Below are 58,526 nucleotides of genomic sequence, written 5' to 3'. Positions count from 1 at the left end.
TCCAATTTCAGATATTGTTGAATTGTACAACAGCTTTTACATCATCAGACCATGGGTCCAGCACTCTTCAGTCTTGCTCGATGATTCAATATTTGTAGACGAGCATGCGTCTACGAAATGCTTGAATTCAAAACCGCATTCTTGTTAGCTGATATTTTGCACTGGTCTAGATCTCTACTTTAGGATGCAGATTTTGTTGAAGTGAGTGCGACCTCAACGAGCAGCAGTCGCACGCTGGGTAAAAAAGACAGTAAAACCTTAACACATTGTTTAGTACTAAAGTGTATGTTTATAAAAATTCTTTTCATATTTACATTCATCAACTGGGATTGTGAGATGGCAAGGTAAAAATGTTACCATACACAGAAATCAAACGAGGCCTCGTTTAAGAAAGATGTTAATTTTTACAACTTTTGAACCTGGAGTAAATTGATTGTAACATAAGAGATCTCTTAAACATATATTTAAGTCATGAAAGTAAAGTGTACTGATTTGTCAACAAATCGATGGCCCATTGCAAGAGGGGCGTAACTCACTTTTTCAACAAACTGAGTTAGAGGGTAAATGTTTTAAAAGCCTGTAACTCTAAAATTCAATTTGTTTGTAGTTAATGGTTTAATTAGTGAGGGAAAAATATCATTGATATATAAAATGTCATAAATGAATGTTATAATTATGAAATCATTTTTATGTTAAGTGAAAAAATATGGAGTTACGCCTATCTTGCACTGCCATTTTGAGCAAAACAGGAAGTACCTCATCTTGAGTTACGCAAGGGCGTAACTCATCATATGTTGCCTATTTTATGCACAGGTCGATTTTCTGTTTTTGTTTTTTTTTGTATGAAATATTCATGAATATAGTATCCTACAATAAGATGTTTTTACATTTTGATATTTTTTACATTTTGCCCGTGCAAAACAGGCGTAGGTACGGTTTGTGCACTGACTTTCTCGTGCAAAAGGGTCGTAAGTCAAGTTACGTCCCTACGGAAACATGAGTTATATTGACTTTTGTAATCAAAATTGTCATAAAAGATGCATTTCACATTCTTAAAAAATATATATCAAAAACATCAGTTTTGACCAAAACATGAGCCACGCGCCTTTTGCACTGCACCATCAAAACATGTCTTCTGAGTATTTTGTGAGTTCTACTTAACAGTCTGTAAATTTGTCCGACAGCGTCTGGAGTACTCAAGCAAATGAAATATAAGCTTAATATTTTGGCAATTGTAATCAGACCATCTGTTGATAAATCTGCCAGAAACAATTATGTTGTCATATATAAATGAATACGTGGCAGAAAAACTGAAGGGTTTGATGTTCAAGAATCTAAGAAGAAACACTTCTGAAACACTGCTATCATTGACTGTTGAAAAGTCGCAATCTGTATAATATACAGCAAATTTGTTTATGAGAAATATCTGGTTCAATGTTCATTCTGTGGATATATACAGGTAAAACTAAATAAGTTTATGGTTTTGAACATTTAGCATTCTGTCTTCATGCATGTCGGCACTGAGATTACTGCATGTCATGTGACACGCATGTATGGTAACACGCGAGGTGGTCGAAAGAAAGCAAGTTGAATTGTGCCCTCTAATACGGTCAACGTCTTGACACAAACATGCACTGAGTCTGAGATGTCATACGCGTCTTTTGTCTCACAATATTTATCCAAGTAAAGTCAATTTAAAATCTTGAGAATGACAAAGATGCTAATTCATTATGCCGGCTTGTTTAAAAAACTATCTGATTATGTTGCGTTTGCAGGCCTAGGCTTGTGGAGAATTTGATGAAAACCCACTTTTTCAACATTACGCATGAGTTTGATCCTACTGTACTGAGGGACGGTCTCTCTCGGTACAAGAATATCCCTCAAAATGGCAGGTTCCTAACACTGTGTATACGAGGTATTGAAAATTAACCTTTCTTGACTGAACTTCTACTCAGTATTGTTGGTGGCATCTTTAACTCGGCATAATGTTTTGACTTGGCGTTGATAGTATTTGTTCCTTGAATTGTAACGGTTGAAAGCAGATACAGCTGAAGTTTAGCGATGATTAATTTGGATTCTGATACAATATACACTTGGTTTTTCATGACAACAATTATACATCGGCGTGTATAAATCCCCAAATCAGTAGTAAATCCCTTTCCTCTTATTCAAACCCTTTTTGTGCTTCCCTTGGAACTTTCCGATTCATTTTCTGTTATGAGTGAAGCTTCCCTGATAACATCTGCTTGTTCTACTTCTGCTGGTTTCACAAGTTCATCTCCGTCTTCATCTGCTGCACTTTCTTTAGCATTCTCCTTCGCCGGGGTCTGTTTAATGTCTGGTATGACGTAAGATGATGTATTGGCGTTCGGACTTTCAACTGCAGTGTTAATAGGCTGACTATTCTCTTTTACGACATAATCAGGCTCGTCTTTTCTCGGCTGTTTCGTGCCTTCCTTACTTTCACTGTTGATCTTCTCAGGATGCTGTTTATCACTTTGAGATGACACTTTGCCATCGGATATGGACGCTTTATTGCTGCCAAACGAAGAGCGACATATACATTACTTTATTATTATTTTTCTGATGAAGAAGTGTGAAAATATTCCAAGAGTTCGTCAGTTTGGTCATTCTGTGGCACATTCCGGCTGGTCGATAAACACATTTCACTTTGTGAAAGGAAGATGATAACTTGGCGGCTTATCATTTTGAATAATTTCATCATCTTTTAATCAGCTTTTACCACAGTGACCGAAATTATTGCCCACCGGCGCGGCGTTTGAGCGACTGAGACGTTTATAAATTTACATAAAATTGCAACAATTATTGGCGACTTAGAAACGCCTCATTCATAACACGGTTAGCATATATTGCTTTACAGTTTTGGTTGCCGCTACTTGTTGAACTTGCGCATTATCTGATGCCTTACATCTGAACTGTGAGTGTGATGGTACAACGATGTATGTTAATCTTGCTTTGAAAAAGTGTTTTAAAACCGCTGTTATTCTTAGTCATTAATCACAAGGATATATTCATGTGGGGCAAGATGCGCTTACTATTTTCGAAACACCTGACATCACTTCTTGGTCTTTTGGCCAGAGGTCCATATATCTTTCTTTCATGAATTACTGTCTGTTCTTTGCTGTTTTGTGTCTATGTTTACAACTATTGTCTTACGAATTCTGACCTAGTGTTATTGGATTATGGATTGGTATGATTGCGATTATTTCCCCTCTGCTTCAATGATAATTATTGCAATTTCATTAAACTTTGCTTTAACACTCCCGGCCTAGGCTTGCTCCAAGTCTGTTGGCATATTGTAAGAATCAAAATATATAATAAATTGAAGGACTAAACATCAGCAGACGGACACACTAATGGTAGGCTGTTGCGTTGATCCTGGGGTGAACGCCTACTAGACTAGACTTCATCTATGTAAACAATAACATAACACATTGTATATAATGCATTGTCTACTGCAAGACTAATGCTTTGTATCTCAGTCTACTTTAGGGCGAAGAACTTGAAAATGTGTTCGTTTTACTGAACAATAATATTGAAAATTTTATGATAAGTTACAACTATTGTCCCGTTATTGAACCATAAACAAGTTTCAAATAAAGAGAAAATTGCAACCGGAAACGAACGCACGGTCGATGCCACGAAAGTCTCGAGATTCACATGCAAAACTATAATCGAGTATGGACTATTTGGGAAAAACTGTACGGCCTCAGTAATGTTTGACGTCATCACGAGCTGCTGTTTTTGTAAACATATTCATGTGACTGGAAGATGAAGAAAGTGGAATTAAGGGGTAAAAAATACATACGCTGCCTTTTACCAGAAACCATTGAATGCAACGCATTGATTCTCATCTGACAATCTCCTCTGACACATTCTCGCAGGCCAGAGCGATAATTTCCGCTCCGCTGACCTACGCAAAAGTTGGCGTTGGGTGATGAGACTCGCCGAAGAGGGCGTGGTGTACGACGATGTCCTCTGACAATGTAATGGCCCGTCCCTTAGATTTCATGCTTTGGTAAGGTTATTTTACAACATGTTATCTCACTTCTTTGTTTATCTATGCTACTTACCTTTGCGTTGAGCCTTCCACGTTAGGTTTTTCAGGACCCTCTCCCAGCTGTGAGGTGTCGTTGGAAATCATTCCCATACAAATCTGCTTTCCCTCCTCTGAAATAACTTCGCATGCGTTATTCTGCTTCTCCCCATTCTGGGGACCATCGTTGACACTTTTTTCTTTTGTAGATCCGTTGGGCTGCTTCATGTATGCAGGATTGTCATGGCCATTCTTCTCAGCATCCAGTTTGCCATCTACAGTCAACAGATTTTTACCGTTTGGATCTCGTTGCCGGCTGCCAAGCGAGGTACAACACATTAAAGTGCAAAAAGGGCCTACTGTGACGGTTTTTCACAGGAACATAACATTACATGGACATATTGATCGGATAATCTTAACAGACTCTATATAATCAGATGATCAGTGTTCAACCTCTCAGTTCAACCTCTGTATGTAATGTCCAAAGTAATTATCTAGACTAGACTTAACATGTTAACAATAACATGGCATATTGTATAGAATGCATTGTCTTATGCAAGACTATAGACTGAAAGATTCCGTCGCGTGCGGGCGCTCCGGCGCACTGCGACCTCGTGCCCTCTCCTCTACAGCCTCTATGTGTTGATCGATGTATACACAGTGATTGATTGAGGTGCTCGGCGATTTTACGCAATCAATGAAATTTACTGTATTTTTTAACTATTATACGGCTATTGTGATGTTTGTGATTTTAAAATGCTCTAATTAAGATTTCGTTTGTGTGTTTTAACAGACAAAATATCGTGTGAGGGATTACTTTCCACAAATGAGTAAGGCTACAAGCAGTACTAGTAATTAGTTGGTTTTTTGTAAGATATAAAGTACGTTTTGTCAGATAAGCGCCGTACATACGACCCTTTACCACAAAGGTCGCAGTGCGCCGGAGCGCCCGCACGCGACGGAATCTTTCAGTCTAGCAAGACTAAAGCTTCGTATCTAAACCAACTTTGGGGCGAATAGCTTGAAAATAAGTTGGTTTTATGAAACAATACTATTGAAAACCCTAATTTGATACCATTTTAAGCAATGATAAAAAAATATCATTTAAGGCCATGCCAAAATCAAAATATGGTACATCTGTTTTTTGGACGCAAAGACAAAATAGCGTCTCTGATGATGGGAACTGTCGGCAGGAAATTCAAATTAGCGGAAGGTGCGAAATCTATGGCATCTTGAGTACATTTTAACAGAAAACGAAAAATTTTCTATTCAGTCCAAAAAGCAAACATATATGATGAAAACACTAAACACTAACCAAATCTTTCTTTTTGTAGAAATTGATTTATTGGTAGGAGTAAAAGTGCCACGTATTAGAATCTAATTATTGTAATCATGAAATCTCGCAGAGATCTGGTGAATCTGATAGTCTGATGAAATGAGCAAGTTATATTAGTACTGCTCATAGGTTGCCATAAGGTGTTAGATACTGGACATGAAAGATTTCATCTAAAGCTTTGATGAGTAAAGCATATATGCCAGTTATAATTTTAGAAGTGTATAATCATTCACTGTATGACAGTGAGCCTATACACACGAAAACTTAAAGGAATCTCGCGTGTTCACGTGTCCATATTAACTGGGAATCTTACTGTTGACCATAACTGACGTATACGACAGTACCTCATCATAGATACTTAGCAATGTGGTGTATCCGGGGTACTACGATCGAACTGACCACCGGCACCACAACCGGTAAAGCATGGTACATTCTTTCAGATATGAATTCTGTATCATGGATCATAAAGTGTCTGTCATTTCGAGAATGTGAGGCCTTTGAAACTTAAACACAGAATAACTGTTACACTTGTCAAAATTTCACAAGCCTAACAACTTTAAGATGCGCGGCATAGTAATTCGGAATAAATTAATATACTTAAATTGTGGACACTGCTAGGTCTTTCCGTAGGTTCTTTCTAACGATGCCCCCAGGACGCAGGGTAGCTGTCTCGCAATATCCTGTATAACAACAACCGTCAATAGCCTACAATATTGGGCTGTTGTTTGATATTCATATGACAAAACGCCGTGTTTTCACGCAGAGCAAGATAAAGTCTTAGAAAATAAGAGTCCTGGAGGTATCTATCGCAAATATACGAAGGAATAGTGTATTCCTTAGTTAGTCGATTAGCCACAGATATTGAGCACGCATCTCTTTGTTAAAAACTTTTTCCCGAAAACGACATTTTAGACTACACTCGATGCTGAATTATGCCGACGTCATTTAAACTGGAGAATGAATTTCACGGGTGATTCCTGCATAAAGTGACTCCCCCGACACTGAGTTCCGGTGGCTGAATGAGTGCTGACACCATGACATTCTTTGTATATCGGTGTAGTCCCTCTGGCGCACGGCTTTCACAAACTCACGTATTACACGTAAAACTTGCGTCATATACCGTAAACTGCCTCTTGTTTCTGAATAATATTTCTAAATTTTGAAATAATGTACCTTCTTTGCATAATTTGTTTATTTGTTCACCAATCAATCATTATGGACCTATGTGCACAACATTTGATATTTATTGTCCGATTAGTAATCTTCCGTATCTTTAACCCTTTTCCTGCCATGTCCATATTTCAAGATGGTTAAAATTAATGAAACACAGCATATTCAATATGATGTATTTTAACATAATACTGTACATTTGAAGGCTGTTGAAAAGATAATACTGTAAAGTGGATTTTTTTTTTGGACAAAAGATGCTATGATGTACCAAGCCAAGTGGGTGAAAATACGTCATGTTTTGGCTCAATACCGCAGCTTTTTACTGACTTGGCTGATGGGGAGTGATACAGTTATTACTGTCTGGCAGGAAAAGGGTTAAACAATAACTTTATGAGGCGGGGGTGAGCAGCGTCATCAACAATCTCGTGTGGTTTATTGCAAACCCTGTAAAGATGAGAATAAAAACTTACCGACGTCGACAGTACCACCAGACAAAAATGAATATCGCTACCAACACAAGTGAGCCAACGCAGACAGGGATAATGATTGCAGTGTTGTCAGTAGAGTCTGGAAAGAATAGACATACAATAAAAGATTAATTGCCAAAAAAACCATACCAGGCCGTGTATATACAGTGCGCTGTGTCTTGAAAAGTTAATAAAGTTATTCATTACTTGCAGCTGTCAATTTCATCGATTACACTGACATTATTGCCTTCATTATAGAAATAACGGGCGACGCGCTGACCATTAACATGGACGACTGCCGGGAACAACACGGGATATTCAAAGACTATATATATATATATATATATATATATATATATATATATATATATATATATATATATATATATATATATATATATATATATATAATCCCATGGTATTTTTCTCTGTTTGACGTCATCGTTCGGCTCGAAGTTGTACGGCTCCGCGAAAAACACTCGTATACGATGACGTCAAACAGAGAAAAATACCATGGGATTATATATTTATCACATGAACAGTCTTCTTATTTTTCTTTTGACGTAGATGGATCAAAATTATCGTAATAAATTGCATGAATTTCGTCGCGATTTGTGTTTTACTTACGCGGATTACTTTCATTTAAAGAGTAAAGTGGCCCGTCACCCAGGAGATACTTTCATTCATAAATCCCATCAAGCTGAAATTTGCTACACTAAAGGGTATCTCCACCAACCAGACGTACGGATTCGGTCACGTGAACGTGTCAATCATTGTCTCGCGCTGTACCGATGCCAAGGCAAGTTGGCCATCGGCGGACATAGCTTTCACCGTGCTAGCGTCCAGTAGCGACGGATAATCATAGTATTCAGCGTTACTTAGAATATTTACAATTATATTTATGAAGTAAATGAGACGACACGATCGAAAAAGTAATTCTCATTCTCAGAGATGCCGTGGCTTTCAAAATATCACAGAAGTTTACGACCTTTGCGAGCGCGAAAGATTCCGTTCGATGACACACTCATTGCATATGTCTGTGCCCACAACGTTGCCGTCACCTGTCTCTGCCGCGGCCGGTGTCAACTCGTCCGGCAACTCGTCAATCCCGATCTCGGTCATCAATGTTTTCGTCTTACGAACTTTGATGTTTGCATTGACACATATCTCGTCCATGGATACATCCTAATTTTGTTGACGGAAACTCTGTTTTGAGTGTTGTCTGAGTCAACTTTCGAAGTACATGGGATTCCACAGCGCTGCACACAGCTCGACAGCTTATGTCTTCGCTACAGCATTATGCCGCGCTGCAAGTTTGATTCCGAGCGAGACTTTACGGAGTTTTTGTGTGATTAAGGAAATTGATCGTTGTTAGTCGAATGACTTTAGGCTTGTATGTGCCTCCTATGTCGCTTTCCCGAAGATTATACTATACTCATTTATTCAGTTTGAGGTGTACGTTTCGGTTTTGTCGCCAACCGGGATCGCCAGGTACGACGTCCACACGGCTCGACTGGAGCCGAGACGTTACTGAGCCATTAAAATAACGATCGTCGGTATATCGATTCGATTCTCGGGAAAAGCTATTGTTTTAGCGACTTGAAATTTCGTTGGACAAATATGCCTTCTATGTTTCCATGTCTGAACTTATCGGGTCACCTTTTTGTAAAAATAACGTGCGAGCTAGCACGGCACCGATCACAACAAATCTATTCGTGTCGCGAGGACGCCTGCATGTATGAACGGTACCATGAAAGAAAAAGTTCCGGTTGATGACGTACAACAGGGGTAATTCGGATTTCTTATCCGTCCTGTTCTACGTCACACAGGTGGGAATTCGGGCCAGTTCATGTGATAAATATATATATATATATATATATATATATAATATATATATATATATATTAGTATACAGATGCCCTTGTGCAGAGCGTTATAAATAAACAAATTACTTCAAGTTCAAAGTTAATGAAATCTATTACTTAAATGCATGAAACATAAATAATAGATTTCATTACTTTGTACTTGAAGTAATTGTATATATATATATATATATATATATATATATATATTAGATATACTCGTGGAAAATTAGAGTGTTCGATGCTAAAAGCAGAGCGTTATAAATAATAACACAAGTTACTTCAAGTACAAAGTAATAATTAGACTTGGTTCAAGTCGGCGAATTTAAAAAAAATAAAATCATTTATAGTAGTTTCTCTTTTGTCTCTCCTATTTCGTACCAACCTATTTGGAATTTGGCAGCCCTGGCCAAGTTTTCCCAGCGATTGAATGCATGAGTCTGCGCAGTAGTGAGTTAGTTTCAGCCGGATTCACCTGTGAAACTTCCTGTATAGCGCTCACCCCACTCATCGCGTCCACTCGACCCACGCGTTTCACATGAAAACAAAACACAAACCATCGCGTTCACTGCACTCAAACATTCACAAATCATAGACTTGAACCAAGTCTAAGTAATAATATATGTTACTTAAGTTTCTGAATTCTCTTTCATCTTCCAGTCACGTGAATATGTTTACAAAAACAGCAGCTCCTGATGGCGTCAAACATTACTGAGGCCGTATGAATATGGTAGCTGAGTGATATATATGATATTTACCTGTTATTTCAGTTGGTGAAACCTGCGTTGAGGATATTGGTATTGGTGTTGTTGGTATTGGCGTTATTGGTGTTGGTGGTGTAGGTGGTTTCTCTAGACACTGACAGTGAAGATAGACACTTTTTGCCGGTGCTGACACGTCGGCGAAACACCACGTGACATTTCCTTTCATTGTACCTAATTTTAATCTTGGAATTTACTTGTTTTATTCTGAAATGTGGAAATTAAATTAAATAAGAACTTCGTTTCTATGGTGACGGTCGTTGTTGTTGTGACTAAAATACTTGCTGTCAGGAGGCATTTTTAAACGATCAGACATATCATTGACTGTACAGTAACGATTGTGAAGACATCCTAAATTTTCTTCTGTTCAATGCGACGAGGGATCAAATATATTGTCAGGTTACTGAGAGGTTTTTGGAAGCGTAATTACATCCATGCGTCTACATTTTGGGACGCTGAAAGACCCCGGACCAGAACCCTCTTGTTATCGATCAGAAAAAACTTTGTAGCTACAATTATTCCCTTCAAATGGAGTCGATATCGTTAGCGGCTTCTCTTTCTGTCCGCTATAGGACGAAAATATTGGGCTGGAGGACAAATGGATTGGTATCCGTCCGTTCTTTCGTCTGCGGCAATTATCCAGACATGCCTGGAACGACTATTTCATTCAAACTTAGTACAAGGACAATGTACTGTGGTACAAATTCACAAATTCAATTCAGTTTAATTAAATGCTACTTTCTTCATCCAAAACTTGGCAATAAAAGTATGCGTTGTCAATTTATTTTGTGAAACGAACCACCCTGGTAGCTGAGTGACCATGCAGAACTAAACAAAAATACACAAAGGCGGACAATGATGTACATATAGACGTTATATATTATTATTTTATTATTATTATTATTATTATTATTATTAGTTTATATATTTATTTATTTATTCTAGATTATAAAAATCCATAGCAGAACAACAATACATTTAAAACAAAATGAACGCTTTCTCAAAACCCTACACAGTCCACTCTGTGATAACACTGATAAGGATTAAAACATTAACCACTGGTGGGCCACTGGCAGAAGCGGGTTCCTTGTCGCCATATGATCAAAGGTGGCCATTGGACGGCCATTTCGTTATAATTTTATCGTATCTGGAGCTATCTGGCAGAATTGTATCAGCAGATGGATTGCAATCAATCTTGGTATAAGTAATTTGTATTATGGCACATATACGAAAGTCCATGTTTGTTGTGAAATAAATGTACAATGGGGACTTACATGTCGTGTTATAGCACTATATCGGCCATATGGTTTCCGGGTCACTACATTGCTATGCATTTTGCAAGTACCTGCATGTCTATAAAAAAAGCCTGAAAACAAGTCATAGCAAGAGAGGTCAACAGTTCCCCCAAAACAGTTCATCCAGCGGGGACTGTGGTCCACCATGACGAGTTTGCAAAGGATCAATGATACGCGCTATTGGCCTATGTAAACAGAGGCATCACTAGTCACGATCACTATCTTTATTCCATCGTCGTCACCCATACTTCCTAGTATTAAGATCCTAACATATCTACTCTAAATCGCCTCTTTTTATGTTTTTTTATCAAGAGTAGCGGAGCAAATCATTACTTTTTCATGTTGAAACGATCGTTGACATTTATGGTCACATCCACCATAGGGGATTGCACAAAAGTCCGTCCCAGGGGTAGGGGTAGGGGTGTCTTGGTCTCAGCACAAGGTTCTTCTTGCTATGGTTTAACTATGATATGGATCGCTAATAAATTTATTCTTTCAACCTTACTTTGCAACTTCGGTGTCTTTGTCTTATTTTGGCACTGGTTTTGTAACGATGTCTTTTCTCCTTCGCCGTGCCAACTATTTGTGGTTTGACAATCTTACGCGAAGTTCTGACTAGTTTGATTGCCTAATTCGCCAAAGCAAGCAAGGTTTAAATTACTTATCTGTGGATGCTGTCACCAGATTATCACCGGGTTAACTTTGATAAAGTCAACAACAAGGTTCGTTGTTGACTTTGTCAAAGTTAATTCGGTGATAATCTGATGACAGCGTCCATAGATTAGTAAATTAATCGCAATCATACCCATCCGTAATCCATAATATTAGGTCAAAATTCGTAATACACTAGTTAAACATAGACACAAAACAGTGCAGAACAGACAGTAAAGCACAAGTACATACAACAAAGTCAAATTCATGAAAGAAAGATATATGGACCTCCGGCCAAAAGGCCAAGAAGTGATGTCAGGTGTTTTGAAAATAGTAAGTGCATCCTGCCCAACATGTGGCACCCGCCATATACCAATCTGTAAGTCAAATAGGTAGTGGTCACCAACTAAGGTCCAATGTCACTGATGCCATCAGCAATCATTTGTCGAAGAGAGATGCTGTATTTATCTACCAGCTTGTGATACCTGCCAAAAAAGCGTTTGAATGTTGAGACAAGTCTGTCTCTGGTGGCAATCGATTTAACTGTTTGTAAGAGAGATGGCCATGTCTCTCTACAAAATCACCATATGAACTGTATGCTCTTGCATATCGAATAAGCTGGGAAATGTATACCCCATAAGATTGTGAGTGCGGAATATTACTGATGAGTTGTGGGAAATTGATAATACTAAAGTTGAAATCATCTCTCTTGTCATATAGCCTAGTAGAAAGATGACCATTAGAGTCAAATTCAAGGAAAATATCCAGATATGAAGTAGAAGAGGCCGTTTCTGTAGTTTCTTTAATCTCCAATTCTGGAGGATAAATCATAGCGAGATAGTCACTTAATTTGGAGTTATTCCTTGAAATAACATCATCTATGCATCTAAATGTTAAGTTGAAGTTCTAACTACAGAGACGTTTTTCAGTTTGATTAAGTTCTGGATACATTCTGCCTCGTGTGAGTGTACAGAAATAAGTCAGCAAGCAAGGGAGTACAGTCAGTACCATAGGGATTCCTATACACTGTTGGAAAACGTGTCCTCCAAATTCAACAAGTATGTTGTCGCTGAGGAAATCAAGCATACTTATAATGTCTTTCTCGGTATAAAAAACTTCAGCATTAGTAGTATTTTTAACAAAATATGTAGAATTATAGTCTTATGCTACATATTTGTAACGGCATGACTTGCTTGCTCTGGCGCATTAGACGACCAAACTCTTCAGATTATAGTAGGATGCAGCATGGTGATAAAACATTTACAGATTCGTTAAATACGCAAATTTGGAATTGGCTGAAGCAAAAATGCTTAATGACTTTCAAGAATGTTGTATTGTAGTACAGGGCTCGAAATCAACTTTTTACCCTGGTAGTCCACTTGGGCTACCATTTGCTGAAGTTGGTAGCCCAGTGACAATGGCTGGTAGTCCATGAATATTTTAGTTTAGAGATACTTTACTCGTCCGAGTATAAGCCCCTGTTCAGCAACACAAAATAGTGGCTTCAACTCGAGAAACCCCACGTTATGTGTCACGAACGCTTAATTTATGATAATTTATATACATTTTAACACTTTCTATCACTTTCAAAACCGGCTTACACATCCAAAGAAATTGTAACTTGAGTAAAGAAAAACAGAAAAAAATATTCTCATGATCTTTATGAACTGGCATGCCTTGTTACACCAGAGTCTCTCTATACAGAACGTAATACATTGATACTGATCGACAACCATAGATAAAAGACAGCGAAACTCAGCCAAGCTTAACTGACACAGTGTTTTATATTACTATTTCAAATCAAACTGATTACACAATCTCTTGATATAGAAGTGACAGTTTTGTGAAATTTCAGCATCAAAACCCCAAAACTTGACACAAGTACGTCTTGTATGCTGCCGATCAACAGCATGGTGTGAACTGGCATGCAAAGACTGCACACGGAAAAGTAACTCAACATTCTAGTATCAAACGCTCTGCATCTTGTGAAAATAACAACATAGCAGTGAAAATTGTAATAGTCACCAGAAAAAACTCTTCACAGATGAAAGGATAATTGCTTCAAACAAATGAAACTACATGTTGACTGCATTTAGCTCGTCCGAAAGTGACGGACATCGCACGCCAAGTATTTCATGTCCCAGGCTTTGGTAGTCCGTGTGGGCTACCATTTCATGGACTTTGGTAGCCCAAGGGAAAAGTTGGTAGTCTGTGGACGCGGGACTACTGCTTATTTCGAGCCCTGTAGTATCTTCAATATATGTAGCAAGTTTCGTCAATTCAGATATATCCCTAATTAGGAAAGTTCATTTAATATGCAAATTAGGAATTGGCCACAGTAAAAATGCTTAATGACCTACCATAATGTTAAATCATAGTATATTCTATATACATGCCAAATTTCGTCAATTTGGATCCAGTCAATTAAGATATATATCCCTGATAAGGAAAGTTCATTAAATATGCAAATTAGCAACTATCTTTCATGTCATCCCTTAATACCTTTCACTGATGATATATCTTGGTTTGATCATTATATTTTACAAATCTCATCAAATTGTGTGCAGTGGTTCTCAATGTATATCCGTTTTTTCTAAAATCATTAATTATGCAAATGAGCAAAAAGTTAGCAAGCCACACCCCCAGAAAACAACCATACTGTGCAGCAAGTATAATCTGAAAAATACTTATCAATCATGACAATAAAATTATTCAAAGAGACATTATACAAATGCGAGTAGATTTTGTGGCAATAATCAATCTCTGATGAGAAGGAACTTAAATTTCAAGTTCTACAGGGCCTACTTCAATACATTCCTTGAACTTTATTGAGGCGAGAATGTCACGCTTTCACTCCGCCGTTGTTCGATTTATGAACACGTATTGTTCAGGAGACGAATGTAGCACTAAAGCTCCTAAGAATCCAGACAATAGGTGATGTTAAAAGCTCGTATTTTTTGAATTCAACTTCTTCTTCGGGTACTACATCCTTCACCAGGGGTACATGATCGGTTATGTTGCCCTTTCCTTTACAAAGCTAACAAAAATATGAATTTCAAAGGATTTTTTCTGGTAGAGAGAAATCGGTCGATTAATTTGTCATGCATATACCAATAAGTCTATTTTTCATGTCTGTTGTGACAGAAACAAAGTGGGATAACATGTCCCATTTCATTACCTCGAGGGATTGACCTCTAGGACTGGCGGTGAAAAATGGAAGCATATAGATGCTCCTAGAAAACAATGGCGTGTATCTCCGAAAACTGAAGCCAAATCTGGAAGGCGAACAATACAAGTGTATTGTCATTCTGACAACCCTTCCAAATGGTGCATCCCTGAAGATACCTACCCAATATCTAATGGTGCATCCCTGAAGATACCTACCAAATATCTAATGGTGCGTTCCTGAGAATGTAAATAGGGAAGTTATTTTGGTCCGCATGGAAATTCACTTCTTGATTCTCATTGATATTCACAGTGCATATACTTTTTGGTGCATTCAAAACTTAATACACACACGCCCTGCGGGGATTTTTCTTCGTCTAAATTTCTCTTGCTATGCACCCACGCCCTGCTGTAACATATAAATCATTGCAGGCCTTTCCACCTAGGCTTCAGCTCATCTCCATTTCTTTGTAATGCGTCTCGCCCTTCAAACAAAAAGCAAATTGAATCTTCTATTGAATGCCTCGGCCCTGGCGTATCGCCAACCCCTATCGCAATGCTAGACGAGTCTCCAATTCTTCTCTTGCTGCAAAGAAGGTCGTTTTTCACTTCCTTCAAAAGTGTTCGATTGCAGTGTTTCATCAGGCTAAACAGAGGTGTTACATCAGGCATGAGAGAATGAGTTTATGTTATATAATAAGTTTCCCTCCTAAAGCAGAGCGCGACACGGTTGCCCTCCAAGTCCTCTTTTCAGTCTTTTAACCCATCTCGGGACAATGTTGTCCTCCAGCTGAGCGCAGAACCGTGACTTTGTCATCAACAGCTTAACCCCCTCACTCGCCTGTCAGTTTAGCAACTTGATTGCAGCCTTTGGAGTTCACTTTACAGACTTTACTCATAAATCTCCCCTGAAATTTCAATCTGTATCTGCTGCTTGAGGATAAACCTGAGCCCGCACAGCTCTTACTTGTGCTGTGCTGCAGTTCACTTTTTTCGAATTGTTAAAACAGCGTGAACCCGGCCACTGTAGACCACTTACAAGTCATACGCGGTCTAAGTGACTTCAGTGTCATCTGACCAGTAAAATTAATCTAATTGCGGTCAAACATTAAAAATATTGCTGTCAAAATTTGCAATGCCATGCCATGTGCAAAACGCTACTATTCAAATATTCGTTTATCTCTTGATCTTTGTACCATGTATGACGACTTATTAATTGGGTGGACTGGCTTCAGTACAAAAGGTGGACAAGTTGACAGCGCAAACATATCAAATGTTGAGCCGTTCGTTTTAGAATGATGTTGAAATCTCCTTAAATAGTATTGGACATTTGAGCTACATAAACGCACACTGAAGCTCTTCAATTTTGCCTTGGCCAAAATCACTGGTTGCCAGTGTGAACAACATCACGTCCAACTGCATATGGTTTATATATGTATTACACTTTGAAGTGTACTAAACACTTTTGTAACCAAAGGTGGAAGAGTTGAAATGGAACACTTTTCGATTTGTGTGCCATGTTGACTCCATAGTCATCGAACACAGAAGAAACTGAAGTAAACAGACAAGAGTTATCGACTTCAAGTCAAGGTCTCATGAACAGCAAGTTTGTCTCGGCGAAGTGTGCTTGTTTGATCCGATCATATACCACACAGTAAAGGAGGTTACCCACAATTCTCCATGATCCGTACACACGAAGATCACTCACTGAACTGAAGCAAATTTCTTCTGTACACAGAACAACTCGGTCCATATTTCAAAATTATGGCAACATTGTTCTGTTCATCATAATTTCCTGATTTCTCACTGTGAATAATGAGATGATCAACCCTTTTTCCGCGGAGGAGATAGCAATTTTGTAATTTTGTCGACATAGATTTTTGACAGCCATACACAATATTTTCAAGGAAACTAAGGGAATAAGTTGCATATGTGTTGGTAATAGAAAGGGTATTGATTTTTTTAAATGTTCGTAACAAAGGAAATTTGCATGTCTGACAGGTGGTATGATGAGGTGTGCAATTTTTAGCACCTCCAAACATCGACTTCTCATTCAATTTACTCTTGAATTTTAAACATAATCAATAATTTTGGAACATATTGTTAACAAATAATCCTGAATTTAAATTGTAAATTAAAAATTGTTAAGAAACTGATAAAATTGAAAAAGCCTTTAGCAAAAAATGTCTGAGTGAACAAATCAAGGGGAATTGTGGGTAGCCTCACTTACTGTGTACCAGCAGCAAGTGATAAACTTGAGTTTACTGTATAAACGCATTGTGTATCTCGGTGAAGCAGCTACGGTGGAGTAGAGTACTTTTCTTTCTGTTCAAATGAAAGCGTAGATGATTGGTCGAATATAAAGTTAGGTCAAATTACTGATGGCGTGTACACGCCCTGTCTTTGTTGGGCCTATTGGCACCATGACAACCCAGTAACTCCCAACCCAGACCTTCAAAGTCAAAGTCTTGACACTCTTTGAGTTGTCGACATTGTAACGGCCAAGTGACAACAAAATTAAGAAAGAAAATCCAGCCCCACCTTTCGTGCGTCTTGTCCAGTCCCCGACTTACTTCCTCGTACAGCTGGCGTTCCAAAATCGATTATTTGCTTGAAACTTCGACTGGTCAAGGTTCCTCAGTCTTGTGTACAAAGGCTACAAAGGGAAATAGTTCAGAGGTTTCCGCAAATATCCTTAACAGTAATCTGTTGGCAAAAAACCTATGTGTATTTCAACCGGGACAACTTAATCGCTCCATAACTACGCTTTCATGGTGCAGTGGTCATTTCGCACAATGGTCACGGCTCCTGGTGTTATCTACAGTCAACGTATGACTCTAACATCTCCTGAACTCTGAACTCAAGGCGTGTTGTTGCAGTTTTTTACAACAACACCCCTTGGCTTGAGGGACAAACAATCCGCAGACTGCAAAACTATCAGCTACGGCTCTTACCAGCCCAAGGAACATGATATAAACAATGAATGAGAGTTTCAACGTCACACCTCGAAGAGGTCGCGCTTTAATGCAGTATTAGGACTAAACTTTCAGAAAGTTAGTTTGTGATTTGAAAAATGCTGAGACTACTTAGGGACCGTTCAGTTTTTACGGCCGGGGGGGGGCCGGCAAAATCCAGGGGGGGGGTCATCGTAATTTTGGAATCCGCGAAGGGGGGGGGTCATTGCTTTTTCACTGGTAGGAAAAGGGGAGGGTCACCACATTTTCAAAAATATAATACCAACAATAAAGTTCACTTTATGCCACGGCCATGACCGACCCTCTTTACCGGCAGGCCGCCTTCGGCGGCCCACTACAATAACTATACTTTATGTATTACCCATGACCCTCTTAATGGGCAGACGCCTTTGGCGGCCTGTGACTCCAATTAGGTTTACTTCATGCAATGGCCATGATCGACCCTCTTTACCGGCAGGCCGCCTGCGGCGGCCCACTACAATAAATTGACTTTATGTAATACCCCATGACCAACTTAAAGGCCGGACGCCTCCAGCGGCCCTGTCCAGTATAGTTTACTTTATGCAATGACCATGATCGACTCTCTTTACCGGCGGGCCATCTTTGGTGGCCCTCTAGAATAAAGTTGACTTTACGTAATGGCCCATGACCCTCTTAACCGAAGGGCTGCCTTTGGCGAACCACTCCAATAAAGTTTACTTTATACAATGTCCATGGACATAAGTTGTCTATGGAAATGAAGTTAAAAATTGCCTTACAGTTGTCCTAATTAACAGACGTTTCAATGGATGTGGCTGAGAAGTTTGTGCACTGGCATCTCTGCTACACGAATAAAGTGCGCCGCGTACAGGAGTTCAAATCCAAACCGTGCGGGTAAATTTGACATATGGGTTTTGGTTATTTTTCAGCGGGCGGGGGGGGGGGGGGGGTTCATCAATTTTTTTCGTCTGACAAAGGGGGGGGTCATCTTTTTTTCACGAAAAATGCAGGGGGGTCTATATTTTTTGAACACCGGGCGACAAGATTTTGCCGCCCCCCAGGCCGTAAAAACTGAACGGTCCCTTACTGTTCCTTATCGTGGCATTTACAGCCGTAAATCATCCGCCAGTAGTTATTATCTGCTTAAAGTAAGTCACATTTGTTGTTGGCACGTAGTCATATGGAAAAAAGCACCATCAGTGCATAATAGGATGACTGTTTTTCGTCTCACCACAGGGGGCTCGTACTTGTTTGTGTCTGTGTTTGTTTATGTGTATGTGTTTGTTTATTTGTTATTTTTAATAAAATAACAGCGAAAAGCTATTTTGTTAATATTTGTCAATAAAGAGCACTTTATTTATTTGTTTGTTTATTTGTTTGTTTGTTGATATGTAGGGTTAGGGTTAGGGTTAGACTTATTCACTCCCTATATATAGAGGGAGTGAATAAGTCTAACCCTAACCCTAACCCTAACTTATGCCTAACCCTAACCCTAACCCTAACCCAAACTTAAGCCTAACCCTAACCCTAACCATCGGAAATACATATCAACAAACAAACAAACAAATAAACAAACAAATAAATAAAGTGCTCTTTATTGACAAATATTAACAAAATAGCTTTTCGCTGTTATTTTATTAAATAACAAATAAACAAACACAAACACATACACACAAACAAACACAGACACAAATAAACAAGTACGAGCCCCCTGTGGTCTCAAAACTTTGGCATGTATGTTTCCCACTATAGCTCGAAGGATCACCCACAGTCACTCGTGATCTATTCAGCTCTGGGACTATTCGCCCCATAGACGTGTGTACATAAGCGAGAAAAAACCTCTACACACGTCTATCGGGCGAATAGTCCCAGAGCTGAATAGATCACGAGTGACTGTGACGAAACTTACATCCTCCGCCTGTTAAAAAAGCAAAGTATCCCTTTCGTTCTTTCACAAGCTTACTCATCCGTCAACATCGTGTTGTCTTGCGAAAGCGAAAAAAAGTAGTAAGATATCACATACTTCAGTTTACATGCTATGTATGCTAATTTAATCACTTCGGCATACCGGTGACCTTGAATGACCTCCAGTTGGGTAAGTCTGGTACAAGTAGAGTTGGAATTACAGAGATTTTCCACTGGCGAACCATAACTCACTGCTGATACATCAATCTGTCTCTTCGTTTTCGAGAAAATCCTCGTCGATGTCACGGGCGATCACACATATCTGTCTCAGATTATCCGAGTGTTTGAGAAACACTTTAACATGTAAGGAAATAATCTGACGGGTGATGGAAAAAAGTATACTCTTCCGGACACGATCAAGGGAGTACTGTAGCATGCCAGCTATCTTTGCGAAATTTATTTTCAAAAGTAAAGTTTATCAAACTCTACCCAAAGGTTTGCAGTTGAAGGCCGCAAATTTTAAGCCTTTTTGTAAATCTTAATTTCAATGCACATTGTGGGAAAATTACGCTATGCCTTGCTACCGATAATACCATATACAGTAGGAGTCTCGCTTAGCCTACACTGTCTTTGATAAGACAAAGGGACATTTTCCAACTAAAGACGACAGATGCTAATTTGTCCGCAGAGGACTCGCGAGAAGCATGCTCACAGTGTTATTTGAGTTGTGCTTTAGTCGTAAACCACTTATACTTGTCTCATTGCGTTTGTGGCAACAACCATACGCGTTGTTTGCTTTACGTCCTTGACAGCGGATACAAAGAAGTCTATAAAATTCACGGACTGACAAAGACATTTTACTTGGTGTTTATTTTGGAGAAAATCGAGCAACTTAATTTAAAGTACAATTGTAAAAAGCTCTCTGTCGAATATACATTAATCTAGGGTGAGAGATTTTCCGCCTCCCAATCACTCCCACTGAGTATACCCTCCGAGTCATCCAGCCCCCTTTTCGATTATCAGTACGGATAGTTACACGTAAAATGCCTAATAGTTATAGACTCTGGGTTATATGGATGACGATGATAATAATAATAATCTATTTTGTACAACTTGATTTCTTTAAAATGTCGGCCGGCGAACTCTTTTAACAGTTCCACTACCATGGAAATGAATGTATGTAGTATCTTGTTCCTAACTTGTTTGTAAAGTATGGGAGAGTCATCCAGACGGTAGAGGCAAGGAAGCAGCCAGACATCTCTATTAGAGACTCGGAAGAGCCCAGTGTGATATCAGATCCTAGTCCCCCACTGCCTACCGCACGTTGCCGTCCTTGCGAACTGGTCATATCAAAATTAACTTGTTGTGAACAAAACACAACCAGTGTCTTAAAAACTTCATAACTCTCAATAATAAATTTGGTAAGCACGATGGTCCGACACTGTGACAGCTTATATAACAATAGAATCGCTGCTATGTAAATTTTATACGCTTAATTAGAAGACTTTATATATATATATATATATATATATATATATATATATATAATATATATATAATTGTTCGTTCAAAATGTGACCCTCCCCTTGTCCGACATTCTAAAACTTGACCCTACCCCATCACTGCAATATCTTCCCAAGGAATAACTGAAACAATATCAGCTAATTTACATAACAATTGTTTCAATTGTTATGTCAGTTACGGACAGAAATTACAGGGGGGGGGCCTGGCGTTTTAGAGGGAGGGTCGCAATTTATCACGCAAACATTATTTGAAGGGTTATACATTTCCAGGAGGGTCACCATATTCTACGTACTACAAGGAGGCAAGATAGGGCTGACATGGTGATTCACCAAAAAATATAAAATCATCATACATGGGAGTCTATCAGGCAAACTATTGACAATTTTCCCCACACAACAAACTATATCTGTACATTTATATATGTTTGATAATATATGCAAATGTACTTTGCTTGAAGTGGGAAGTAAAACATGATGTGTGTACAAGAAATTGGATTTTTGGATTTCATTGATTCACTATACCTGGTAGTCTACGAGAGAACCATGAACAGTTTTTCTCCAGTATAAAACATAAACCTAGATATCTGTGCATTTATAGAATTTAATGATTGATATACACTTTGCCACCTGTCCCATATAATTTTGTCTCTTGTCTTTATCAGTTTAAAGTGTATGTCCCGCATAAATTCAAAGTTAATTTTGCTTAAAATGAGCCATGCTATATGATTTTGCCACCCCTACTTTATCAAATAAATGCATCACCCCAATGAAACGACGCGGTTAAATATTATTAAAATGCAATATGTGTGCGACTTTGAAGTTAGCTGCCATTCGGGTCGTTTCGGAATTCGCGGGCATTGCCACCGGAAATGACGTAACTAATAGAATGTACGAGTGAGTGTGTTCACCTCGGCCATAGCGAATGCTTACCGCTGTGGCTTCAACATGGTGAGAAGTTACGCCTTTGGTGGCTGAAGTAACTGCAGCCATTGTCAGTTTATTGCATTTTAGGATGATGTATTAGCCGCATTTGACAAAATTACAAGAAAGGGTCGGAAAAGAGGCATTCAGACAAGCGTTTTCTGCGGTGCACATTTTCGAGTGCCGTGACTTAGAATAAACACGGTTCGGAAGCCAGATGTACGGTAAGATAGACTTCAATTCCTGGAGTTACTACATCGATTATGTAATCGCAATGCCGTACCAGTACGACCATTGTCACCAGAAAGCTTCGCGTGTATCATCATCAACTGTGGACAAGTGCGAGAACAGCAGCAAGACTGCGACAGGTTGCCCAAAACATGTCAAGGATGCGGGGGCCGCGGAGAAGTATGGCCGTGTTTACATCCCCAAGACTGATCACCGATTGAGATGCTTTACGAAAGTGACTGTAAATAAATAAATGAATACAAGTACTAGATCCCATGCATGTGTGACTCTATAATTAGTAACGTTAGGAGATATCTAATTTTATATTCCTAAAAAGTTTACGTAGTGATTGACTGACTCTTTGCGAGACTGAACGATAGGTTGTGTATAATACAGCACGGCGCTGCCAGTAACACTAACAGTGACACAACGTGTAGCAAAGAAGTTTATACTGTCACAGTCCCTCTATCCACTGTGATACTGTTGACGAAGCAGTCGCGTTGTCGTCATCTGTTCCCTTCTGCTCGACTAAGTCTCCCCTAAAATATTTTAGCTTCTTTGAGAATTTCGCAGTCATGAAACAATGAACACTGTGCTTTATATCGCTGACACTTAATCAAGAAAAAAAACTGCGGAAGCGTAGCTGATCACTCCGTCCATAGACCCTAAAAACGGATGCTCCGTCACAGAAATGGCCGGCTGAGCCGCCCGGCCTCGGGTGCCAGTGTGCCCGATATTTACATCATGTCAATTTTAATGTATCTCTTCCCGAGAATTTGGCTAGACATGTCTTTACGGTCACATATTTTTAAAAGTGCCAATTTTCATGTGAGGTTTTATAACGCCAAACTGAAGATTTTGCGGCGAGAATACTACCTTTGGTGTTTATGCTAACATGACCCTCGCTCAGCCTGTTCCACTTCCAGCTGTTGAATGATAGGAAAGATGTGTGTTATGAACGGTGGACAATTTTCAACTTGATCTCTACTACATTTATCTACAAGCGTCATGGTGTAATTCAAATTTTTATATACAGATTTTGAACGAGGCAATTTGTGTTGAGAAGTAATAATAAGGTGGGATGGCAACTCCAGACTTATATTTATATTTTGTTAGCTTGCGGTTGTGTGTACGGTAGTGCACTGGTGTGTTTGACTGTGGTCACGGTGGGCTTGTCACTGACGCGACGGTCAACAAGAGTTCCGCTCTTGTTCTCGTTTAAGTTAAGGTTCCGACTGTTAAAATTTGCAGGCCTGTAAATTCTGAACACCTTTGTCATATCTTCTGTGACGATGATATTCTCAGTTGCACTGCTTTCACTCATGAAATTATCACTATCTCCATAGTCAATGCACGAAGTCACCATCACCCATTCTATTAGTGACGTCACAGCTACTTACGCCAAAACGGGGCGAGCTCGGCAATTTCCGGAAAATGTCGCCATGATGGAAATCGAAAAGTGTAACTTTTCCCGTGTTTTCGTCGAAATAACATAATACAACCGTCTAAAAACCGCTCAAATAAGCTTCAGTTTGTGTGTAAATGTTTGTTTTATTAATACCAATTTCATTGACAACCAGAACTATAGTATATGCCCAAAGTCAAACGAAAAAGTCTCAAAATGTGGCAGGACTCACCCTTTAACTGTTCAAAGTGTTTATTGTGGGATACCATTACATCTTATTTGTTTGTGAAGCTTGTCGATAATGTGTATGTATTTAAAAGACTCAACGTTTTTCGTTGGTGATTTTCTTTTCGGGAAATGTCAAATGGACAATCAAAGGTTTGGCCATAATATCATCTTCTGTAAAAGTGACCCCCCCCCCCCTCCAAAGATAGGTTTATAAAATGTAAACCCCCCCGACAGTTTTCTAAAACGTGACCTTCCCTCAATTCTCCCGGCCCACCTCCCCATGTAATTACTGAAGGTTCCCTAATGTAGCATTACAAGATATTATGTATGCATCGACATGCTATTCTCATACCGTCAAAAACATTCATTCGAAATATATGTCATTCGGTCGTATGCAACTTTAAAAAATGCGTTGATGGTTGATGCATCCACAGGAATGATTTTACTGCTGTTACTGCCAAGAATTAACCATCTGTATATTTTTGAAGGCAGTTACCTAGAGACTGTAAATGCACATATCCGCGACCGTGCTCATCTTCTGTGGCGAGTAAGTATAGTTAAATAATCCAGCATTTTTTATCTCGCTTGAATTGCCAAGACGTCGGGGCTTGTGCACAACAAATGGATACAGTTTGGCTCTGAGTTGCGCATCGCGCACTTGATAGCGCCCTCTCGCGCTTGTTCCGCAAAAACTCCGAGGTCAGAAAAGAGAATGATACGTAACTGCTCTCATGCATGCGACGACAAGACCAACGAAAGAATGACGGAACTAAGATACGTTGCACTGAAGTTATGTACTTTCCAAAGTGGAAACACTGCCTTGGTGGACCTTATCGTCCTCTTTCACCACCGCAATTTTAACGTTCTCTGATTCAGCTGCAAGAGCAGATGCAGTCTCAACCGGCTCATCTTCGTCACTGTCATCTCCATCTTCGGCATCCTCCGCTGTTGAATCCATCTTTGCTTCCGTTTTTTCTTCCGGCTCTCCAACTTCTTGATCTTTGAGAGTTTTGTCATCTGGGTTGTTACTCACTTTATTTTCATAAGACGCAGCGGGGTCACCGTCCGTCTCAGTTTGTCCAGATACGTTTTCGGATTCGCCGCCTTCTTTCTCGGAATCCGCCATGTGCATCATCGATCCCTGAGTCGTTTTCTCCCCGTCTGTACTTGGTTCTTCGGCAGGCTTTTGCTCTGCCTGGCTTTTGCTCATTTTGATTTCTTGACGATCTTCGGGGTCAACGTCCGTCTTAGTTTGTTCAGGTAAGTTTTCAGATTCGTCGCCTTTTGTCTCGGCATCTTCCATGATCATCGTCTTTTCCTGAGTCGTCTTCTGTCCACCTGTACTTGGTTCTTCGGCAGGCTTTTGCTCTGGTTGATTTTCAAGATTAGCAGTCTGTTCAACACTTTTCTTCCCCTCGGCTTCGATGTCAGACATTAAATTCGAGTTTGCATCCTCCTTCGTTTCCACTTTAGACTTCGTTTCAGGGTCGTTGTGTGTTGTATCTAGGCCACTGCAAAGTTCAACTTCTGTCTCGCCCCTCGTCACGTAAACATTTCCTTCGTAGGTGCTGCTGTTTACCGTCTTCTCGTCTTTTAAAAGTCCATCTTTCGATCCTTCCCCAAATGCTTGCTCGCAGTCGTTCGGTTCGTAAGCTTTGTTAGGGTATGCTGATGTATTCTGATCGGCGTTTTCCTTGTCCTGCGGTTTGGATCCATACACTGCTCGCCAAGAACGCAATAAATCAAAGAATCCTTGGTTCCTCCTATAAGGAAACGGATGTGAAATGATTTCAATGAATGCATACCGTTAACAAAATGCAAACTTGAAATGATACGGTAGAGAGAGGAACACAATATTTCAACTTAGAAGACAACTGCATGTGATCCGGCTCGCTGAGCCGAGCTTCGCTCGGCTCACCTTCTGAGGGCGGTATTATGGTCAGAGGTGAAGCAGGCGAGGGGCTGTGAGAGAGTCTACTCCCACCCCTACAAGATGTGACCTCCCCATGCATATGGGTACGATTCTGAGCATGCGTATTAATTTTCAGCTTTGAGAGAAAGATGTGCAAAGTCAGTCCAAGCATAGACCCCAAAAAACTATTGAGTCTATGGTCTAAGCAACTGTTAATCATACGTTGTGTATTTTGTCTGTCAAAAAAGTACTAGTAAACACTGAAATATAAAAACCAAATGACAAAGTTCGTGTGACTGTTAATTTTCTGTTTTAAGGCAGTGCGCGCCTCGAAAGTGAAAGACTTGAACTTAGCTCAGACTTTTCTCAATGAAACAATTCTCTCCATTCTCAACCATTCTTACCAAATCGAGAATAAAAAAATCAGGGGTCACCATGCAAAGTTTGATACTACAGAAACACATATTACCTAACATTTATGGATATTTGAAACTCCAAATGACCTGTGTCAGCGCTATGGGGAAAAATAAAATTTTAGATTTTCGAAAAATTAAGACGGTGAAAGTTTTCCTTAAGCCAACAGCTTCAAAATGAGCCGCTACGAATGGAAAGCAGGAAAAAATTGCAAAATTTTGAGAGTCCGAATATCTATCCCGAGGTGCATTCTACCTTACAAACAAACTACCTCTACCCATCATGCTTTATTCCTACCCATCATGCTTTATTCGAAAGAACAGTCGGAAAACGATTTCATGCTGAACACTGTACACAATGAAAATGAACTCACTAAGAATTATATTGCACAAACTTTTAAAGAAATGCAGCCTTTCCTGTAAATAAGAAATCTAGAACATGTGAAAGCTGAAAATAAAGACATTTAAAGGGTTCACCTTTTTGTGATATCAAGGTAACATGGAATACTAGGTACAAAACTAGGTACACTCTGGGTACAAAATAACAAGTGTACGACAACGAACGAATGTTCGTATTAGATAAACAAAGGTAGTGAATTTTGCCAAAATTTAACATTGAAAATGACCGTTGAATTTAAAGCAAGTCAATAGAAAAATAGATATCCGATTTAGATATTGAAAATTAAAACAGTGAAAGCCTCATTTCCTTGACAATCTTCAAAATGATCCCAACAAGCAGATATTTAAAAGCGCCTTGAACTGTCCTCGAGGATTATTCTACTGTAACGTAACCTGGTTAGTCTTTTAAAAGGAAACAAAAAGACTGTCATCATTTACACAAGGTCAAAAGGTTTGTTAACAAGAGCCAGGGATTTAGAAGTATGCCTTTGAATCACAGTGCATTCTTCTTGCAGAAAATGGATTTTCCTAATAACATCTATTCGTGAAAGGCGCCCTCACTTCTGTACCAGTCAACGGTTGTGAAGAGAAGAATGAGGTTATTCTATGATATGCGTATGGACTACAATCATGTGAATTTCTACGATTGTAGGACATTCATGATCTGGATATTGGTAGCTTAACTTGAGGTACAGTCACCATGATACGCATCTAAGTCCAACCAAGTTCGTGAAAGTATGGTGGATCAGTCGTGTACAAGTGACAAGTAATTTTCTGAAACTCACCTCTTCATGCAGACGATTATCACAATTACAATGATGATAATAAGAAAAACGATTGATAAAACCACGATGACGATGAGTAATATATTTAAACCTGTAAAATTGAGGAGAATTATAAACTGGATTCAGTATCCTCATGTCAAATTCAAAAGGATTGATCCTGAAGAACACATAAAGTTAAACATGGCATTATGGAAGAGCTTCAAAACCAGTTTTGATACGTAGCTTCAAACAGTTCGTTCATTTTTTCAATGAGCTGACATCATTATACAATACCCATAAAACTTTCAGCATAAGTAAATTTAAGTGTGACCGATGCACGTCTGAAGTTCAACTAAATTCAGTGCGTTCGGTGTGATATGTTGCCTAATTACAAAAATCCATGAAAATATGTAAATAAGGGTATACTCAGTATGCAGTGCCAACCAATTGAGAATAATATTGATATGTAGTCATTAAGATAATTTCGAAAAACTTCAAGTACCAAGTAAATCTTGAGTTATTCTACGTTAGCCACACTGTTTGCACCCGATGATTTTTTTTTTTTTGGCCTTTCAATTACGCTTCGAAGCGGCATTCGGTGCAATTGCCACACGCTCCGCATACCCCGCATGAATGCTTGCATGCATGCATGCATACATGGATTGAGGAATATTGAAAATATACAATGAAATTCCTACCGTCATCAGGTTTATTTGTCGTTGCTTCTTCCGATGTCATACCGGTAGATGTTCGAACTGTAGATGTTGTTACCATCGGCGATGTCTCCGGTGACGATTCTTTTGGTGCAGTCTGTGTCGATGACACCGTGTGATGAGAGGTTGATGTTTCGCGGTGGGTTGGCGTTGAGTCTTGCTCAGTAGGTGTCGTCTGGCGTCCAGTGGACTCCGTGGTGACATGAGATGAGGTGGTTTGGCTTGCGATAGATGTTTTTATCGAGCTAGAGGTTTGGCGGGAGGTTGGAGCTTTGGAGCTGGTGGGTGGACCTGGTTGGAGGTTCAGATTGTATTTATTACTGATGATATAATTATAAGACATTTGTCATTTCCGACTCTCAAGCACTATAGGAAAAAATTGCGAGACTGGAGAAAGTGACGCTTTCTCGCAATCGGTGAGAATCTCTTATTACTCTCACTACTCTCAGTGAGACTTTTTAAATTCTCCTTAGTGAACAGTGAGAAATGCACTCCTTGTATGATGACAGATTCTCACCGGTGATTCTGGAAATTCTCACCAAGCACGGTGAAAATGGTTATTTTCACGGTGAGAATGTATCATACTTATCATTCACTGATGAGATTAAACCAGTCTCACCGTGGAATTGGTGAGAATCAGCTAGAGTTGTAGTTCACTGGTGAGAATCAATCTGGTTAATGCTCACCAGTGAATAATGAGTCTAGCAGATTCTCACCAATGAACGGTTAGTCTGGTCGATTCTCACAGTAAAATAACCATTCTGGCCAGGCTTGGTGATAATTTCCAGTCTTACTGGTGAGAATCTGTTACCATCCTTGATTCTCACCAAGGAGTGCATTTCTCACTGCTCACCAGTGAGAGTTCAAAATGTCTCACTGACAGCCAGTAGGGAGAATAACAACAGATTCTCACCAATTGCGAGAAAGCGTCGCTTTCTCGCTCCAGTCTGGCAATTTTTACCTATAGTGAAGGTAGTTTCTGAATACTTTGGACTCGGCGCATTTACTGCCATGACATGCATAAGTATATATAGACGCTCTTAGCAACGTATGCGCCACAACTTAACTGTCTTTTTTGTGTGTAAGACAAGCCATGAATTCAGCGATCTAATCAATCCCTAGGCCTCCCATTGTCATCACATTTATCTCAAAAGTAACCACGTTATGTTGTGATGCACGTACCTTCAGTTGTCGCGAAACACTCTGGCGGCGGATTGTCACTGAAGCATGGAGCCGGCGGCATATCAGGTAAACCCCGACAATCGCATTGCAAACGTATCCTATCTAATGAGGAGGTATTCAAACGTCGAGTTGGCGAATCAAAACAATAACTTTCAGCAGACGCCATATTAGCGGATACCTGGGGAGTTAAACATCAGAAAAAAAGAAAAAATGAACGTGGACAAATGAAAATTAGGTGATTCTCCTTAACCTGATGAATGTATACACTAGTGTATCAAGCATAGTTCTCTGAAATGTTGCATATAGAAGTGGCACAGAGAGAGGCGGCCAGTTTGCTGACTGGGGAGGGTCCATCCAAAAATGTTCTAACTCTGCAGTACAAGTGGCAGTGGGTGTCATGTCTACAGGAATGTACAGTCTTGTGGTTACAGCTGTACGAACACAACATTGTACTAATATAGGTTAAAACGATATGTTCGTGATATGAATTGTACGGTATCTAATTACTGATCAAGGCCTATTTCATGTAAGCGGTTGTTTGTATTCGTTTAGGCTGCGTTCACAAAAAATGATTGGGGGGGGGGCTGGAGGAATTCAGGGGGAATTCGAAAATTTTTAGGGAAGTAGAGGGGGACTTGAAAATTTTGCTCTTCCTGTAGAGGGACTTAAAAATTTGTTGGTTCCCTCTTATGTTTTACATTTTCCAATTCAAAGTTTTTGTAGGTAATTCAATGAAAATGAATACCATTTTTATGTCATCCTATTGTTGTAATGTTAGTAATCTGAACCATTTGTCACATTTCATGACTTTTATCTCATAAAAACCAAACGAGCCTAGTTGATGATTGATGTTGATGATTTTTGCAATATTTCTGTGTAATGTATCAACTACAATTTCTTGCTGTCTCCCTACAGCATAATCAAACACACAACATTCGTTTGTCGACAAAGCTTGTATATATAAATATGTACATGTACATAGGTGTGATAATTTAATCAGTGACAGTCAGTTGTCGGTGATACAATGCATGGTATACATACACGGGCTGTGTGATAGCAAGCTGAATACTGGACAGTTCAACATGCTGTAGGGAGTAGAACAAGAACGTAGTTGTACAAACTGAACAAAAATGTTGTCAAATTGTCAAAGTTAATAGAGCTACTGCCTTCTAGATACTACCCTGCTACTGCAGTGTCACTGTCACTGCATACCTGAACAGTGACAGAGACAGCTCTGACTCTGATGTACGTGGTAGTTGAAGAAGAGTTTGTGTCAAATTACGCTCATGACTGTGAAACATACTTGTACACAAGATTAGGCCAGAGAGCAACACATGGAAGACCAGGATATTTCTGGCATATGAGAATAATATTAAAGAAAAAAGATAGGGTCACCACGTTCAATTTTCTAAATATTCATATTCACGTCATAAAATAATACAAAAGTAACATTTTGAACAGTAAAGACTAAATGAAAAATATGTGACTAGATGTGATTACTTATTTTTTAACCAATTTGCCATTATTACACCCAAAATTTCAGAGATTAAAACATTTGTTTAATAGAATATTTTAACATTCCAATATTGTCAATTTTCAGTAGCATCTAATTCATATGTGTCTTGTACTTTTTAAACAAATTTTTGGTAGGTCACTGTACTCAGTTTTTAACAATATGGCAATTAGCCAGAATTCACATACTTTCTCATGATCATCATTTTGTGTGCTCTTTCCGGGCTGGAGCAATTGACCTGGCCAGATTTAGATTATCTCAAGTTGGCTTAGACTGATACTGTAAATCCAAAAGTTCACTGATGCATTTAAAAATGATAATCAATTTTAAAACTGCCTTAGAAATATGACTTTACAAAGTACTAATAACTTCACTTTTGTTCGTCTTGCAAAAAATAGAGTTACTATAGAATCTGGAAAGCATTTTATTTACAATTATGCATTGATTGCTAATTATGTCTGAAATCAAAGTTCTGTCATTGAATGTAAGAGGTCTTAGTAGTTTCAAGAAACGTAAACAGGTGTTCAAATGGCTGAAAGATAGTAAAGCCAATATTATTATGTTGCAAGAAACTCACAGTACAATTGATTCCGTAAAATATTGGACAAGTCAACTTAATGGTCATATGGAATTTTCCCATGGTACAAACCTCAGTAGAGGTGTGGTGACTATTTTTAGAAATATCGATTTGAGATCAGAAATACCATCACTGACCCACAAGGAAGATTTGTTATTATAGATACTTACTTAGCAGAGAAACATTTTATTTTAGTCAATTCATATGCACCTAATAATCAGGGCAGTCATGTCAGATTTTTAAATGACTTGCTTTCTAAACTAAAGAATATTGTCTCGGACCCATTTGCTTATATTATTTGGGGAGGCGACCACAACGTTGCTTTAAACACGGTGTTAGACCGATATGGTGGAAACCCAGACCCCTTGAAGTATTCAATTAAGAGTTTTAATGAAATAATGGAGACTTTTGACTTAATTGATGTATGGAGGGTTTTGAACCCAAACAAGAAATCCTTCACATGGAAACGTTCAACCCAAATGTAGTTATGAGTACGTAGAATTGATTATTTTCTGACAACTGATAATTTACAGTCTGATATCACAGACGCAACAATTGTGCCATGTGTTGCTCTAACCACTCTGCCATTGTGTTATCCATGAGGTGGGAGCAGACTAAAAGGGGACCATCATACTGGAAATTTAATAACAGTGTATTGAGGGATCCTAACTATGTAGATTTGATGGAAGAGAATCTTATTCAGTGGACAGGTAACCCTGAAATTACTGATCCTGCTGTAGAGTGGGACTGGGTAAAGTTTAAAATTAAGAAGTGTACAATTAACTATAGCAAAAGAAAGGCCAAAGAGAGAAGACTTAAGATCTTAAAACTTGAACAGAGAATTAGAGAAATTGAAAATTGGTTAGAAGCGGACCCCGAGAACGAACTAATTTCCCGGGAATACAACTTAGTCAAAGAAGATTTACAGACTGAAATGGACTATATTACAGAGGGTTGTATTGTTAGATCTAGGTGTAATTGGTATGAACTTGGGGAAAAGAACAACAAGTATTTCTTAGGTTTGGAAAAGGCAAACTACAGAAAGCTGCTTATTAATAAATTACTCTCCATGAAGGAAAATTTAATTCTTGTTAATCCTATGGAGATAAATCAAGAAATTAAAGAGTTCTATCAGGACCTGTACTCTTCAAAAATACCGTCTGTCAATGTGAATAACGGTACTGATCAGAATTTATTTTATAATAACTGTAATATTCCAAAGCTGTCCCAGGAGGATTCAGATTTCTGTGAGGGGTTAATTACCTTAGAGGAAGCCACATTTGCAATGAGAGATTTACCAAATAACAAAACACCTGGTAATGATGGGATAACAGCAGAGTTTTACAAACAGTTTTGGCATATTCTGGGTACAAAATTGGTTGCAGCTCTAAATAACGGTTTTGAAAAGGGGCAGATGTCACCCTCACAAAGACAGGGTGTAATTACTCTTTTAGAAAAAAAGGGAAGGATCGCAGATATATCAAAAAGCGGAGACCTGTGTCATTGTTTAATATGGACTACAAGATTTGTACAAAGTGTTTGTCAAAGCGTTTAGAAAAAGTACTTCCAAAATTATTCATGACACTCAGTCAGCATTTGTTAGCAATAGATATATAGGGGATGTTATACGTTTAATTGAAAGTATTATGTCTTATACACATGAAATAAATTTACCAGGTATACTTTTGACAATCGATTTGGAACAAGGCTTTTGATAGTTTGGAGTGGGATTTCCTATTAAAAGCACTTCAGGCATTTAATTTTGGACATTCGTTCATTCATTGGGTGAAGTCTTTATATACGTAACATTGAAAGTTGTGTTATGGACAAAGGTACGACTACAGGGTACTTTCCATTGAGTAGGGGTGTGAGACAAGGTGATAGCATATCCCCAGCACTGTTTATACTTAGTTTAGAATTTTTTTGATAGAGTTACGTAGTCAAGAAGGTATTAAAGGTATTCAAATTTGTGGTAAGGAAATTAAGAATGCCTCCTTTGCTGATGACCTAACATGTTTTTTAAAGGATGTGAGATCAGCGAAAAATCTGTTTACACTCTTAAATGCATTTCAAAGTTTTTCGGGTTTGAAAATTAATTATGATAAGTCAGAAGCACTGTGGCTTGGAAAAATGAAAAAGTGTAAGAAAAAGCCACTTAAAGTCAAATGGCCTAGAGAACCAATCAAGATTGTGGGTATTTATATCTCATATGACAAAGAAGCTGCTTCCAATATGAATATTGCAGGACCAATCGAGAAATTAAAAACTTCGCTCAATTTTTGGAAAAGCAGAGATCTTACACTGCTGGGAAAGATACAAATCATTAATTAATGGGGCTGTCTAAAGTTCAGTATGTAATGTCAATAACAGATATTCCCAATGTAAAACTTAAGGAAATTAATGGTATGTTGTACAAATTTCTGTGGCGTGGCCCAGACAAAATAGCGAGACACACTGTTATAGGTAAAAAGGCAAATGGGGGACTGGAAATGCCAGATATTTATGCTAAATATAAAGCAGCGAGAGTCAATTGGATAAAGAGATATTGTGATGATTCTTTAAAGCATCCATGGAAATTGTTTTTGAAGAGAATTTTATATCCAATAGGAGGTATAGATTTATTGTTGAAATGTAATTTTAATATTGATTTACTTAATATAGAGGTAACAGGTTTTTTCCATAGCATGTTAAAGACTTGGTCAGAGTTGCAAACAGAACAGCCCTCTTTAGACCAAGTCTCTCCACAGAGAAAAATTATGTGGAATAACAAAGATATTTTAATTGCAGGTAAATCAGTGTTTTATCGGGATTTCGCAAATATTGGCATTTATTATCTTGACCAACTCTACACAGAGAATGGCCATAAAATCAGTTGGGAAAATATTCGAAATAAGGGAGTTCCGCAGTCTTCAATTCTGAGGTGGTTTGGGTTAATGAAGGCCATACCTAATAGAATGGGCCAAAATGTAGATTTCCATGAACCCGAAGGGGAAGCCAGAGTACAGTTGGGGAATGATTTGGTAGCTTTAAGTAAATGTACGACAAAAATGATCACTGAAAAAATCATTGAGAATATTTTTATAGGCCTCGAGCAGAACATTATTTTTCTCACATATTTGATTTGCATTTTAACTCCTGGGGTGAATTTTATCAGTTGCCACAGAAAATTACTATTGATACAAAACTTCGTGAGTTTCAATTTAAGATTCTTCACAATATTTTAATGACAAATGTTAAACTGTATAAAATGAAACCCCCAAGAGTTGAAAGCTTTTTATGCACATGTTGCAAGCAGGAAGAGGAAACTTTGATGCATTTGTTATGTGAATGTGAATATGTTATGTTATTTTGGGATAATTTTTTTCTCCTTTGGGGTTGTAAACTAGGGTTGCAGAGTAAACTAAAAGGTTGGCAAATTGTTCTTGGAGATCCAAGTCTCTCATGTCTTGTAAACTTTCTTATTCTTCTTGGTAAAAGGTTTATATACATTAGTCGTTGTAAAAAGGTGAAGATAGAATTTATAGCTTATAAACAATATGTACAGTCAATACAAAAAATCGAATATAATATTGCAAACAGAAGAACAAATTATACTTTCATATAAAGAAATGGGCTGGATACTTAAAACTTGTTACTTAGGACCAAACATTCAATGCAAACAATTAACAATGTATGGTATTTATTTATTTTTCTTGATTGTACAGCTTTCCAGATATTTCCAGATTTAATCAAACATAACTTTGTAAAAGCATTACTGTAACTCAATAAAAAACTAATAATAAAAAAAGTACTAATAACAGGTAATGTTGAACATCTGCGAGCGGAATGGAGCATATTTATTTTGTCTGCGCGCACATCCTATACAAATATGCGTGCCCCTGATAGTTAGGGGGACTTGAAAAATTTTTGATCATATATAGAGGGGGACATTTGAAATTTTTTAAGGGTATTAAGGGGGGGGGTCTGCAAAAAATAAGATTTTAATCGCGATTCCTTCAGCCCCCCCCCCCCCTCGATCGTTATTTGTAAACGCAGCCTTAGCGGTCTTTGACTTTGACAAACCACTGTCAATCAGCAAACGCTGCAAAGACTGCCATGAAGAACAAGGGTGAATGCTACCATATCAAGTCACCGTCATTGCCATGTACTCACTTGTGGTTCGAAATACTGTTCAACTGATACAAATAATTGCATGAGGCACAGAGAAATCGCCCATTCAATAACATTCAAACATATTTTGTGTGTCAAGAGGTAACTGACAATCGTGAGCAGTATCGATCGACAGTACCCGACGGTGTCACGATGTCCGATGTTCAAGTCGCGCTTCCTGGTGCGATGCTTCAAAGTTCAACATGTGCTCATCTTGATCATGTCATGTTTGAAAAAAAAGGAATGGCAGGAAAATGACCTGAATATCTTGAAAGTCTACGAAGATAAAGGTGTATCAAAATTTTCTCACCGTAAAATGCAAAGAAAATGTTTTACTCTGTACCTGTTCCACTATCACCCAAGCAATCTTTAATATACATATCGTTTTCGTTTTATCATAGATAGAACCATTTGGTCTATGGTTTATTTCTGTTTCACAGTCCGTGTCATTCGATCGAATAAACTTACAAGCAAATGCCATTTTAATTTTCACTACTTTACAGTAGTTTTGTTTCCATTGTGTTGAAGTTAGTATGAAGGTCACAGACCACTCACGCACTCTTCCAAACCATGCATACGATGACGTGAAGAAGTGTGCGTAGTAATTCGTTATGTGATAGTTCAACCATGGCGGAAAATTCAAATCGCATGGACGCCCAGATAAACATTGAACGTTGTCATAAAGAGCAAGAGGGCTGTTTTACATATCCATGAAGCCATCTATGGTCACAATTTGGGTCGCCTATTGATTTGACTGGAGATTTTTGCCATCGAAAAATTTTTAGACAATGGCCGACTTTGTCCCTTCAAAAGCATGGTTCTCTGAAATGTTAAATGTTATATATATATATATATATATATATATATATATATATATATATATATATATATATATATATATATATATATATATATATATATATATATATATATAAGTGGCAAAGAGAAACAAATAGCCGACCAGCTTGCTGACTTGGGAGGGTCACGGGGGGATACCACTTTCCTGAGTGAGAAAACTTTTAAATTTAACATTTTTGGAGCAATTTTATAAATTCTTATACTCTGAAAACTAGGAAAGGCAAATTTGTTTGCATGTGATGACGAAAATCGCCATAGAAATGAACGCCATGGCGATAAACTGAATACCAGACTTTCCAAAAGTGGTGAAGGAGTGGAAATAGAGGAGACTGCAAATAAAACATCAAAGAGTACTTTACTAGTCAACAGACCCTGGAAAACTCATTTTCCCCCAAAGTTTATGTTAGTCTGACTTCACTGTAGAGGAATGTGTTTTGGGGTTACTTTTTGTTCTAACAATAGTCCACTATGATTCTTCCAATCAGCAGCACTTTTTCAAATCCCCTTTCAGTACCACAGTATCTTCAAGCCCCCAATGTAGCCTCATGTTTTTCAAGCCCCATCTCCCGCCCCAGAGGTGTTTGTGAACGGAAAGGACCAAAGCGATAATTGTTGTTTTGTCACCGTCACCACCACCATCATCATTGTCGCTGTCATCATCATTCATCGTCATCATCATTTATCATTAATCATCATCATCATCAACACCACCGCCGCCACCACAACCACCACCACCACCACCACCACCATCATCATCATCATCATCATCATCTTCGTCATGATAATGATGATGATGATGTTGATGATGATGCTTATCATCATCATCATCATCGTCGTCGTCGTCGTCGTCGTCTTCGTCGTCGTCTTCGTCATTATCGTCATCATCGCCATCTTCCTCCGATAGCGTCTTACGTAATCCCATGCATTTGTAGTCTTCGTCGCGGTCGCATCACCATAGTCGACGTTTCTGTCAGAGCTCTCCCTCACCTAAAGGTCACATTCCCTATCTGTGTCAACCCATTGTGACCGTACTCTTACCCCCTACTCTGGTCTCTGCATCTCAATTTCTCTAGTGCTCTCTACAAATTCATCTCTCTTTAAACGTCAAACATATATCCGTCTGTTCTTTTTCATTCGGAGCGCCCCGCGTCTTTTTTTGTCTCCTGATGTAAAGGAACGAGACTTTTTTATAGGACGATACAAAGTTGGCAAAGAACGTTTGTTGGGTAAATCGACAAGATATGCAAATAAATTGAGCATAACACTTTCTCAAATTAAAAAAACAAATAAAAAATACATTTGAAAACAAAGTTAGAAACTACTGAGAAAATCGCATCGCGATGGATCCCATGGATCATATATGTGTGTCAGAGAGGGATTCATCTCTTTGAAAAATCGGAAAACGTTCTTTTGGCAGCTTCATTGCGATTAGATTTTCTCAGTACCTCTAACTTTGTTTTCAAATGAATTCTTTATTTGCTTTTGTATTTCGCATAAGCTTGGATGAAGTCGTGTTTTGATAACCTTTCTGAGGTCCACCGTCTTCAGAAAGAGACATTTGAGTTATAAAGGCATATTTGCAAGACTAACGATGTTTTGAAATATAAGAATAATGGTAACAATAGTAACACTAAAATATGAAAGAGAAGAAATGTTTAATAATATCTTATTCAGAGGACAGATCACAGTCCCTCCACAGTTGAGGAATCTCTGTTCTTCCACAGTTGAGGGACTGTGATTAGTTTTGCCAGTGACGAGGATCAATCATGCATTCTGTTCATTTATTTCATTCAGTTACGAAGTCTTATTTCATTTGGAATCAACTTTGACGCTTCACATTACAGGGGTTGATTTTTACGGCATGTTAACCAACTGAGATATGACCAGTGATTAATATAAGATCGTGACTCATACAGCTGACATAGGTCGCAGTCAATATTTTACCCTGTCATAATTATTGCTAGGTCAAATTACTGTCCTATTTGCACTTAACGATTTATCATGTCATTGTTTACAATCTTGGAGTTTGATCTCTTTGTCTTTCATGGGGTTACATCGCCCGATTTATCGTTGTAGAAATCAACCGCTTTTGTAATATCCTAATTTTCACATTACACTACAACCATATTTAGATCAAACAATATCAACTTTGATAACGCCATAAATTTACATGCTAAGCGTTACACATATGAATGGTAAATTGGAGTCAGTCCTAGTTGAGAGTCCTGTCGCTGTAACCTTAGCTTGAGTGTTATTTAGTATTATTGTTTCGGTCTGTACAATGCAGTCCCTGTTCTAGCCTAGAATCCTACCGAACTGTGTAAAACTTCGAAATGTCCAATGTTATCGTTGAAAGCGGGATTTTTAGTCTCGACAGAAATCTATTCGATATTGTACACAATTCCTTGTGTTAGCAAGGCAATACTTTGTCTTTCAACACACTGAAGGGTTATATTACAGTAAGAATGAAAACGTCTGTAAGTTGTGTCATTCTATCTTCCCTTTGGTATCGTCTCTAAGGGGACTTTCAGTTACAATGAAGGAGTGGGCCGGCGGAATTTGGTAAAGGATATTTGTTTAACAAAACCGCCCCTGGGGTAAGGTAACATTTATTTTTTTGTCAATTTTATGAGTGCGAATTCTCAAGTTGTTGTTTACGGTATTAGGAAACTTCTCGAGGGAATTGCTATAAACGCCCAACTGCACATAAATTATTGTAACGCACCTCATCCGCAGTCTGTATTCTAATTCGCCAATTGATAGTCACGTGGGATGCGTTCTTTTTGTGCTGATCCACGTAAACGACGTCATCAGGCATCATTTGTTTGAACTGTTGCCTGCCAGGCATCAGTTCCGAAAAATGATGCCCGCTGACGTTACAAACGACATTGACGCGAACGCGGACCGGAATGTAAACAAAGATGTCGTCTGCGGCCGATCGAATCGATAGTCGAGAAATTTCTTGGGTTATCCTACTTTCTGAAGAAGAATTGAATGCTTTGGTTTCCAACAAGGACTCGATACGGACAAAAACTATATCAACGGTGTATTGAACGTTTTGCAGATCCTTTTGGGAAAAACTTTTTCTCACTGAACCACTCCAACATATTACATCGTAGGCGTACATGCGACCAGTTTTGTGCATAGTATGTTCTTATGCATTGCTACGGAGGAGATGTGTTACAAAACACATATTGACTGGCCATGAGGGCAACATCATACGTCTTTAACCCCTCGGGCCTGTGAGTCACCCCCAAAACAGACTGTTTCCCTCGGCCTACGGCCTCGGGAAACAGTCTGTTTTTAGGGTGACTCACAGTCCCTCGGGTTACAGACGTATGCTGTTGCCCTCATGGCCAGTCAATATGTGTATATTGTAACATCATTACTTTACTGTGTTCATATCATGAATGATGCACCGATAACAGCGAAACGCATGCTCTTGTGCGATAAAAACCACTTTGATGTAACAGATACTTTCGTTGCAGAGTGTGCAAAACTTGGCTATTATAGAAATACGACATCCGCCTTTCACACACATACACACACACACACACACACACACACACACACACACACACACACACACAAACTGTTCATCATATAATGATTGTCCAGTAATCGGTCTGACTATATGTTTATTACATGCCTCGTATATCGAACGTCGCGCGCTCCATAGGATTCAATGGTAACTCGTCTATGACGCCAGGGGCCACATAGTCATCATAGGACAGAAAGTGAACCGGAACTATTTTCAACTTGACAACTTTTATACGTAAAAATGTCGAAATTTCATCATGTTTGCACAGGAAATCCGGTTTTGGAAAATTTTGCAGAAAAACAATTGATAAACCGCATAACAGTAGTTTAAATATATCATTGCGCCATTCGATTATGAAAATCGTTCCATTGTTAACAGATTTTCGTCTAAGATGGAAATAAAGCATCGGATTATCATTTGCCAATAAATCTAAATATTTTGAGTGAAAACTGTGTAAGAGAGGCATGTAATAAAAACATTATATCCCAAACATGGGAATATGTACCCTCGGGGCAGGAGACCATTTGCCCGACGTATAGGAGGGCAAATGGTCACACGCCCTCGGGCACATAGTCCCATGTTTGGGCTATAATGTATAAAATCATCATCCCCTTTTTACACTGAGAGCTCCTTTACTATACGGTATAAATTCAGTACTTTAACCATTGCGAGCCTATAAATCATTTAGGGTATCACAAGGCATAAATAGTTTCGTATCTTAACAATAGTTCACGAACAAACGGATAGTTCATCTGTGATCACATTTGTGTTATGCTTTTTATTCTAGACATACGCCATATTCTTAGTCGTCATTGCTTTATAAACGGTAATCCAATGTGATCTCGAATAGAAACTATGTGTAGAAGCTCCAAGTCTAATGTCAGTGGTCATCAAAATGCATGATATATTTAGCCTGACCTTTTCCCCCACTTACAGTATACTGTAGGCTGTATTTGCACATAGTTGGCCGAAGATAAGATCGTATCGGCATCGTGTTTATAGGGCGTCTACATGGGTTCGTGGGAGAAGCCATGTAGAACTACGACATGGGTTGAAAAATTTCGACGGGATTGCTGCAACCGTGAGGAACCAGTTTCTACGGTGTAAATAAGTTCGATAGCCAAAAAAACTCATTTTGAAAATATTCCGCTGCTACTGTTTGAAGTTGAAGTATCTCGTCATCGTGACTTTTGATTATACAACATTCCTTGAATCCCTGGTATAAAAAAACCACCATGACTGTATCGCCTTGTCCTCATTCATTCGAAAAATTACAAGCATAGAAATCGACGATGATCAAAATGAAATCTTTCTCATATGAAAGCGAACCCGTGAATATTGTTCAGGGGAGAAAACAGTTAACATATGAAAGAGAGATGGTTTGGGTGATGATGTTTGTGGTTATTCATCTTTTGAGATCTAGGACAATGCTGTTGCCATAGATTTAACACATCTTACAGAGTCGCATGTTGCTGCCTTGACTCGGCCTCCCAGTAACTTGCATTGTGTTTGATTCTCCAACAAGTTCCGTCTCCTACAGAACACTTCTGCGGGTCACTTGTGCAGATAATGCCGTTTACCACGACGAGGGCAAACTGTCAAAGGGAGTTCACAGCGGAAAGAAAGCTAAACTTACCTTAGAGTTTGCCAATGTTTGTACCAAGCCACATATCAACGAAAGTGTCAGAACACCCATGTTTACGTAGTGGTTGTCAGGGAAACTCGGAAATTCAGCTTTCAGTTCATTCAGATTGCAACACTGTTCACAGAGTTCATATCTTTCCCCGCTGTTGTAATTCTGTTCTAGCTATTATTGCCGTGTTTTAGTTCCTGCTGGCCGATCGAGTTGTTTGATTTGTGACATTCGGAGGCGTGTCTTCGAATTGTACTGGTAGTATTATAGCGCAGACGTGTAGCTATGCTAGATTTTAACTTGATATCTGCTTGGTTGACACTTTAAGACAGTCGTTAAACAAAGATACTCGAATTATTCTCTATCACACCATAGTTCGTTCCCAAAAATAGATGAGACCGGCAAAGGGTATTCTTAACCTGCTGAATCGGTCGTGTTTGCGTTCCTTCATAGATAGTTGTAGGAATGTCTCTCAAAAGCCCTTGACAGCCTTGACAAATCTGAGATACGGGTTACAGCTATATCTACATAATATGGTATCGTGACATGGCGCCTTGAATGAGTGCCTTCTTGGCCTGCAGTTTAATGCCATAAAGTATAGAGTAGCTTTCAGAGAAAAACTCCCAGTGGAGATAGGGTAAGTTGGTCGAATCCTCCCCAGGTAACAGTCGCACAATGGTGTGGTCATGACTCAGGTGACTCCAAGCACCTGCAGGTTGCTTTATCAAGCGCTCTAAAATGCCAATCTTACCGTCAGGAGAGTAGCATTTAATGTGCATATTTTCTCGTGTCTGCTTGTCACACAATTTAAGACAGAGATTGGCGTGGCTCTCCCATAGCCCGTCCCAGATTTCATGAGATTTTCAGGTGTGGCAAATCGACAATAGTTGAGTCATTGGTTATTTTTTAATCAATTGGTCAGCACAGCATTCTCGGAATTTACCCTCAAGAGCATTTTTTTATAAATTACGGCAATAATTTTGTTGCTTTGTTTTTAATAAGTAAACTTACTGATAACGGAAAAGAAAACATCCATGCCTACATAGCTTCAAGTTTATGAAGTCACAGATTATACATTAGTTCATCAGAAAAATGTTGTATTTGAATGGTCGCTCTTTTATACATTTGGTATTGCAAAACTAATGGCAACATGAAATTGGAGTCATCCATGGTCACAGATGAAGGTTGACATAAATTTGGTGGCTTTGCTTCACGTTCTCAACACGAAATTGAATTATGTATTGATCGAAGATGATTGGATAATACCAAGTTGAACTCTTCGAGTATCTTCCATGTAGGCAGCAAGTGTTTCGAGCACGGCACGTTATTGTCCCAGACAAGTGAAAAATTTTCCTATGTCTGCCTTCTGCCCACGAATCTGTTTCTTTATTAAAGGATCCGTTAAAGCAGAATGCAAACACTGTAATCCGTTTTACCGAGTGTTTTGTTACTTGTTTTTGTGAAAAGACTTAAGGGTCATATAATGTTACGCGATCTTTAATAATGGCAACGAAGACTAATAAAAGAATACTGCACTTTGAAATCAAAGTATCCACCCCTCCCCTGTGATGACGTCAGAGTGTACTCATGCACGGCGACTGATTGAAATGTTGCTGCAAGGTATATTAAATAGGTTTTGACATGACAGCTCATTCTGAGTACAATGGACTGGACAACGAGTATTCCTATTTGGACAAAACAGGAAGGGCCGTAGCTTCTAAAACACACACACACACACACACACACACACACACACACCTATAAAGGCACTTGATACCTAGAATACAGAAAATAGTTGACACAACCTATCATGATCGGAAGCACCATATTTCAGATAATACAGCAATAGGTGAGAAACATCGTGCGGCACACTATGCTCACAATCTGAACACGATACGGTTGACAACAAATTATCAGTTCCATGCAGACATGATATATTGTATGCAATACATCAAACTGATTACAATATAATATAGTGATGTGTTTGGTCTTCGCACTGCACGGCTTTTGCGTTTACTGTCTTAGCTTATCGCGAGGGCCAACGAAAGATCAAGGACAAGGGCAAAGGGACATAGCAAATAGACGAAGAAGACAAGCCAACCCCTCTAGATCTGATTTTAATCAGATCGGGAATTAAATAAAACGGTTGGTTGTCAACATGCAATTATGCCAAAATAGCTGGGAATGGGTGAGAGATAATTTGTCAGGGACTCCCACTGGAATTTCCACTTCTGCTTTGTCAACGTTGTGGTGCGACACTGAATTGAATTGACATCACTTCCCGGTTCATAAAAATCTGACACCACTCTAAACGGAAACAGAAATAGATCTCACAAGGATCTGAAAGTACAGAAAGCTGACAAAGATCGAACCGTGAGGAAGTCATCAAATCACAGCTTCAAAGGAAATGATGGCTGCAATACCAGGACGAACAAAGGAGGTCCTTCGACATTCTCTCACTCTACTCTTTTCAAAATGTCATAAATTCATTTTGCTTGACCGAATTCCTTTCATACAATCTGTTGTAATGAATTGTAAAGTAGACATGCATATTATTGCTTCCGATGAAATTTGATTCTCATAGGAACAGTAGCTGTAACTTTTTATGATACATGTTATTTCTATTGTTGTTCTGTATGTCAATTTCAAGTCTTTGTTCTACTCCCCAAAACACGTTGAAATAGCCTACCAGCTGTATGGCTTTTCAATATAGTGTCCATGTGTGTAAAATGCAGTATTATTGTTAACTCTTGTGGTCTAGTCTAGACCAGCATTCACTTTTCAACAATGACAATGCAGTATATATATATATATATGTACAAACTGACTTGAAAAGCTCAACACTGTGTATCTCACCATGCTTTGGGGGTTACGACAAGAAACTGCAGTTAACATTACAAATGTACAAATCTCTAGTGCAAATATTGATAACCTGACACAAACCTTACAACTACCGACAACTGTTAGTAACGATGGCTATCGATGACCAATACAGTGAGTGTCATTGTCAGTGTCAACAGCTTTTCTATACAGTTCCTGTTCAGTATAACAATCACACTCAGTGACTATTAAAATGTCAATGTCAAAGTGCCAACGTCAAGGACCAGTGTGAGCATCATCAGCCAATGGCGATCATCAACAATCCCCCTCTATAGTCATCAGAATAAAATCTATGACAGCGGATGTTGCATCGTTTTGTAAATGGCATGGAATACATCACGGGTGTGGCATCTCAAGATCGGCATCTCCAGCCAGGCATTCGATTTCACGGATGTTTAAAACATATGTCGTCTGTTGACGTGAGCAATGTGGTATCTCGGTGCTGACAGAAGTTCCTTTGAATGATAACATACATGCTTACATAGAAGTCACAGGTCACTCTGATACGGCTTTGAAACACAATGCAGCTGTGTTTGATTGAAAATTAATGTGGAATTTATCTTGCTTTGAAAGAATTTTAGTTTGCTTAGTACAAATCATAAAATTCTTCAAATTCCATATTTTATCGCGCTCAGCCTCGGTAAAGCAACCATACGTCTGCTACAGAATACTAACTTCACCGACAACAAAACTAGTAAATATTTGATAAGAGATATACGCTGTCATTGTATAGCACATTCATGAACAATGGAAAATAAAAGTTAAAAACTAAAACACTATGCCAAGTCATATCGACTGGAACAATATATCATCTCTAAAACATTTTACATCAAAACACACCACTGAGCACTGACAAATACATTAAACTTATGAAGAAAGGACATGCTTGACATTTCTTTTTGTGACAATTAAAGAACGAAAATTCATTACGATTGGTATTGATTCAAAACATCGACTTGTATGAGTGCATTGTACTATTGTTATTTCAAGATACACGTAGACTATATCATGAATCTCAAAGATGTCATGTGACATGACAAACATGAATTCGTAATTTTTTTCAGCCATCGGAGCGACAAATCGACAAACGTCACTCGACATATGGCAGACAGGTTTTCAAACACACGTCAACATATTGTGAGGTTGTATTTCCAATATTTCCCATGCATATGAATCTTATATATCTGAAGTAGCTCTGCTCTGATGGCTATAATTTTCTGCGCCATTTCTGTTTTCTTATTTGATTTATTATTTATATCGGTGTTCATGCAGACATTGTGTTGATACAAATGTTTACTGAACAGTGCCGTGATTCTTAAATCAACAGCAGTGTCGCTTGCGCGATGACCCCTGAATTTTATAATTGAGTATGAAAGAGAACGGTTTAGCAAAGTTTTAACAAAAGACCAAAACGTTCTGTTACCATGGTGTGAATTACCGTAAACTGAAACTGTTCATGATACGCCTCGCGTTGCATGTTTCTAAGCATGTTCAATGGATCATGAAATATAAAAATATAGAGTTCTTATTATTAGAAATCAAAATCGACAATCGATCAGATATCAAATTTGTTGTCCAGCAGTTTAGATCTACGATCTCCAAAATTAAGAACTTATTCCCTGCTAAGAAAATATCGATACAGATCACCAGATCAGTCAAAGATCCGTCAAAATATTCGTCCCAAATAACTTTGTACATATGAATTGCTCTAATTTGAGTGCAAATAAATTGTGCTATAGTTTGTTCATTCTTATCATAACAACTGTTGTGTGAAGGAGTTGCTCGGTGAAAATTATAAAAACCTAACTCAGTTATAGAACCACCTTTTTGGCGGGAATGTTCCGAGTGTTTCTTTCCCCCTTTTTGCATATCCTTTGTTGATTGACAATAGGCACCACAGGCTGTAAGTACGAATCCGATAAAATTCCGATAAATTTCATGACGTGACACTCTGACATAGGTTGTTTCGGTCAGTGGTTCAACTTTATCAGTAAAACTAGATATATTATACTTTTAAGCCGCATTATTCGATGTCAAAAAAACTGTAGTATTGATGACATATAGTATAAAAGTTAATCGGACCTCAACAGCAATGCTTGATTGGTACGGCCAGAGAAGATTCGATTGCTTCGAAAAAAATATTTGCATCCTTTACGATTATGAACTAGCTGCTGTAAACATACATGTATTTTAGATATTGCCCGTGGCTTTGCCAGGCTGTTAAAATGTACCAAGTAATGAATACAGTTCAACTTGTTGCATGAGTTAAACCAGTCTACTAGACATCGGGGATAATTACCAGAAAGTGGATCTATGTCATGCATCTTGTACGAGCATGTTGAGAAGCATGGCTTGGATTACGGTTTTCGCCGTTGGTGGCGCTCTCCACGCTTCCTTGATGTAGGCTCTGCAGTCTCGATATGAAATCACTCGACTGAGAGCTTGATATAGGATGACAATAGATTTAACGTTACAGAACATGAAATTATTATTGACATCTAGAACTGGAACTGCTGCCTTGAAAAATGAGTTTCTTCTCAACCTGAAAATCGAAATTAACGCCACCTTTAACTGGGGCACTGCACAGGGGCAACTAATACTCAAGCTGTGGGTCCATAGCTGTGGTGTTTTCAGACGGGATTCATGCCTTTTACGGGCTGGTTTTGACTTTTACCATTTTAACCCCGCCACCAAAATGGTAAAAGTCAAAACCAGCCCGTAAAAGGCATGAATCCCGTCTGAAAACACCACAGCTATGGACCCACAGCTACTGTTACTCAAACCTCCTCTGATTCTACTTGTCAACGTGTGGTTCTTTTTCTTCGCCACTTTCATCTTCGTCAAAAATGTCAGTCGTTGAATTATTGTTTGCTTCATTGTTTGCTCCAAGTTCGTTGACTTCTCGATCACCATCATCAGGGCTGTCGCTGATTTTCACCTAGCAAGACTTACCAGAGTCGCGAGACTCACCAGAGTCACTGTTTGTCATACTGGGGACGTTTTCTGCAGCGCCACCCTTCTTGTATTCCGCTGGAGTCGAATCTTCAGTTGCCCTCTTTCCATTTTCACTCTCCAATATTTTAATATCTGCTCGGTCAAAGTGACGGTCATCTTTATAAATCACGGCAAATCTAACATCATCTGATTCAACTGGCAATGTCGATGTACGAATAGCATCTTCTCCATGTGTGCTTTTCTTTTTCGCAGGCATCACTGTTAATCGATGTCTGATGATGTCACGCCGTTCCGTATTCCCGTCCATGTCTTGTTCAGGTTCACCGCCAGATTCTTCCGCTGACTGTGTATGCCTTCGCGCGATTCCTCCGGACTCTTTGACTTCTTGATGACCAGGGATTTCGTCAATAGGGTTGTCGCTGACTTTCACCTCGCCAGACTCAAAAAAGTCACTATTGGTCTTACCGGGTACGCTTTTCGTAGCATCTTCCGATTTTCCCATTATTTTCATCATACCTTGGTTTGAGTGATCATCATCTTCAAGTTTAAGTACGGCAACTTTAACATCATCTGATTCAACTGGTAATGTAGATGTGCGAATAGCTTCCTCTCCGTCTTTGCTTCTCTCTTTCGCTGGCGTCACTTTTGCTCGATATTCGATGAAGTCACGCTGTCTCATATTCCCATCATTGTCTTGTGTTGGTTCAGGTAAGTGATTGTTATCTTTAAGCACGGCAACTTTAACTTCGTCTGATTCAACCGGCAATGTAGATGTACGAATCGTATCTTCTCCGTCCTTGCTTCTCTCTTTCGCAGGCATCACGTTTGCTCGATATTCGATGAAGTTACACTGTCTTGTATTCCCATCCTTGTCTTGTTTGGGTTCAAGTAAGTGATCGTCATCTTTATGAACTGTAACATCGTCTGATGCAACTGGCAATGCAGTTACAGAAGCGGCAGTGTCTCCCTCTGTGCCATTTCTCCCAACGTTGTCACCTTTTCTCTTGGAATCCGCCACGGTCAATGCGTCGGTCGTCTTTTCGAAAGCTTTACTTCCTAAATGTTCAAGCTGGTCTTTCACTACAGCAACTTTAACATCATCTGATCCAACTGGCAATGCAGATGTACGAATAATATCTCCTCCATCTCTCCATCTCTCTTTCCCAGGCATCATTTCTGCTCGATATCCGGAAAATTCACGCTGTCTCATATTCCCATCTTTATCTTGTTCGGGTTCGCCACCAGAGGTCTCAGTTGAAACTATACCCCCCTTTGCGTCTCTCCTTCTCTTGATTTTAGTGCTGTTCAGTGTCGTTGCTGAGGCATTTTCATTCTCATGTACAAAATCAATCATCTCTTTTCCATCAGCATTTCTACCGTTTGCAGACTTTACTTCTGCCTGATATCCGATACGGTCAAGCCATCCCATGATTCCATTTTGTCCAGGTTCACCACCGGGCTTTGTAGCTGAAATCGTAACCCCTAGCGCATTGCCCCGAGACTCCATTTGACTGTTTTGCTGTGCCATCGCTGAATCATTTCTCCAGTAGTAGGCCTTCATATCAGTAGGTGATGCTAATGCAACAAAATTTGTCTTTTCTCCATCTCTACTACTCTGTTTTGCAGACGATAATTCTTTTCGATCTCCGATTAGAAAATTCTCTCTCATATTCTCAGTTCGCTCTCGGCGACGTGTGTGGTCTAGCGTCACAGTTGAAATATTATCACCTTTTGCTTCAACTTCGGACTTTTTTTTAAAGTTGTGCTGTATTGTTTCTGTATCTCTGTTCAGCGGATCACGAGCCGCCACACCCACTGGTGCAAAATTACTGTCACTACCGCATCCAGGTCCTAGGCGGGATTATTTGCGTCCATAGCTCCATCACTTTCTTTTGGTTCAAGCTGGTAAATCTCATTTCTCTTTTCAGAAGATTTGGATAGAAGCGCTTTACAGCAACAACATAGCGGAGTCCGACATCTTTTCTCCTTTCTAGAGGAAAATAGAAATTGAAATACGGCGATAAATAAAAAGATCAAACTCGTTCAGGACATCGATCTAGGGAGAGAACATACTTATTAGGTCGCGAATCTTGAAGAGGTAAGTTAACAAACAATTTATTCTCGCGCTGTTGTATCCTCTTGCATGTTGATTTCAATAGTTTTCAAATGGCAAACCTATTGCTTCAAAAGTAATGCAGAACAATTCCTCGAACAATTGCTACCATTGGGCTTGTATAACATTTTCACGCAATGTTTGAAGACGTGACATTGCCATTACTAAGTAAGCGCACGTTTTTAGATTATGCAAAATAATATCTATGAACTGTATATCTGAGGCCAAAAAGGTCTTTTCGGTAACCGTTTGCTGATAGCTCGAACATCACTGCCGTCAACAAATTTGTGTATTCAAAGTTATTATAATAATAAAAAACCTGTCTTCTCTAAGGCTGTAGTCTGACTTTGTATCAATTAAATACTTTCCTCTCATAGTATACATATTAAGTAAAATATTTTCTTACGGTGATTCAGATTTTCTCGTATAAATCTTCTTCTTTTTGGGGTGTAATCTATGCTGATCAATAGATCACTCTGATTATTAATTTGTAATTTTTGAAGTATCACCTGTAAACACTCTGGCCATAAAAATTAAACAAATTGGTACTATAGAAATGTGGGGTAAGTGTTGCAAACACAAGGGCGGGTGTTTTCCTTACAATCATTAAGCTGCATTAAGAAAAATTCTAAGCAGACACATTTACAGAGGGGACAATCTGCTTGAACACAAATGTAAAGTGACATGTTACGTAGTTTTTTCAGTGAAGTCACCTTCTGCTGCACACGAACTAACAAAACGTACAAAGTTATGCTACGTCTGCTAAAACTGTTGTTCTTTATGGTGACCTACGATCTGCTTATTCTTCATACTTTCTTCTTTTGCAAAATCAACAAAACATTCAGGCAAAAAACACACACAGAAAACTACGCACAAAGAAGAAACATTTGGAATCGTATTTTAAATCGCACATTCAAATAGTTTATAGTGTTGTTTAATACACTTTACAATACAGTTTTATAAGCATCCGAATGACAAATATGGAATTTGTGACAGCTAAAGAAAAAAGCAACTTAACGTCATTACGATGACTTGATATCAATTCCGTAAAATGGAGTGTCTTCCCAGTTTCCTTGACTGCTCAGAGTACTATTTGATTAAGGGATCTACCTAACCCTCAGAACTTGCAGTGTATTTGTGATTGGTTTATATGATCAATTACCTGTTCTGGGATTTGGAACTTTTATCTTCAAGGCCAGAATCTCTGCCAAACACATCTACAACTATTTGCTCGCGGTCGTCAGCCTCATGCCTGTGAGTTTCTTCATCAACATTTAAATGACTCTGACTCGAGTTTCTTTCATCAGAAGAATTTGATCCAAAACACTTAGAACCCTTGGTAATCTTTCCCTTCTTTCTGTGGGAAAAGGGAATGCCGAAGAGGTCAATACAGTCATTAACTAGAAAATGAACGTGAGATTACGACAAGCAGGTGACACCGGACGCAGCAACCAAGTGGCGATTATAATGTTGTGAGCAATATATTCATAGGAATAAGCATCTTTTAAAAAGGTTTGAAATAATATATCCTGATTGGTGTCTGTGAAGGACAATAAGAAGAGTACAGATAGCCACCATGCGTGAGTGTGCAAATTACAACTGCAAGACGTGCAGTAACTTCCCTATGCAGAGCCTAGCTCAAATTTGCGGAGGCTAGGTCAAATCTTGAGGGCGTAGGTCAAATCTGCAGAACCTAGCTCGAATCTGAAGAAGGAAATTGCATTCTGAAGAGGGATAGCGTCGTTTTCGGCCATGATAAAATGCAGATTTCTGTGATGTCAAGATACCATTTCCAATTGACTGTTGCGCCGAACGAGTTAACGTTGAAGTCAACACGATAAGTCCGATCAACTAGTGATACCATGGATCAGTTATGTGCAGTGACATTTGATTGGATGTTACGTACCTCTTCACGTACAAAATTATCAATGGTGCTGCGGTGACAACTGCAACAGACAACACAACAGGTACAATGATGTTGTACGACACACTGGCACCTGTAAAATTAGTACAAAATACATTTAACAGTAGGCTGGCGTTAATAAATAATTTATTTATTTATTTATTTATTTATTTGTCTGTTTGTTTGTTCGTTCACACTTGTTATATGTTTTTGGATTATTAGTGTGTAATTTCATAGTTTTTGTGAGTCTTATATAGGCCTACCTAACTCACTGAAAAAAGTACCACAGGGAACATGATACAACTTGAAGTTACATGTGAAAATATTCAACATCATCTGGAAGGCTGATTATCTCTGGGAGTGTAACTTCTTTTTATGAAGTTCTAATGGCACATAGAACGACCTATACATTTAGTCGCTAACATTTATGGTCTCTGCTTTTCAGTTTACTAATGGTCCGAAAACAACCTGAAGCTGGGATTTACAGGTTTACTTGAAGAAAGATGGTTTCAGGCTGGTCATAATTTCTTTCAAACTTATCGAGACACATTTTCACCAGATCCAAAGCATCTTCATGGGACAGCAAGAGTGGATGACTCAAGACATGAATAGCTTGAAAGCGTGAATGACAATCCACTGTCATGTCATTTAGTCGTGGAATATGAGTCGGTATGGAGAAAATTTTAAAGGACCTGTTGCGGCGACCGTTTACATACTATGTACATACCACTGTTTCGGACTGTTCTCTAAATGCTATCTGTAACTTTTGGTGCATTTTCAAGTATTTTGTTCTGTTTGTAAATAAATGACAATTTCTTGTTCTGCTCCTAAAATCATGTCGAACTGCCTAGTACTCAACTTGGCAACGTATTATGATTGTATCGTTAACGTTCGATGCTCCATCAGTGCCAAGAAAGTACATTCAAGATTGAAATTTGTCAAATTTTAATGTCAATGACCATGAACTGACTTAATTACAAAATTTACCAACATTTGCACTGCCATTCTTTGATTATTAGGTGAAAAATAGTTGGCTGAATCCACTTTTGGTCCCTTTTGGTCGTTTTGGTTCCATTTTGGCCGATTTCACCCCTTTTGGTCGGTTTGGCTTTCAAAAGACACCCACATCGAAACCCCATTCATTTCATATAGGACATCCGACCAAAAATGCGCTTTATTAACACTTATTTATTTGAACGATTAAATTGAATGGCCGATTGATGAAAACTGCCTTGTCTTTCGGAATAGAATTCATTTAAAAAAAATTACGTTACGTTGTACATACTTTTCGATGTGTCGCAAATGCTAATACTTTATCTGTCGATTTACTTGTCATGAGGAAGAAGAAGTAATATTATTAGTTGAACGAATATAATGAAAATATCACCGAAAGTCACACTGCAGGTATTGTCCCTTTAAGGTGAAGGAATGTGGCCATTTTGAGTTTCAAATCTAAAATTGTAATGTCGGGTAATTTGTTTCTCTAGTTTAAACTTTGCACGTTCATCCCTGATTTTTATTCGATATTTGGTAAGACTATAGTTGAAAGTTTCATGGAGGAAAGGTTTAGCCAAGGGTTAAGTCAGTTAAGTCATTCACTTTCGAGGCGGATACTACAGCAAGTTATGATACCTTTGGGTGCGGTTTTGGATCCTTCGTCGGGCGTTACAACGGGCAATGTTCCAACTGTAGGTCTAGTAATTTTTTGAGGAGTCATTCGTTGCGATACGTCAGACGAAGTCTTTGTAGTGCGTATCATTGAGACTGAGTGGTGAGTGGTTGATGTGTTGACTTTTGTTGGCGGTGTGTCGCGTTCAGTTGACGTTGTGTTGTATCCAGTTGTCAGAGTGGTACTATCAGATGTTTCAGGAGTTGTCTGACTTGAAGGAAATGGTGTTTCCTCGACAATGGTCAAATTTTCGAATATGGTGGTCGGCTCTGCATGTGAATGTGAAATTGTACTGGTATTATTGGAAAAAATAATTTCTAATTTTTACAGTCTTCATAAACGCATGACACGTGTATGTATGTATGTATGTATGTATGTATGTATGTATGTATGTATGTATGTATGTATGTATGTATGTATGTATGTATGTATGTATGTATGTATGTATGTATGTATGTATGTATGTATGTATGTATGTATGTATGTATGTATGTATGTATGTATGTATGTATGTATGTATGTATGCATGCATGCATGCATGCATGCATGTATGTGTCATCGTTCCCTATCATCCGCTTCATGAGTAAGAAAATAACCAATGCAATGTACTCATTGACTTACCTGAAGTCGAAATGTTAACAAAACATTCTTCTGTCAAGTTTTCGCCAAAGCATGGCGGTGGAGGCTTCTCTGGCAATGCTCGACACTGACTGCACTGCAGAAGTATGGCAACTGCCCTGGAAGAGTTGAAACTTCGTATCGGCAGATCATAGCAAAGTCTTGTACTGTTGACCGGTGTAATGTCACTGCGTTCCTGGGAAGTTGAATGGAAAATTACTGTGATTTTTTTATGTCGAAGCATAAAGTTATTAAAAGTCAATTTTAAATATAACTTCAAAATAATTTACATGTAATGGTGGCATACCTCACATTCAATTTTAAATATAACTTCAAAATAATTTACATGTAATGGTGGCATACCTCACATTCAGTTCTTCAATAGCCTGGGATTATCTTGCAAGTCGTGTTTTAAACGTTGGAAAAGAACTACCCTTATCAATACCACCATCATCCTCATATATCAAGAGCTGATAGATAAATATGATATGTCTCCTAGACAAAACTATCTCTAATAGCATCAACAAATTTGTCTGTAGAAAGCGAGCATCTCGTACCTTTGTTTACATTTCTCTTACATGCGCATTATCCGATATTCAAATTCCATTTCCTATTATTATTATTATTATTATTATTATTACTACTATTACTTATAATTATTATTATTTTTATTAATGTCAATAAGTGTAATATGATAGACATCGAGGGCGATCACGCACTGGAACCTAGTGGCCATCACAGGTCTTGGTATATTCAGACTTTGATACTCGACTGACCCTGTGAAATCTGTAGTCTATTGCATATACTGTTGTCTATTTTCAAAATGTAGTTTAATTCACAGTATCTATTTTATAATACTTTAGTATATTTGCATTGTGTAGTCTAATCGCATACTGTAGTCCCTTGGCATACTGTAGTATATGTGCAAACTTTAGAAAATTCCCAAGCTATATACAGCCTGATAAGATCACCATGAAGTGAGTAAGCTTTTACACGATGACTGTAAATCTATGCAGTCGACTAGGCCGTGACGATAAGTTCTTCAGTTTTGAATTTACTGTGTACTCATAAAAGTGATCCCAGTTATTTTCTGTAGTGTTTACACACCGCCGGTTCGTCTACGTGAGACATTCCATGTGCAATCTGGCATTATAATTTTTCGATCAGAATGGCCATCTGCCTTTTTATGGTGTAAATCGTATATAACTTGGATGATGTTTTGTAATATTTTGATAGAAAGAGTAGCAATTTTGAAAAGAGTAGATCATTGATCGATGTACACGATTTAGCTTACAATTTTTCTTCATCTATGGGCTAAAACCTAAAACCAAACAAGGAAATAATTTAATGTATAATGCAACTGGTGGCCAAAACTCGTGCGTTTTAAAAGATACAGTCTTACATTTATTACAAGGGGATGCGTCGTTTACCATCAATAAGATTGTTCATTTGAAAACAGTGCTTGCTAGAATAATCAATAATGAACGTGAGTCTATCTTTTACGTTTTCAGCTACAATATTTTATCAAACAGGGCACTTACAGGTTATAATGCGAACACACCAGCTAAAACTAAAAAAGCAAATCAACATTGCAAGAGAGGTATTTAAGAAATGGTAAGTGGTGACGAAGACGTTTCGACTACATGTTTAAAAGACTCTTCCTGACTTGGAATAACTCATTAAATCTTGCTATACCTTTATTCTGCAATATTTGGACCCTTGCATTCATGATAAGTGACGCTCGTGCGTGTAGTCGACTCATAACTTGCAATTTATGGCTGCCAATTGTTGAGCTCAACGGTTCACAGCAGAAAACAAACCTTACCTGTAATTTTACCACTGTCGGTAACAAACTGCATATTAACATAGCAATCATGACCTTCATAATCGCGGGGTAACTATCAAGAAAACTGAGAAATTCAACCATTCTCCGACTGCGCAATCTTACAAAGCACGACGACCTTCACTTGTTTCGTATAGTTGGCGATCTGTATGAACTAAAACATTGCGTATTCTTCTTAGTTATTACTGGTAATCATGCAGATCATCCAATTGCTTGATTTGTTATGAAGAAGTGAAATTCGTAGGCGTGTCTTCGTTCAGATGCAGACGTGTCGGAATGGTTTGTATCTTTAGATCATAAGGCACAGCGAAAGATATACGACCTTTTTTGGGTCGATTCAACCAAGACGAGCTCTGCTAATACACGCTGTCATTGAACTTGTTACCAGCGCAAGTAGACATTTGATTAACTGCCTCATTTAATCATCTCTTTGTACTCGTTAGTTACGCCGAGAACCGTCGAAACGATAATTTTAGTTAACTTTCATTGACCCTGAAGATCAACTGTATGCTTACGAATAGTGTGACAGTCTTTAATGCTGTTCGACACTACGGGAGTATCATCACTTTACACTGTTATCAAAGCCATATTGCTTAACTTTAACAATTACACGTCATTTTGCAGCATCGACAGTGCCAATTATATCGTGTGAGCATCAAGTACACTAAGGCTGTCACTGAAGTTTGTCATCTCCCAGGAAGGGGCAGGCAAGACCCCGGCCCCACAAGGTTTCAAGCATGTTTATAGAATAGGGATTGCGTATTTCTTATGAATTATTACATCGAACATATATATGCCAATCTCAATAGTAACAGTTTATGGCGATCTAACTTCCAGTTTGTACAGGCCCGTAGCCTGACCAAAGTGCCAGGGGGCAGAATCAAGCTTAGCTATGATTTGAGTAATTTACATAAATTTACATATAAGCTTAGCGTTTCTCAAATGCCACAGTGGACCATACCTGCCGAGATTCCCCATCGGTGCCCGTTTTAGGAATATATCCACTCAACAGACAACAATTTATGTACTGAATATATTTATTTGTCAACCGAACACATTTTATAGTATCAATAGCAACTCAACGATGCACACTATCGAGGTGCCTAATAAACAGCTGTATTTGACTAATTCATCACTGTTAGTGGCATGATGATGGCGCTAATGCCCATGATACCACTAAGGGAGCGTTCAGTTATTACAGCTGGGGGTGGGCCGGCGGTGGATTCATGGGGGGGTCACCCTGTTTTTGACTTTGGTGATAGGGGGGTCACCATGTTTTTGAAATGCCCAATAGGGGGGGTCAGTGTGTTTTTGAATTTTGACACAGGCTCATCATTGCCTAAAATGCTAGTGTCAGCCACAAATTTCATCATTCAGTTGTATTTTTCGGCGCACCCTTCGGCGCGTAACTTTAATAATCAGGCAATATTTTCAGCACGCCCAACTTTAACATATCAAGCATACATACATCAGAGATATCTGTATGTTCAATATTTTTCAGCGTGCTCTTCAAGCTCATTACTTTAATATATCAGACATTTTTCAGCATGCCCTTCAGGTGCATGACTTTAATATACAAGGCATATATATCAGAGATATTAGGATGTTTCATATTTTTCGGCGCGCCCTTCGGTCGCCATACTTTAATCAATCAGAGATATCTTGATGTTTGCTAAGTGAAAGTGTACCGTTATGAAATCTGCATTTCATATGAAAAGGATGACAAATTCCTGATACTTTTCTGTTCTCTCTGTGAGAATTCAGTATGAGAAAGCAACATGCACAAATATTTCACAATATATATTTGATACAGTGACTTATTTTAGAGATAGAAAAATGACAAGATATCTTTCCTTCTCATTGATGCAATTATTTTCCTTTGTTTCACAGGTTTTCTGCAGAAAGATGTTTTTTATGAACAAAATAACAGTTAAAAAAGGCAGTCTTTGTCATTATTAGCTGTGCTTTATGGTTTCAATGTTACAAAAAAAGGTCCTCTCAGACACTGTACACATCAGATTTGGCTAAAAAAGCTCTCTATGGCTCCTCAGGAGATTTACAACCATTTGCAGTTATAGAGCGCGAAGCCACTGCAGTGAACTGCAATAAAACTGCTTACACTGATTAGTTTCAGCTGTAGCCGTGGCCACTTTGGTGTTGAACAAGGCTACTTGATAAAGACCAAAAAGTCTGCTTGTACAAAGGCAAAACTAGCTCTGTCTGAGGCTCGAGTTGTAAATGAGAGTTTACGATTGGCACCCTGTGTTCAAGATTAAGATACAATGTAACATTACCATGCACTGGTCCAGACAAACTGTCTGCATGGGACATACAATGTTGTCGACTTTGCCAGCTGGCTACAGCTGAAACTAATTAGTGTGAGCAGTTTTATTGCAGTTCACTGCAGTGGCTTCGCGCTCTATTACTGAAAAGGGTAAAAGGGTAGTAATTGGATGGTTGGCAAGTCTTAACACCCATCAAAGTTTTTGATTCACTGCTTTTTCCTCTTTGATATTAATGATTGATATCCATTTCTGTACAACAGTTCAGGACATCTGGTTAAGCATAGAAAGTGTGAAATACATTCACAGCTTATTCAAAATATACTGTATTCAAACTTGAAGATTCACACTTTGAAATTCCTATCTTACAACTGACATGTCAACAATTTCATTAAAACATAGAATGACTATTTAAAATATAAATACATGTAAAATGTAATATATATATATATATATATATATATATATATATATATATATATATAATATATATATATATATATATATAATGCATGTCCACCTTTGTTTTACCTATGTCGCGCCCCGGGGGGGGGGGGTCGCCCTGTTTTCGAAATTTGGAATAGGGGGGGTCACCCTGTTTGCAAAATTTGGAATAGGGGGGGTCAGCCACTTGACGTCAGCAAAAAATAATCCACCCCCCCCCCCGGGCCGAAGAAACTG

At 38.6% G+C, this 58,526-nt stretch overlaps 2 protein-coding genes across 2 annotated transcripts; both read right to left on the bottom strand.

The window, feature by feature from the left end:
• Positions 1-264: 264 nt before the first annotated feature.
• Positions 265-17,752, bottom strand: LOC139149289 (uncharacterized). Its single transcript, XM_070720947.1, has 5 exons — positions 17,306-17,752; positions 9,651-9,860; positions 7,034-7,130; positions 4,095-4,373; positions 265-2,538 (listed from the first exon to the last, which is right to left on the bottom strand). The coding sequence occupies exons 2-5, from the start codon at positions 9,820-9,822 to the stop codon at positions 2,169-2,171; spliced, it is 918 nt and encodes a 305-aa protein (XP_070577048.1). The 5' UTR covers positions 9,823-9,860; positions 17,306-17,752; the 3' UTR covers positions 265-2,168.
• Positions 17,753-24,347: 6,595 nt separating this feature from the next.
• Positions 24,348-41,764, bottom strand: LOC139149287 (immunoglobulin A1 protease autotransporter-like). The gene is made up of 5 exons (XM_070720942.1): positions 41,586-41,764; positions 29,312-29,489; positions 28,115-28,420; positions 27,438-27,528; positions 24,348-25,691 (listed from the first exon to the last, which is right to left on the bottom strand). Exons 1-5 carry the CDS (start codon positions 41,643-41,645, stop codon positions 24,719-24,721), a joined length of 1,608 nt encoding a protein of 535 aa, XP_070577043.1. The 5' UTR covers positions 41,646-41,764; the 3' UTR covers positions 24,348-24,718.
• Positions 41,765-58,526: the final 16,762 nt, after the last annotated feature.

The sequence above is a fragment of the Ptychodera flava genome, chromosome 14 (genome assembly GCF_041260155.1).
Source record: "Ptychodera flava strain L36383 chromosome 14, AS_Pfla_20210202, whole genome shotgun sequence".
Classification (NCBI taxonomy): Eukaryota; Metazoa; Hemichordata; class Enteropneusta; family Ptychoderidae; genus Ptychodera; species Ptychodera flava.
The sequence above is the reverse complement of the archived record's forward strand: the minus strand, read 5'-3'. Positions and strand labels throughout refer to the sequence as shown.

Coding starts and splice junctions, on each gene's coding strand:
- LOC139149289 (XM_070720947.1), bottom strand. CDS start 9,822: ATGAAAGGAAATGTCACGTGGTGTTTCGCCGACGTGTCAGCACCGGCA. Junction 4,374..7,033: donor TGGTGGTACTGTCGACGTCG/GTAAGTTTTTAT, acceptor CTCGCTTGGCAG/CCGGCAACGAGATCCAAACG. Junction 2,539..4,094: donor GTGGAAGGCTCAACGCAAAG/GTAAGTAGCATA, acceptor TTCGTTTGGCAG/CAATAAAGCGTCCATATCCG.
- LOC139149287 (XM_070720942.1), bottom strand. CDS start 41,645: ATGGGTGTTCTGACACTTTCGTTGATATGTGGCTTGGTACAAACATTG. Junction 28,421..29,311: donor GTGTTTCGCGACAACTGAAG/GTACGTGCATCA, acceptor ACCTCCAACCAG/GTCCACCCACCAGCTCCAAA. Junction 27,529..28,114: donor GACAAATAAACCTGATGACG/GTAGGAATTTCA, acceptor TCAATTTTACAG/GTTTAAATATATTACTCATC.